The sequence below is a fragment of the Lolium rigidum genome, unplaced genomic scaffold (assembly GCF_022539505.1).
Source record: "Lolium rigidum isolate FL_2022 unplaced genomic scaffold, APGP_CSIRO_Lrig_0.1 contig_32528_1, whole genome shotgun sequence".
Lineage (NCBI taxonomy): Eukaryota > Viridiplantae > Streptophyta > Magnoliopsida > Poales > Poaceae > Lolium > Lolium rigidum.
The window spans coordinates 287-71,427 of record NW_025900202.1 but is presented as its reverse complement, the minus strand read 5'-3'; the positions used below and the strand labels follow the sequence as shown (position 1 = coordinate 71,427).

The 71,141-nt window shown below is 47.4% G+C and overlaps 6 protein-coding genes and 2 pseudogenes across 7 annotated transcripts; 2 read left to right on the top strand and 6 right to left on the bottom strand.

Annotated features, from left to right (window-relative positions):
• Positions 1-2,135: 2,135 nt before the first annotated feature.
• Positions 2,136-2,994, bottom strand: LOC124680990 (annotated as a pseudogene).
• Positions 2,995-9,580: 6,586 nt separating this feature from the next.
• LOC124680997 (zinc finger protein ZAT8-like) lies at positions 9,581-10,096 on the bottom strand. The gene has a single exon (XM_047216003.1). The coding sequence runs from the start codon at positions 10,094-10,096 to the stop codon at positions 9,581-9,583; it is 516 nt and encodes a 171-aa protein (XP_047071959.1).
• Positions 10,097-12,263: 2,167 nt separating this feature from the next.
• On the bottom strand, positions 12,264-12,884 carry LOC124680992 (zinc finger protein ZAT5-like). Its single transcript, XM_047216000.1, has one exon. It carries the CDS (start codon positions 12,882-12,884, stop codon positions 12,360-12,362), a length of 525 nt encoding a protein of 174 aa, XP_047071956.1. The 3' UTR covers positions 12,264-12,359.
• Positions 12,885-15,123: 2,239 nt separating this feature from the next.
• On the bottom strand, positions 15,124-15,861 carry LOC124680989 (zinc finger protein ZAT5-like). The gene has a single exon (XM_047215998.1). It carries the CDS (start codon positions 15,811-15,813, stop codon positions 15,265-15,267), a length of 549 nt encoding a protein of 182 aa, XP_047071954.1. The 5' UTR covers positions 15,814-15,861; the 3' UTR covers positions 15,124-15,264.
• Positions 15,862-29,285: 13,424 nt separating this feature from the next.
• LOC124680993 (zinc finger protein ZAT8-like) lies at positions 29,286-30,022 on the top strand. Its single transcript, XM_047216001.1, has one exon. The coding sequence runs from the start codon at positions 29,379-29,381 to the stop codon at positions 29,811-29,813; it is 435 nt and encodes a 144-aa protein (XP_047071957.1). The 5' UTR covers positions 29,286-29,378; the 3' UTR covers positions 29,814-30,022.
• A 2,292-nt stretch (positions 30,023-32,314) lies between these two features.
• LOC124680983 (zinc finger protein ZAT8-like) lies at positions 32,315-48,783 on the bottom strand. 2 transcript variants are annotated; one of them, XM_047215993.1, is made up of 2 exons: positions 48,521-48,783; positions 32,315-32,702 (listed from the first exon to the last, which is right to left on the bottom strand). In XM_047215993.1, the coding sequence occupies exons 1-2, from the start codon at positions 48,689-48,691 to the stop codon at positions 32,358-32,360; spliced, it is 516 nt and encodes a 171-aa protein (XP_047071949.1). In that variant the 5' UTR covers positions 48,692-48,783; the 3' UTR covers positions 32,315-32,357. The 2 variants fall into 2 exon arrangements, with proteins under 2 accessions (XP_047071949.1, XP_047071948.1); XM_047215992.1 differs by lacking the exon at positions 48,521-48,783 and having other exon boundaries at positions 32,315-32,958.
• On the top strand, positions 38,308-39,063 carry LOC124680991 (zinc finger protein ZAT8-like). The gene has a single exon (XM_047215999.1). It carries the CDS (start codon positions 38,398-38,400, stop codon positions 38,809-38,811), a length of 414 nt encoding a protein of 137 aa, XP_047071955.1. The 5' UTR covers positions 38,308-38,397; the 3' UTR covers positions 38,812-39,063.
• A 13,725-nt stretch (positions 48,784-62,508) lies between the features above and the next one.
• Positions 62,509-63,239, bottom strand: LOC124680988 (annotated as a pseudogene).
• Positions 63,240-71,141: the final 7,902 nt, after the last annotated feature.

Here is a 71,141-nt window from a genome sequence, read left to right as displayed (position 1 = left end):
AGGAAGTATATGAATGGCAGGAGAGACCAGCGGCGCGCTTATTTATAGGTTGTGTGATGGTGTGGGGGGCGCGCTGAGTTGGTTCGAGTTGGCCGAATAAAGGCGTGGTGGACCAATCGGGGTATGATCGTAGCATAGCGGAGCCGACTCGAGCCGGACGTATGGTGAGCCGGCTAGGCGCGTGGCGGCTCCCAGTTGCTTAGCCGCGGAGGCAACGCGCGCGAGCCAGAGTGACGGCCGGTGGTCAATCGATTAATCCAAATCCAGGAGCTTGGACTGGGCGCTCGTGCGTGCCCGTCACTTGTTTAAAGCGACAGAGCAAGGAAGGGTCTCTGGAACCTTCCCGTATATGTGGAAAGTATGTCTTTTTGGTCGACCGGTTGGGTTATTTTTTCAGTCATACGTATTTTTACTCACTTTACCTGTTGCGTGTACAATGTCAGTCGACGTATGGTGGCGTACGGAGTGATGAAGAGCAAATTCCCTTCCTGCACTTCGCCCGCTGACCTGGTGATAGGTAATCTCGCATGCACGCCATCGTCGCGCTTTCCTTTTTCTGCGGAGTTAATTGTACCCGGGTACAAATAGCTATCCGTCCGTGCATGTTCATACAAAATGTTGCACAATATGGTGGAGTGGTACACCAATTTGACTTTCGGGTGCAATATTATACAAAAACGCTTTGGACACAACACATGTTCCGCCACGTTGTAAAAGTGTACACACCAGCTGTTTCATGTTTTGCAAAAAAAAAAGCCCTACGAGTTTTGTCGTTCGGATTTCCTGCCTTTTCCCCGCATCTACTTCCAATCCCTAACCCCTAGAGAGTGCGCGGAGGCGTTTGAGCCATGAAGCGCATATGCGGTTGGGCGACGAGCGATGCAGGGGCACAAAGGCGGTCGAGGAGAGGCATGGAGCTGGATGGCGTCTACATTGAGGGCGACAACCTCGACTCGATGCAGGAGTCGCCGGCAGCGCATGCGGCTAGATCAAGACCGATGTGATCTACAGCGGCCCGTATTGTGGACACAAGGTTACAATAGCTCAACAAAAGACTACACTTTTATTGCATGGATAATTACACACTCATGAACATTGAAACACACTCACATGGTAACGAATTAGATAGCTAAGTTATTACACACCGAAACACCTCCCTGACAGCTAATTAGATAGCAGAAGGCTTTTCTACGGCCCTTAACCATGTGACCGCTAGATGGCCGAGAGGTTGGCCTGATCCTGACCCGTCCAGACACGATGCATCGGGTTATAGACCGGGCCATTCACGCTGTCCACGAGCGCGGGAGGACAAGGGAGTGTGCCGTCAACGTAGCCGAGCAGGTGATGACTCCCAAGGAGCGGATGAACCTGCGCACGCCAGAAAATATAGTTATCCGGCGAGAGTTTGACGGTGATGAGGTGGCCGAAGTGAAACGGCGCCGGGAGCGAGCCGGTGGTGAAGACCGCCGGAGGCGTGTATGCCGGGAGAGCAGAAGCCGCCGGTGGCGCGTAGGCCGCGTAGGATGGAGCGGCCGACGCAGGTGCGGGCAGCACCATGGTCGTCAGGGGCGCAAACGCCGCAGGAGCGGAGGCCGCGGACGCGGACTGCACCTCCGTGGTCGCGGATACATGGGCCACCGGCAGGATAGCCAGAGGCGGGGCAGTCGCGGGCGAGGTCGCGAGGAGGCAACAACAGATGACGGCAACGACGAGGAGGCCGATGGTGGAGCGGAGAACAACGATCCCACGGACAGCGTGCTGAGATGGGGTGTCGTCGTGGCGCCATGATCGACCGGCACGTTGAGGAGAGCGGCGAGGGAGGCCGGGAGAAGACCGGCGTTGGCGAGGCCGGAGGAGGCGGCGCTCGTCATGAAGGCGGAAGTGGTGAAGATCGGAGAGGGCGGCGGCGGCGGCCAGGAAAACCCTAGGAGGCGGCAGTAAACCCTAACCTAGTCTGATACCATGTAAGACGTAATGGTTGGGAACTGGCTCAACCCTCCAAATTAGGCTTGCTAATTTATAGCGAATGAGGTTGAGCAACATAAATGATAATATTCATTGGGTGGCCGTAATCTGGGTGATACATTTGGAAATCAAAGGGGGGCTTTCTTCTGATCACACTAGCAGCAAATTCATGATTGCATTTACAAGAGCGAGAGGTACGTATGGTCGATCATGAACAAACAAATTTCCCGGTAGTGTTATATATACAGTGGGGATCAATGAAGACAGATTACAGAACTGAAACGCTAATCGGCAAGATCAAATAATGAATGTATCTCATTCTAAAATCATTTACATGCAGGTTCCCTAATTAGAAACAGTCAGCAGATCCAGCTAGTGCAAGCTATACGAACAGCTCGAGCAAGACTGGCGTTCGGTGGGCACCGTGCCCCACCACCTCTTCCTGATCCGGCCGCAAGATGACCCATTGGTCGTTGCCATCGGAGACAGCGCCGCTGAGGGTGAGCGCCATTTCGTGGCGGTGCCGCCTCATGTGTCCTCCGAGCGCCTGACCCATCTCGAAGCCTGGCCCGCAGATATGGCACTCGTGCTGCTGCTCCTCGTTCCGCTTCTTCTCCCTAATGGCCCTGGCGATGCCGACGCCGAGCTCCAGGCCATGGCGGTCGCGGAGGTGGCTGGTCCGGTGCCCGCCGAGCGCCTGGAAGGACGTGAACGCACGGCCGCACGTCTTGCACACGAAATCCCCTTCTCCTGAAGTTGCTATCATCCTCCCACCCCGCGCCCTCTTTCTGGCCGCCATGGGCGCCGCGCCGGACGAGTCCGCCGACGTCGTGGAGGAAGTGGAAGTCGATTCCGTGGTAAGGGACAGCGCCAGCGAGGCAGCGATACGGGTTCTTCCTCCCTCGCGCGCTTCATTCCCGCTCCCATGGCGATGAGTCGCTTGTGTTTGTTAATCTGCTGGATGCCTGGATCGGCGTGTTGTTCTCGACGCTCTTTTCTGTTCTGCGCTTGGAACTCAGGTCGACGGATACGAATGAAGGGTTGGTTGGGTTTGCAAAGGAGGCTGGGGTGCGCTTAGGGCATCTCCAACCGGGCGACCCAAACGGACGCGCTGGGCCGGCCGTTTTAGGCCGTTTGGGTGGCCGAACGGACACCCGGACAGCGCCCCGCGTCCGCGTGTCCGTTTGGGTCGCACGCTCCAACGCGCGGACGCACCGCATATGAAAATAAAAAAGGAAAAAAGCCAAAAATAAAATTAAACTAGTGGTTAATTAAACTTAGCCCTATTTTGGGCAATTTTTACACAAAAGAAAGCCCTATATGGGCTTTAAACTAAAAAAAAAGAAACCCTAGACAGGGTTTGCGAGCACGGTGGCCGCCGGCAGTACTACCCCCAGTAGTACTCGTCATCGTCGGCGTCGATGACGACGACGCCCCCCGGCGGCAACGCGCTGTTTCGGCTCGACACGCCGGAGGGCACCGGGGACTCCGGCCAGGGCTCCCACTGCGCCCTTTCCCAGGCGGAGTGCGCGTTCGGCGGGCTCGCCGGCCTGCGCAGCCGTGCCCTCCGCGCGGACTCCTGTCGGAGCTGCTCCTCCGCTGCGGCCTGCGTGGCCAGGCGCTCCTCCTCCGCCAGGCGCGCGGCCCGGCGCTCCTCCTCCTCCCGGAGCGCCGCCTGACGCGTAGCCTCCTCCTGACGGTGCGCCAGCTCGAGGAAGGCCCACGCGTCCGCCTGGGAGACCTCCTGGGCCTTCCTGGCCGCCTCCTCCAGCGCGGAGGTGCGCAGCGCCTCGGCGAGGTGCGGCCATTTGGCCAGCTCGTCGAGGTCCTGCTGCTCGCGGGACGCCGCGAGCGCCGCCCTGCAGCCTCCGGGTCGTTCTCCTCCTCCCGGGGCTGCGGCCGGGGCCGGGGCGCGGGCTCGTTGATGTAGAGGCCGCCGGGCGGCGGCCAGCCCGCCTAGCGCGCCGTGCCTGGCTGCGCGCGAGGCCGCGCCGTCGGGGATGTGAAGCATGTGCGCCGCCGCGCATCGTGCTCCACCTCGAACCACAAGTCCCAGTTGGGACTTGCGTCGCCGTACGCGGGGTCGTGCCGGAGGTCCGCCGGCAGCTGAGCGCGGTGCCTCCGGATCTCGGCGTAGCGGGCGCGGCTCGACGCCGGGATGGGCGGCACCGGAACCCGATCTGGGCTCAGGTGCCAGCCGTGGGGGAGGTGCACGTCCCCCCACGGCATTGGGACGCCGGCGTCCCAGAACATCTGCGCCACCGCTACGATGACGTAGATCCGCTCGCGTCTGGGAGGCGCCGGCGGCCCCATTGCGAACGCCGGCGGCGCGACTTGCCGGCTGCTGCCGGCCTCGTGGTCGTTGGCGGACGGCTCGAACTCGCGCTCGGGGCCATGGCGGCGCGGAAGCTTCGAGCTCGCGCGTGCGGCCGGAGTGGAAAGTGGGGACTGGATAGGGACCGTCCCCTTCCCCAGTCCACATTTAATAGGACTGGGGCACCGACAGGTGGGCCAGCCACGCGGACAGGGCGGACACGCGAGGACGCCGCGTGCCATCCGCGGCCACGCAAACCCGGCCCGGATTTGGGCCGGGTTTGCGTCGTTCCGGACGCCGCGGCCGTCCGCTTTTGCGGTGCGTCCCCGCGTTGGGCCGGGTTTTTGTCCGGCTGGACCCATCCGGACGCGCGGGCGCGGGATGGGTCGCCCCGTTGGAGATGCCCATATATAGGTTGTGTGAGGCGGTGGCGTAGGACCAGAGGTGAGTGGTGCTGTGCGGCCTGCGGGCTGCGGGGAGCGCTGACATGGGTTCGGGCTGGCTGACTGAAAGCGTGGCAACGCGACGATAACGATCTGGACGGCCGCGATCGGATATGGTCGCCCGCAGGGGGCAACGCGCGCGAGCCAGATGCAAGGCTGGTGGTAAATTGATTAATCTGAAACTTTGATGAATAATCCAGGCTGCGTTGATTCCGGGTTTGGACTGGGCGGTGCGTGCATGTGACCTGTTTGTTTGGAGCGACCGATCGACGAACTGTCTGGAACCTTCTGGTGTCTGCGAAAAGTATCTTCCTGTTCTTGGTCCACCGGCCCGGATACTTTTCAATCGTTTGTATGCACAACCTGAGGTTGGATGATGGTTAGGAGGTGTGGTTGTACTCCCAACTCACCAAAATTTAAACCTTGAGTTTAATAACTGTGTGTTTTATAAAGGCAGAATATTTATTTAGTGGGAGACGATGTTTCCGTCGAGCGAGACGTCTGTGGTGACCTCGTCAATTTTAAGATCCAATCCACCGGCTCAGTCTTCCGAAGGTGCTCATAGGGGTAGGGTATGCGTGTGTGCGTTTATAGGGGGTGAGTATATGCGTGTGTATATGAGCGTCTATGTTGTACTGCGTTTCTCAAAAAAATATTTTTTTAGACAAATCAATGTGTTGCCCTATATATTTATAATTTTTTAAAAAGTCATAAGGTACAAAGGGGTGTTGCTAGAGGATAGCAACAAGATGCTAGCTAGAAGACCATAGGTCTAAAAAAAGAGAGAAAAGAAAATAGAACTACTATAGATAACGGAAATCTCTCAGCCCAAATTTTGAGACCAGCATATGATTTTCTAAAAGCCTTAGAGCATCTCTAACAGAGCCCGTAAAAAGTGGAACCGAAAAACATGAGTTCGGTGCACCGAACTCGTGTTTACGGGCCGGAAAATGGCAGGCGCAGAACAGAGCCCGTAAACCCAAACTGAATAACAGAATATTCTGTTTTTCAGTTTGGGTTTACGGGCTCTGTTCTGCGCCTGGGGCTTCCGAACCCGTAAAAACAAGGTTTATGAAATTGATTTGCATATAATCGATCAAAGCTGAGCGTTTAAAACACAAACAAATCATGCATAGTTCATAATGCAGACATCAAATGACACAACCAAATGACACAGTTCATAGTTCACCATCAGATCTAACCGCCGGCATCAAACATAGGCAGTACCGCCATCAGCACCATCGGCAGTACCTCCTGGAGTCACATCGGCACCACCTCCTGGAGGCACATCGGCAGCAGCAGTTGCCTCTTGACGAGCAGCTCTTCGCCTCGCCGTGATCTCCGCCGAGGTCTCCTTCCATCACTCCAGCTGAACCTCATTCATTTCCTTCGTGTTCATCATCAAGATTGCCCTCTCTTCGGCCAATAGTAGCTTCGTTGCTTTGGCCTTCTTCACATCGATCCTCATCTCCTCCAACTTGGCTTTGGTCTTTGCTTCCTCTCGGCTGGCTTCAAGCTTTGCAAGGCTCACCTCCTTCTTCGTCTCGATGATGACACGCTTGGTCTCCAAAGTCTTGGTCGCTATCACCTCCTTCGACTTCATCATTTGATCAAACTTGTCCCTCAACAATGCAGCCTCCCCTCGAGCCTCATCCTTCCCTTCGCTTTCTTGTTCCCCTCCGGCTTGTCGGCGTTCCTGCCATCCTTCTCGTCCTCGGTGTCGTCGAGCGCAACCATCGCAGCCTTCTTCGGAGCGACCTCTTCATCCCTCAACTTCCACTTGGGAAGGTGTTGGAGCACATCAAAACAATGACGCATGGTGAAGCTCTTGCCCTTGTTGCCGGCCATGTCTCTGTACCTAGCATCGGCAATGCGATCCTACATATGCAAAAGGAACCAACAAATCGTCAATATCTCACCGACGCTAAAACTAGAATTAGCTTTCTGAAATATGCACTCACATATTCGTCGATAGTTGCGCCACTAGGAGGATTGGACACCACTTGGTCCATTGCTGCTGCCCACCGGCTACACGCCGGTTTGATCGCGTCCCAACGACCTTGGAGGGATCGGTAGGTGCGATCGACAGGATGGCGAACGCGCGGCATGAGTTTGTGGAACTTGTCCTCGATGCGCTGCCAGTAGCGCGTGCCTGTTTGATCCGTGCCGGAGACAGCATCCATCCCCACGGAGGCCCAAGCTCGGCACAAGGTGGCGTCTTCAACCTCCGTGTAGTTGTTGGCCCGCCTCTTCTTCCGATTTCCATCGGCCGTGACCTCCACCACACCGTCGTCCTCTTCCTCGTCCCCTTCGTCCCCTTCTTCCCCTGCTTCCCCTTCTTCCGCGCAGTAGTTGTCGTTGCTGAATGGCGGGAGTGGGTTAATGTTCACCTCCCCCAACATCTCCATGTACGTGGTGGAATCGTTCCTAATTTGACGAGGCCTCAATACGTATTTGCAATGGAAAAAACGGAGGAAAGTTCATGTGTACCTTGCTGCGCCATCGTCGAGCACGGGATGGGCGGCGGCCGCGGTGGCTTCCGGAGGCGGCCGCGGCGGTGTAGGCGGAGATGGGCAGGGAGGCGCGGGGCCACGGCCAGTCGCCGCCTTCACTTTGGTCCTTTTCGGACCCGAACTCTTCGGTCTCGCACGGACGGCCTTTGGCTTCACCGCCGACCCACCACCGGGGACCGCCCCTGCACCGGCTTGCGGGAGCATATGCGTTCCCGCGCGCCGCCTCTTCGCCGCAGTCGTCGACGATACCGCGGGGGTCACAGGGGTCGGAGCGGTGGCCGGGACTGTTGGTGGAGCGGCGGAAGCTCCGGCGACCACGGGAGATGGTGCCGGCGCCGGCGGGGTAGCAACGGCGGCCGGTGGGGTCGATTCGAGACTCATCGGGGACAAATCGGAGGTTGGCGGCGCAGAGGAAGCGAGGGCGCACAGATCGGCTGGGGCGGCGGCGGTTGGGACGAGCTGAAGGTTCCCTCGCGCACAAATTAGGGATTGTGTTCGGGCTGCGTTCGGTTCGCTCCGTCGGCCCCTACAAATACAGGCCGACGGAGCGAACCGAACGCAGCCCGAAAAAATATTTTCGGTTTTGGGCCGTTTTCGGTCACTGATCGGCGCCGTTTTTCGCCCCGAACCCGTAAAACGGCGGTTATTTTTCGGTTTTGGGCCTTTTACGGGCTCTGTTAGAGATGCTCTTATGAGCAACAAGAGCTAGCCCATCTTTGAGCCTTTTCCTACATCTGTAAAGATTGAAGGTGTTGCCCTTGAATATAAAATCATCCCTAGTCATCTAGATAGTCCATGTAGTCAAAATAATCAATTTCATAAAGAAGAAGAGCACTTTCAATGCAGTTTTGAGACTTGCTATGATGCTCTGGATATCAACCTGCTAAGGTGGTGTCCAAGAAGGACAGAGGTATTGCCAACACATTTTAGCAAAGGGGCATTGAAAGGTTTCTAGATTCCATCTTATCTTCTCCACACATAATACAGGAATAGTTATCCATTATAAAATTCTTTCTTTGTAACATTGCTCTTGTATTAAGGTGGTTATGAACCAAGAGCCAAAAGAAAATCTTATGCTTTTGCTGACAGCCGCCTTGCCACATCCGCTTCAAAGCAGGTATTGTTCCACCGAAATCCATAAGAGAACTATAAACAGAGGATACCTTTGTAGTCACAGAATTGCTAAAAACTCTCCAAGTGTCAGTGTCCCTAGGTGGCTCAAGATCCAGAATTAAATCTTGAAAAGATGGAACTGCAACAATGTGAGAGGGGCAAATAAAAGAGATTAGAAGCCTTTGGCACAAGTAATGCTTGCTTGATAGAAATTCCTTCATTCTTGCAAAAGGAATAAAGATGTGATGATTAGTTTGAGTGTATTTGTAAAATGTGATTTTTTTGGAAACTTTTATACAACATAACTATGGATTGTATCTATAACTCCAAAAAATTAGCTCATTAGAGAGAAAAAAAATGATAAGTTCCAATGTAAGCTCAACATGTTTTTTGAAAAAGTATGACCCAACGCCACCTCATAAGGCAGGGTCGGGCAACCACAAGACCTAACTCGTTACCGCTAGCACCATTGCTAATCCGTCCTGAAAAAGTATGACCCAACGCCTACACGTTGCGCTTTTAAGTAGTTGCATTTTGGATGGGCTTGGGATTATCTCAACATATTGATGACATATATGCTAAGGGGTAGCTTCGATGTGGTGGAGAGTGATAACAAGATTATATCGACGTATTGATCCGTTAGATGCTATAAGGCATATCCTTGTTAGATAAACTTAATCAAACGTGCCGTAAATTACATCCTTCGGGTGTGTGTGTGTGGGTGGGTGGGACGATTGTCCCCTCTCGCACCTTCGCCATACCACAATTTGGAAACATCCTTCGTCGCTTGTCCAAACGACACGCAGCAGTCGACAACCATGGAGAGAATATGGCTTTGCCTTTTGGGGGGCAAAATATCAAAATTTTATTCCTCTAGTATAGGATTTTACAATATATCTGCCAACCGAAGTTTAGATTGACATGTTGTGTGGACGATATTGATTTCTGTTACTCCAAATTAGACTTGCTAATTTATAACTAATGAGCTTGAGCAAAGTAGATGATAATATTTCACTGGGTGGCCGCAATCCAATGGAAACATATGGAAACCAAATTGGGAATTTCTGTTATATATACAATGGAGATCAATGAATTCCTAGATGGTTCAAAATCTGAGACAGATTACAGAGCTGAAACGCTACTCGGCAAGACCAAAAAATGAACATATCCCATACTAAAATCATTTACAGGTTCTCTAATTAGAAACAGACAGCAGATCCAGCTAGTGCTAGCTATACGAACAGCTCGAGCAAGACTGGCGGCCGGTGGGCAGCGTGACCGACCTCTTCCTGATCCGGCTGCAAGATGATCCACTGGTTGTCGGCACCGGCGCTGAGCGCCATCTCGCCGCGGTGCCGCCTCATGTGTCCACCGAGGGCCTGACCCGTCTCGAAACCGAGCCCGCAGATATGGCACTCGTGCTGCTGCTTTTCCTCGCTCCGCTTCCGATCTTTAATGGCTTTTGCGACGCTGACTCCGAGCTCCAGCCCGTGGCGGCCGCGGAGGTGGCTGGTCCGGTGCCCGCCGAGAGCCTGGAAGTTCGCGAAGGCGCGGCTGCAGGTCTTGCACACGAAGTCCCCTTCCCCCGACGTCGCAACCACTCTTCCACGGCGTGGTCTCTTCTTCTGCATCGCCGTCGTCGAACCACCGGATGAGTCCACCGAGGTCGTGGAGGAGGAGTCAGTGGTAAGCAACAGCACTAGCGACACGGGCTCCTCCTCCCTCGCACGCTTCATCCCAACTCCCATGGATGATTCGCTTATCTGCTAGATCGCCGTGTGGAGCTCGATTTTCTTAGCTCAGGACGGATACGAATAGATGGCTGTGTTGGCGGAGGAGGCTGGCGGCGCGGTTATATATAGGTTGTGGCGTGTGCGTGCGTAGTGGCGCGGGGGTCGATGACGTGGGTGCAAGGTTGGTTCGAGCTGCGATCGGACCAATCGGGGAGTGGCAACGCGACACTCATGACGTGGACGGCTGCGATCGGATATGGTCGTCGACTCAAGGTGGATTCGCGTGGTGCACCGGCTAGGCGCGTGGCAGAAGTTATATTCTGGGAAGTTTAGGACCACCGAATTGCTGGATTGCAGCGTGATTAAATGTTTTGGTGGGACTGGCGACCAAAAGGATGGTGGGACGGACGACGAAAAGGACGACGAAATATGGGGAGAAGGGGGAACACGTTCGTTCTTTTTAAGTAGTAGAGAAGTCATAAGGTACAAAGGGGTGTTGCTAGAGGATAGCAAAAAGATGCTAGCTAGAAGACCATAGGTCTAAAAAAGAGAGAAAAGAAAGCCAGAGAGCCTAAATTTTGAGACTAGCATATGACTTTCTAGAAGCCTTATGAACAAGAAAAGCTAGCTCATCTTTGAACCTTTTCCTGCATCCGTAAAGATTGAAGGTGTTGCCCCTGAATATAAAGTCATTCATAATCATCGAAATAGTCCATGTAGTCAAAATAATCAATTCAATGAAGAAGGGCACTGTCAATGCAATTTGAGACTTGCTATGATGCTATGAATATCAACCTGCTGAGGAGGTGTCCAAGAAGGGTACAGGTATTGCCAACCCATTTTAGAAAAGGGGCATTGAAAGGTTTCTAGGATTCTAGATTCCAACTCATCTTCTCCACACATAATGCAGGACTAGTTATCCATTACAAAGTTCTTCCTCTGTAACATTGCTCTTGTATTAAGGCGGTTATGAACCAAGAGCCAAAACAAAACCTTATGCTTATGCTGACTGCCTTGCCACATCCATTTCAAAGCAAGTATTGTTCAACCGAAATCTATAAGAAAACTATAAACAGAGGATACCTTTGTAGTCATAGAATTGCCAAAAACTCTTCAAGTGTCAGTGTCCATAGGTGGCTCAAGATCCAGAATTAAATCTTAAAAAGATGGAACTGCAAAAATGCTTCCTCAGAGAGGGGCAAATAAAAGAGATCAGAAGCTTGCTTGATGGATATTCCTTCATTCTTGCGAAAGGAATAAAGATGTGATGATAAGTTCCAATGTAATTTATAAAATGTGAATTTGTTTTGGAAAAAATTATACAACATAATTATGGATTGTATCTATAACTCCAAAAAATTAGCTCATTAGAGAGAAAAAAAAATGGTAAGTTCCAATGTAAGCTCAGCATGTTCTTCAAAAAAAGTATGACCCAACGTCACCTCATAAGGCAGGGTCGGGCAAACGCAAAACCTAACTCGTTACCGCTAGCACCATTGCTAATCCGTCCAGAAAAAAAGTATGACCCAACGCCTACATGTTGTTCTTTTAAGTAGTTGCATTTTGGATGGGCTTGGAATTATTTCAACGTATTGATGACATAGATGCTACAAGGGGTAGCTTCGATGTCGTGGAGAGTGATGGCGACATATTGGATCACCTGGACAAGATTATATCGACATATTGATCAGTTAGATGCTACAAGGCATATCCTTGTTAGACAAACTTAATCAAACGTGCCGTAAACTACATCCTTCGGGTGTGTGTGGGTGGGTGGGGGGATTGTCCCCTCTCACGCCTTTGCCATACCACAATTTGGAAACATCCTTCGTCGCTTGTCCAAATGGCATCAGTCGACAACCATGGAGAGAATATGGCAATTTCATTGCCTTTTTTGGGGGAAAAATATCGAGATTTTATTCCTCTAGTATATGATTACAATATATCTGCCAACAGAAGTTCAGATTGATATGTTGTGTGGACGATCTTGATTTCTGTTACTCCAAATTAGACTTGCTAATTTATAACTAATGAGCTTGAGCAAGATAGATGATAATATTTCACTGGGTGGCCGCAATCCGAGGGAAACATATGGAAATCAAATGGGGACTTTCTGTTATATATACAGTGGAGATCAATGAATCCCCGGATGGTTCAAAATCTGAGACAGATTAAAGAGCTGAAACGATACTCGGCAAGACCAAAAAATGAACATATCCCATTCTAAAATCATTTACAGGTTCTCTAATTAGAAACAGTCAGCAGAGAGCAGATCCAGCTAGACGAACAGCTCGAGCAAGACTGGCGGCCGGTGGGCAGCGTGCCCCACCACCTCTTCCTGATCCGGCTGCAAGATGATCCACTGGTTGTCGGCACCGGCGCTGAGCGCCATCTCGTTGCGGTGCCGCCTCATGTGTCCACCGAGGGCCTGGCCCGTCTCGAAACCGAGCCCGCAGATATGGCACTCGTGCTGCTGCTTTTCCTCGGTCCGCTTCTTCTCCTTGATAGCTTTTGCGACGCCGACGCCGAGCTCCAGCCCGTGGCGGCCGCGGAGGTGGCTGGTCCGGTGCCCGCCGAGAGCCCGGAAGGTCACGAACGCGCGGCCGCACGTCTTGCACACGAAATCCCCTTCCCCCGACGTCGCAACCACTCTTCCACGGCGTGGTCTCTTCGTCTGCGTTGCCGCCGTTGAGCCACCGGGTGAGTCCGCCGAGGTCGTGGAGGACGTGGAGTCCGTGGTAAGCGACAACGCTAGCGACACGGTCGTCTCCTCCTCCCTCGCACGCTTCATCCCAACTCCCATGGATGATTCGCTTATCTGCTGGATCGCCGTGTGGAGCTCGATTTTCTTAGCTCGGGACGGATACAAATGGATGGCTGTGTTGCGGAGGAGGCTGGCGGCGCGGTTATATATAGGTTGTGGCGTGTGCGTGCGTAGTAGCGCGGGGATCGCTGACGTGGGTGCAAGGTTGGTTCGAGCTGCGATCAGACCAATCGGGGAGCGGCAACGCGACACTCATGACGTGGACAGCTGCGATCGGATATGGTCGTCAACTCGAGGTGGATTCGCGTGGTGCGCCGGCTGGTGGTTGCTTTGCCGCGGCGGCAACGCGCGAGAGCCAGATGCAAGGGGTGACAGCCGTTGGGCGGATTCGGACCATTCAGTGGTCAATTGATTAATCCGAATCATACAGGCTGCGTTGATTCCCGGTTTGGACTGGGCGGTGCGTGCACGCGATGGAGCGACCGGGAGAGGAACTGTCTGGAACCTTCTCGTGCTGCCAAAAGTATCTCCTTGTTCTTGGACGACCGGCCGAGATATTTTTTCAGTCCCTTGCATACGTACTTTTACTCACTTGCCCGTTGAATGTACAAAGTCAGTCGACCAAGCGTGACGTACGGAGTGATGCCACGGTACGGCGAGGACTTCATGCTTTCTTTGGAGATGTGCACTCCAGTGATAATTACAATCAGCATGTGCTTTTTATGGTTTCCTAATTCAGTATAGAGGTCGTTCGACAATTTCTATATATGATTTAAAATATGTTGCAACTGATATCAGTTTCCAATTGGAGATGGGTTAAAACCAAGGTTTTATAGTATGGACAGAGATTTGGTGCACATGGGCACCAGTGATCTCGTTTTTTTAAAATAATAGTTTTGAGTTGTAAAAAATTCTGGAAAAAAATCCACACATAGTCAATGATGTATCCCACAAACGGGCAAAAAATCAATTTCAAATACCTAATATTTTGAGCTGCACAAAAATGACAAATTTATAGATCTGAGTAGTCATTTTCAAATCTCCAAAACATATCAGAATTTATCATTTTTGTCTAGGTCAAAATAAAAAGAATTTCGGATTGGGATTTTCCATGATTGTGGGATATATCATTGGTAATCTACAGAATTATTTTCATGATATTTTATAACTTGTAAAAATATTTTTCAATTTTTTTAACTGAGCGAGAGCACTGGAGCTCGTGTGCTAAAAGCACTTTTCGGTTATTTCTTCGTTACTAACGTGCTATAGCATCATGCTAAATTACGTGCTTTTGCTCGCTCTAACACTATTTGCGAAATACCATGTTATATCGTGTTAAATGTTATTGCATAATTATTTTGCACAAATTTTTCCAAAAAAGTATCACATTTTATAAATACATTTTTTATTAGCTGATCTTATGACCACAAATAATGAAGAGATCGTACACAAAGTCACCCGCGCCACCCCAGGGAGTAGGGTCGAGTGATCACAAGACCTAACTCGATGCCGCTAGTACCACACTACCACTGCTAATCCGTCCAGAAAAATTATGACCTGACGCCTAGAGGTTAAGCTTTTAAATAGTTGGATTTTGCATTCGTTTGAGATTATTTTGACGTGTTGATGACATAGACGCTACAAGGGGTAGCTTCGATGTGGTGGAAAGCGATGGTGACATTGGACACACGGATAAGATATATCCACGTATTCATCCGACTCAAGTGCTACAAGGCGTATCCATGTTACACAAACTTAAATGAAACGTGGATTGCAGTACATCTTCGCCATACCATAGTTTTGTCACATCCTTTGTCAATGGTCAGAACGGCCCGCAGCGGTCGATAACCAAGAAGAGAATATGCCAATTTCCTTGCCTAATTTGACATTCAGATATTTTTGTGGCAAAACATGGAGATTTTATTCCTCTAGTATAGGACTACAAACTGCCAACAAAAGTTCAGATTGTAATGTTATGTGGACGATCTTTATTTCTATGACTCCAAATTAGACTTGCTAATTTATAACTAATGAGCTTGAGCAACATATATACACCATAATACTCATAGATAGGGTGGCCGCAATCCGAGAGACACATTTGGAAGCCAAATGGGGATTTTCTGATTACACTAACATAGCAAATTCATGATTGCATTTAGAAGAGCGAGAGTACGTATATGGTCGATCATGAACAAATAATTTTCGTCGGAATGTTATATACAGTAGATGAGATCAATGAATCCTCAGATGATTCAAAAACTGAGACCTATCATCAAACAAAACGCTAACCAGGTAGTAGATTGAAGAATAAACGTACATCTTTCTTTCTTTCTTGAGAACAGAATAAACGTATATCCGACTTCAAAGAAATTTACAGGTCCTGCACTAAGTAAGAGTCAGCAGATCCAGCTAGTGCTAGCTATACGAACAGCTCGAGCAATACTGGCGGGCGGTGCGCGCCGTGCCCCACCACCTCTTTCTGGTCCGGCCGCGCGATGAGCCACTGGTGGTCGGCACCGCCGGCGCCGATGCTGAGCGCCATCTCCTCACGGTGCCGCCTCATGTGGCCGCCCAGCGCCGGGCCCGTCTCGAAGCCGAGCCCGCAGATGTTGCACTCGTGCGACTGCTTGTCCTCGCTCGGCTTCTTGTTCTTGATGGCTTTTGCGACGCCGACGCCGAGCTCCAGCCCGTGGCGGCCGCGGAGGTGGCTGGTCCGGTGCCCGCCGAGCGCCTGGAAGGTCGCGAAGGCGCGGCCGCAGGTCTTGCACACGAATTCCCCCTCCCCAGAGGTCGCCACCACCCGCCCACGGCGCGCCCTCTTCCTTGCCGCCATGGGCGCCGCGCCGGCCGAGTCGGCCGACGTCGTGCACGAGGGCGTGGAGTCCGTGGTAAGGGACAGCGCCAGCGAGACGGGCTGCTCCTCCCTCGCGCGCTTCATCCCCAATCCCATGGATGGTTTGCTTGTCATCGTCGTGTGAGTCTCGAACTATCGATCTTCTTCTGCGTCGTTGGTCTGTTAGAAGGAAGGATGTGAATGGCAGGTGAGGCGGCGCGGCGCGCTTATATATATATAGGTTGTGCTGTGTGAGTAGGGCGGGAGGCGGTGGCGTGCGCGTGCGGGGAGCGCTGACGTGGGTGTCAAGTTAGTTGGGGCTGGCCGACTGAAAGCGTGGTGGACCAATCCGGCCGGGAGCGGCAACACGACGTGGACGGCTGCAATCGGATATGGCCGACTCGGGCCGGACGTGTGGTGCGCGGGTTAGGCGCGTGGCGGCTGCCGGTTGCTTACGCGACTACGCGAGGCAGAGGTGTGGGGTGACGGCCGGTGGTCAATTGACTTAATCCGAGTCATGAATCATTCAGGCTGCGTTGATCCAATCGGGGTTAATTTGGAGTTTGGACTGGGCGGTGCGCTCGTGCGTGCACGCGAGCTGTTTGGAGCCTTCTCGTGTCTGTGGAAAGTGTCTTTTTGGTCGACCTGCCGGCCGGGATATTCTTTCAGTCTTGTGTGCATGTACTTCTTCTACTCACTTGCTGCGTCGCGTGTACAAAATCGGTCGACCAGCCGTGACATAAGGAGTGATGCCGACACGTACGGAGTGATGCAAAAATTATTTTTAGGTCCACATCGTGTTGTTTTATCAGAGATAACATGCCTGTTTCTAAACTCGTGCCTCGAAGTGCTTATTTTTGTGAAAAGTCATATCTTTGCCTACTATGCAGATTTAGATCTTTGACGAGTGACATCTAAAAACACTAGGTAAAGAGGGTCTTTGCCGTGTGCGACCTAAAAAACACTAGGCAAAGAATTGTCTTTGCCGAGTGTCTATTAGTTGGCACTCAGCAAGGTTGAGATCGTCAATGTTGTTGTCCGATGGACGGAGAGGAGTGAGGAGACACGTGCTGCATGTCTTTGCCTAGTGTTAAAATTTGACACTCCATCTTTGCGTAGTGTCCAATTTTGACACTCTTATCTTTGACTAGTGTTTTTTCTCTGTTGAGTGTATTTTCCAAATTTATCCTGTATAGGCTCTTTGCTTAATATTTTTTTTTCTGAGTGTACTTTACCGTTTATAGGCTCTTTATCGAGTGTATTTTCAAACACTAGGTAAATGTGGTCTTTGCCACATACCCTTCTTTGATGTTAAGGTAGTGCCTGTGGATAGCCACCGACTATCAGGAAACGGTAGAAGAATAGAAACTATTCTGAGGCACCTATTAACGTGGTGGCAAGAAAGGAAAGACCAAAAAAAGATTTTTTTTAATACCTCTAACAATCCGTACCAACCAGTCTGATCATCTGGTAGCGACCTTAGCCGTTGATAGAGCATAGCCCAGGAGTGAACCATATTGATCCAAGGAAAGAAGGAGTGCTCCGAAATAAGACACTCGGCAAAGCACAAAAAATACAGGAATATAATGATATCCGGTAGTGACCTTAGCCGCATGAGATCGATGCCTTTTTCTTTTTTTCCTTTCTCCTAGTACTAGTTTGGAAGACATATGCTTGTACTCCATATAGAATAAAGTACGTTTAGACATATACAAAATTGCGACACTTTTTTTTAAAATGAAGAGGGTAGGATTTTTGTAATACAGTAGAGTGGAATGTGGAGCCACCGGTCTATGCATGCAGTATGTGGTTGTTGGCAGCCTGCCTGTCGTCACATTTTCGATGAAAAATTGAAGTTGCCAATGTATACTCAGGTCGGTAGCAGGTCTTGGATCCTTCGATGAATGTACGGTCGGCACTGGGCAGCCGCTCACCGTCACGAAAGTACGACACCGGCGAGATGGAGAGAGGCGTACACGAAAGTACGAGACCGGTTCGGTCGCTAGCTGGCAGAGAGGCAGGCAGACAGATGGTAAAGTAGCTGGTGCGGCGTGACGGGGCGGCACGTTGGTTCGCACGGAAAAGCCATCCGGCCGGGGCGTGAGAAAATGGCAGAGTATCTCTATTCCATATACTTCACACAGCTCAGTTTTGCCTCGGCGCGGACGCCAAGGTCACAGCCGAGCTAGCTGGATCCGGGATTCCGGGTACACGCTTCTGGCCAACTGAAATATAGCTAGTACAACTACTACTTCCAGTTCTCTAGTCAGCGCATTAGGTTTACTCGGTTTTTTTGGAGAAGAAACATAGAGATTCAAGTAAATAGTGTTTTTGAATACAAGTACTTAGGGTATCTCCAGTGGCCCGGCACATTTCGGACACAATTTATATCTATTTATGTCTGTTTAGATCGGTTCGATTACATAAATTTGTGTCACGTCCCCATCTCCTGAAGTTATGATGACGGACACAGGTGTTGATCCTAGTTGATCAACTTCAGTTATCAACTGTTGTTTCGGTTCAGTTAAGGAACGGTTATGATGTATTCAGCGAACGGCTACGATGAAGCCTAGTTACTGTCGTGTGCGTGTGGGGTGGAGGCATGATATAAGCCTTGGTTCTGTAAGCAGACAAATTATCGATGAAGTGAAATCAAAAGTGTCTTCTCTACTCCCTCATCCCCTTCCTTGTATCCCACGAAATCTGCCAATTCCTGTATGATCCTCTCTGGGTCCTCACATATTGGTATCAGATTCAGGACGCTCGTGTGTTCGTCACATCTCGCGCTTGATCCGTAACATCCACCGCGAAAGGTGCCGCTCGATCTCAGATTGAGCAGCGCAAAATCCTTAGCGGGGTTGGATCGAAACCGAGTTGAGCCACGGTGCCAGCTAAGCCCTCCGCTGCTACTCGACAGATCCTCAACGCGATGGGGGAGAACAAGGATCAGATCTCGGCTCAGTTGACGGTGATGATGTCGCGCTTCGATTCCATGGCGCTCGAGCTCTCCAATTTGAGCAAGCAGCTCGAGACGACACAGGAGAGTGTCGATGAAGTGCGGGCCAAGCAGAAGGAAGTGGATGCACGGAAGGAGGCGGAGAAGGTCAAGGCAGTGGCGCCGCCCCCAGTTCCACCTCTCCCTGGCGGATTCGCGCCGGGAGGGAGCACATCGGTGGGCGGGCAGCCCGGGTTTGCTTTGGGGATGCCGCGGCTTACCAACGCTACGCCGCCCATCCTTGAACCAGCAGCAGGCGCTCGGGAAATCATCCACATCAACGGCAGACCTGCTACTGGAAATTCTCATCGTGAGTATCACTCTGCGCCTAGCTCTCCGCGGGAATTTTATGCCAAACCACCCAAGCATGATTTTCCAAAGTTTGATGGCACAAACCCTCACATGTGGTTCGATCTATGTCACACATATTTTGAGATGTATTCTACTCCTCAGCATCAGTGGATGTCAGTAGCATCGCTCTACCTCTGTGGGCATGCGGCTCTTTGGTGGCAAGCTTACAAACGTTGTCACAAGGTCACCAGTTGGGAGTCCTTATGTGATGCTATTGTTCAGGAATTTGGCCAGGACGATTATGATGTGTTGATGAGTAAATTGCATCAGTTACGTCAGTCTGGCACAGTGTTGGAATACCGGTCTGCATTTGAGACAATCATGTATCAATTGATCTCATTAGACCCGTCCCTGAACACAAAATTTTTTGTCTCTCAATTTGTGTTGGGCTTGAAGGATGAACTACATGCTGCAGTTCGTTTACAGGCGCCAACCAGTGTGACCAGAGCTGTATCCTTGGCCCGAATTCAGGAGGAGGAATTGGACCTGCATCGCCCTCGTACTCGCTCATTCACTGCGAGCAAACCACCATTGCAAGTTCAAGTGGCTGCTACTAATGGTTCGTCATCGGCTCCCAACTTTAAGCGAGCCTTAAGCGACGATTATGCCAGGGAAAGACAGTTGAGGGATTTCCGTAGAGCTAATAACCTTTGTTTTCGTTGCGGAGAACCATATAGCAAAGAACATCAGTGTAAGAAACCCATGCAGCTTCTGACAATTCAGTTAGGGGAGTTTGGTGAAATCCTTACTGAAGACACAGTGCATGCATTGGAGTTGCTTTCGGAACCAGAACCAACGGCACCTCCAGCACAATGTTGTCATCTATCTCTTCAGGCTGTATCTGGTGGGGAAGCCAATGAAACAATTCGTCTAAGAGCAAAAGTTGGCAATCAAGTTATGATCACTCTCATTGATTCTGGAAGCAGTCACAGTTTCATAAATAAAGCCTTTGCAATTCGAGCTAATTGTTCCATGACAAGTGCACCACCAGCTCAAGTGAAGTTAGCAAACGGTAGCCTTGTGTTATGGGATCAACAGGTTGAATCCTTGGAGTGGATGACTCGGAATTATACCTTTTCCACTCAAATGCGTATACTGGAGTTGGGTGGCTATGATGCTGTCTTAGGCATGGACTGGTTGAAGAGCCACAGTCCGATGACAGTGGATTGGGTTGGTAAAACCATGACAATTCCGCATCATGGTGCTGAAGCTCATTTGGTTGGTATTCAGTCTACTGAAACTGCTTTGCGGACACTGAATTCAATTACAGTAGAGCAAGTGCGCAAGGCATATGCAGGCAATGATATTTGGGCTATTGCTGTCATTGAAATGGGTTCCGATTCTGTTTCAGCCCCAACAGATGTCTCCATCACATCTCCAGATTTGGGTGCCTTGTTGAAGGAGTTCGACGATGTGTTTGCAACTCCAGATGCTTTACCACCTCATCGTGTCTACGATCATGCAATTTCTCTTGAGGCTCAACATGCACCAATTAATTGTCGCCCTTATCGTTATTCACCATTTCAGAAGGATGAAATCGAACGTCAAGTTGCTGAGATGATCAAGGCAGGCCTCATTGTGCCAAGCATGAGCCCATATGCTTCTCCTGTGCTGCTGGTCAAGAAGAAGGATGGGGAATGGCGTTTTTGTGTGGATTATAGGAGATTAAACTCGAGCACAATTAAAAATAAGTTTCCCTTACCAGTTGTTGACGAATTGTTGGATGAACTGGCAGGAGCTCAGTTTTTCTCCAAATTGGACCTAAGGGCTGGTTATCATCAAATTCGTATGCGTGAGTCCGATGAAGAGAAGACCGCCTTCAAGACTCATTCTGGCCATTTTCAATTTAGAGTGATGCCCTTTGGTTTAACTAATGCACCGGCAACATTTCAATGCTTGATGAACTCCATATTTTCAGAGCAAATCAGGCGTTGTGTTATTGTGTTTCTGGATGATATATTGGTTTACAGTCGCTCTTGGTCAGAGCATCTTACTCATCTGCGTTTGGTGTTACAGACTTTGCGCTCTCATCAGTTATTTGCCAAGATGTCTAAGTGCTCATTTGCTCAAGATAGTATCTCTTATTTGGGGCACATCATTTCCAGGACTGGTGTTGCAACAGATGTCGAAAAGACTAAGGCCATGTTGGCTTGGCCAACTCCAACTTCTGCAACCGAGTTGAGAGGGTTCTTAGGCTTAACAGGATATTACCGCAAATTTGTCAAAGGGTATGGAATTTTAGCAAAGCCGCTTACAAACCTCCTCACAAAAAAAGGTTTTGAATGGTCAGAGCAAGCAGAAATAGCATTTCAACAATTGAAACAAGCTATGTCGACTACCCCTGTTTTGGCCTTACCAGACTTTCAAATACCTTTCACGGTGGAGACCGATGCTTGTGATACTGGTGTTGGTGCTGTGCTCTCTCAGAATGGTCATCCTATAGCCTATCTTAGCAAAGCTTTAGGGGTGAATAACAGGAAGCTCTCGGTTTATGAGAAAGAGTTCTTGGCAGTCATGATGGCAGTCGACAAGTGGCGACCGTATTTACAACGTGGTCCATTCACTATTCTGACTGATCATAAAAGTCTTGTGAATCTACAAGATCAACAACTGACAACGGAGTTACAACGTAAAGCAATGGCTAAGATGGTTGGGCTCCAATTTCATTTGAAATATAAAAAGGGAAGTGAAAATTGTGCGGCTGATTCTCTTTCTCGAGTGGCACATTTGATGGCTGTATCAGCAATATCCTACTGTCGGCCAGAATGGGCTCAAGAAGTCATCAACTCCTATACCACTGATAGCAAGGCACAAGAACTCTTGACACAGTTAGCAATTGTGAGCCCTGATCAGCAAGGCCATACATTGCATGAAGGGTTGATTCGATATAAAGGAAGACTGTGGATTGGCAATAATTCAGCACTTCAAACAAAATTAATTAATGCCATGCATTCCAGTGCAATAGGGGGACACTCAGGTGTGCGCGCAACATATCAGCGTGTACGGAAGCAATATTACTGGCCAGGTATCAAGCAACAAGTGGAGCAGTATGTTAAGCAGTGTCAGCTCTGCCAGCAAGCCAAACATGAGAACACCTTACCAGCTGGGTTGCTTCAGCCACTACCAGTGCCTTCTCGTCCTTGGTCCCATATAACTATGGACTTTATTACTGGTTTACCAAAATCTGAAGGCTGTGAGGTAATCTTGGTGGTAGTTGACCGGTTTACTAAATACAGTCATTTTATACCCCTAAAACATCCTTATACAGCATATTCAGTTGCCACTACCTTTTTTGATAATGTGGTCAAACTTCATGGAGTGCCATCGTCCATTGTTTCGGACAGAGATGCAGTATTTACGAGCAAGTTTTGGAAACAGTTGTTCAAAGCTATAGCCACAAAACTGTCATATTCGTCAGCATACCACCCTCAGACAGATGGTCAATCTGAAAGGGTCAACCAGTGCTTGGAGCAGTATTTGCGCTGTGCTGCACATGAGACTCCAAAACAGTGGAAGAAGTGGCTTCCTATGGCAGAATTCTGGTACAATTCTTCCTTTCACACCTCGCTTGGTTGCTCACCATTCAAAGCTTTATATGGGATTGAGCCCAACTTTGGTGCTATGCCCAATATTGGTGGTGCCACTAATGAATTTTTGGCAGACATTACAGTGGAACGACAGGCTTTTTTAGATCTGCTAAAAGAACAATTGCTACGTGCACAGGTTCGTATGAAGCATCAAGCCGATAAGCATCGCTCAGATAGACAGTTTGCTGTGGGTGATGATGTTCTGTTGAAACTACAGCCTCATGTTCAGTCGTCTGTAGTAGTACGGCCTTCAGCCAAAATCTCTCTCAGATATTATGGACCTTATAAAGTGTTGGTTAGAGTGGGAGAAGCAGCTTACAAGATCCAGTTGCCGGTTGGGAGCCAGATTCATGACGTGTTCCATGTTTCTCAATTAAAACCATTTACTGCCAATTATACTCCTGTGTTTGCTGACTTGCCAGTTACAGTGGATTTGTCATCTGGAACTTTTCTACCTCGGGAAATTGTGGAAAGACGACTGGTCAAGAAGGGAAATGCTGCCATGCCTCAAATCAAGGTGCGCTGGACTAATCTTCCTGATGATTGCACAACATGGGAGGACTATTATGTGTTGAAGAAACGTTTTCCTGATGCTGAATTATGGAAGGAGTTTCCTGCTCAAGGGAGGGACAGTGTCACGTCCCCATCTCCTGAAGTTATGATGACGGACACAGGTGTTGATCCTAGTTGATCAACTTCAGTTATCAACTGTTGTTTCGGTTCAGTTAAGGAACGGTTATGATGTATTCAGCGAACGGCTACGATGAAGCCTAGTTACCGTCGTGTGCGTGTGGGGTGGAGGCATGATATAAGCCTTGGTTCTGTAAGCAGACAAATTATCGATGAAGTGAAATCAAAAGTGTCTAATTCTCATCCCCTCTTCTCTACTCCCTCATCCCCTTCCTTGTATCCCACGAAATCTGCCAATTCATGTATGATCCTCTCTGGGTCCTCACAATTTGGCTAGATTTTGGTGGATGCCCGCTTAAATTAGGAGCTGCCCAGCGGCCTTACGGATTTCTGTAATAAATAGTTTTTATTAATAGAAAGTAATTTACGTAATACTTAAAAGAATAAAAAAGTGACTTAAAACTAAAACCCTAACTAGGGCAACGCCATGGCGGCTACACATCCTCGTTCATGTCGGTGAGGTCCACGAAGACCCAAGGAGCCCACAACAAGGGCTCGTACAACACCACATGTGTCGCCGGTTGTGCAGCTGCTGGTGCAGGCGGAGCGGGAGGAGGTCATGGCAGCGCAGCTGCTAGCGCGGGCGGAGTTGGAGCCGCAACGTGCCTAGCAGTAACGGTCAATGTCACCGGCATGCCCTATGCCAGCGCGGACTCTCGTGGCTAGATGGCAAGGTCATTCTAGCGGCTGAGCTCCACGAGCCCGCTCTTTGTGAGTTTCAACTCGAGGGCATGTTTATTGCGCGCTCATGTCCTCCGACTGGATCTCTGGGTCAACAACTGACAGAGCAGGCTGACGTGGGAGCTCCTCGACAATACCCACCATGAGGGGCTTAGGGTTGACAGAATCATGCGGGTTAACACGAGACATCGGATACCAAACAAACTGGGAGCGAGATTTACCCAGGTTCAGGCCCTCGATGAGGTAAAATCGCTACTCCTGCTTGTCCGATCTTGATTTATTATCGAGTAAAATAGGTTACAATGGGGAAACCGATAGACTGTTATGGAGAACTCGTCGGGAGGCAAGGTTTCTAGGGTTTGTGTGTGCTAGATTTTGTTGGTTGCGTAGGTGATCATTCGGCAGGCCCTCTCCCGGCCTTTATATAGGAGGCCAGGTCCCGAGAGTCCTGTGCGAACTCGACTAGGTCACATCAAGATCTAATCTAGTCTTTCCTTTATCGGCGTCTTCTTGCCTTGTTCGTCAAGGATCCATCTTCTTGTAAATCTTCTTTGTTGCAACCGACGTATAGGCCTACCTTGGATGATGGCAATCTTCATGGACCCCTTGTTGGGCCAAAGGAGGTAGACCAATGTCGGGTACCCGAACGGTAATGCCCACATCATAGGCACCCGTCGTTGTCGAAGAGGGCGCCCTCGTGGTCTTCCTCGTCATCATGATTGTTGTCAAGGCTGACACACAACTCCCAGTTGAAGTAGCCCAAGTTGCCGAGGTAACCCGCGTTACGATGCAGGTGGAACTCCCAAGTCCAGAAGGTGATCTAGTTGTAGAAGTTGAGGGCGAAGGCCGGGTCGTCGAGCAGATCTGGCTGCAGGATGAAGCAGGGGTGACGGATCTCGTAGCGGTACTCGCTTCCCTCACGCAGCAACGGAGGCACCAGGATACGCTTGTAGTTGAGGTACTAGCCTCCCGGCAGGCCTACATCCTGCCAGGGTCGCGGCCGGTACGTCCCCGTCGAACAGTTCGCGCACAACATCCACGGGAGGTAGCGACGCTGCCGCTCTTTCTTCTTCTTGCCCGCCCGGGGCTAGCCGGCCTCGTGGTCATTCTTCGTCTTGGCGGAACGGCTAACCCTTGCCCATGACGTCGGTGCTCGATGGTACCTTTTTTTACATAGGGCAGTGGCAGTGGCCAAGTGATCAATAGTTGTGCTTCGTGTGCTAGTTGGTTTGAGTATGTTAGGGAATGCCGGCCCCATGTTTTGCCTTTACTTTGGCTATGTTCTATGGCACGGCATGTATTGTATGTTGTTGTCTCTTCTGAACTCTGTGGGTTTATTAATTTGAAATGAAGCACCTAGTGCCTTTATTTACATATTCCCCCTCTGATTTTTTTAATTGACTCGGATTTAATACAAAACTGTACTAAGTTCGAGTCAATTAAAAGGGATCGGAGTGAGTGGAAAAAATATGTACAAAAGGTTACCATTTCATGTGTCATATATAGAAATCATACCACCGCGTTCACAATCAGATTTAGTTGGAATAAGTTTTCACGATATATAGTTTTTGCGACATACAATCAAATTCTGCTAGTTAGCTTTACAACAACTCTATTCAATTTTAATTTTGGCTAGTGTCTGAAGTGAGCATAGAGAATGCGCCAGTTACCCAATTACCAAAACAACTCTACAGACTTTTATATCCTCAGACCAATCATTTGGTTATATCCTCAGAGAAACAGAGTTTGCATCTTCTAGAATAAAAATCCACTGTTGTAAAAGAACGTCGGCTTGAATAAAATATCTTCAATAATTGGACGTCATTGCAGTAAAACCGTTTTGTGGAGCATTTACTAGTCAAACATTAGCGAAAGCCCGTGCGAATGTGCAACGACTGCCACAATTCCTGCGATTCCTAGCAATTTACGAGCGGAGTAAAATCCATCAATAGTACTTGAACTTGTTGATCAAAATCACATTGGTCATCGTACATAGGAAATACAATTTTACGGTCACTCAATACGAGTTGGTGTGTCACATACAGTCACTGGTGTTGTTGGGCTGTGTATTCGATGACGTGGCGAGTTACTGGACCCATCTGTTATCCCCTAACCGTCGTCCACTTGAACTATTTTGAAATAAAAGAAACCACCAGGCTGAATAAAAAAAAGCAAAGGGATAAGGTGCCATCCCCAACCTCTGTCTCCACCCCCTCTGCCCGTCACATCTCGTTAGAGCATCTCCAACAGGCGCGCTAAAAGCCCCGCGCGGCAAAAAAACCGCCGGTTTGCCGCGTGCGGAGGCTGCCGCGCTGCTCCAGCGGAGGCGGGAAAACGGCGCGCGCGCTAAAACTTTTGCCGCCCGCGCGCTTTCGCGCTATCCCGCGCGGGAAATCTGCCGCGTGCGCTGCCGCGCGCGCTATAAACACGACACGCGCGAAGCGGCCAACTGCCACTCCTCCCACGCGTCTTCGCCTCTGTCCGTCTCCCTCCCCGCCTCTCTCCCTCCCGCGCCGCTCCGCCTCCATCCGTTCCGCCTCCGCACGAAGATGCCGACGCGCCGCCGCCCACCCTCCGGCTACCACGGCGTTCGGGCGCGGCCGAGCGGCCGATTTGACGCGGAGATCCGTTCCGGCGAGGAGCGGATCCGCCTCGGCACCTTCGACACGGCGCACGAGGCGGCGCGGGCCTACGACGCCGTCGCGTGGCGGCTGGGCCGCAGCCGCCGCGCGATAAACTTCCACGACGTGTTCACGCGGGAGCAGGCGGAGATGCTCGCGCCGCCGCCGCCGATGATCACGCGGGAGCAGCAGCACCGCCAGCGGGAGCTGGAGCAGCGCCTGCTCATCGCCGAGCGCGACGAGGCGCTCCGCGTTGAATGGGCGCGCCGCTTCCCCGAAGACGTCGCCGCCACGGCGGCCTTCTACGCGGAGAAAGAGAAGAAGGAGGAGGAGAAGGCGGCGGAGAAGGCGAAGAAAAAAGCTTCACGCGAGAACCGCCACGCCGAGTCCGCGGCGAGGAAGGCGGCGAGGGCCGCGAAGGCGGCGAGGAAGGAGGAGGAGAAGAAGAACGGCGCAGGGCCGTCGACCATCGTCATCTCCTCCTCCTCCTCCTCCTTCGAGTGGACGACGACGCCGGTGTCGGAGACGACTCCGAGCAGCTCGGACTTCGATTGGGACTCCTCCGAGTAGTTCCAGTTCTATATGTCGCATTGTATCGTAGAACTTTTATAATATATTCGTATTTTCGATCAAATTTTCATAGTTCGTTCGATTTAAACAACGGTCGAATTAGCACTTTGTGCCGCAAAATAGCGCCTCTGCCGGAGGTGCGTTTTTCGCACAACAACGCGCGCTGGAAAATAGCGCCTCTTCCGCGGGCAAATTCGCTAACTCGCGCGCTAGCGGTATACAGCGCGCCGAATCGCGCGTTTACAGCGCCTGTTGGAGATGCTCTTAATGCAATGCCCCAACACTGCCTTCGTCGGGCACCACGAGCCCATCCAGGTCGCCAACAAATCTTCCTTGCTCGCCACTGGAGCATGCGTTCAGGGGCGGTACAGTGGAGGAACGGTTGCGCGGGCCACGGAGGAAGGTGTGGCTAGTGCGCGGGTGTCAGGGAGAGCGTCGTCGGTACTGCTGGGAGCCTAGGAGGGCGCGGCGGGAGAGGAGGGCAGAGGAAGCCGCCTCGCCGAGAGAGATTTAAGGGAGGGGATGGTGGGCTGCGCCGCTACAGGAGGATGGGGAGTACGAGCGTGGGCGACGTGGTGGGTGCTCCGGTGGTCGGAATCCACGCGGAGGTGCTCGCATGGTCGCTGAGGAATGAGTGGTCGAGAAGGTCCAGGGAGTCGCGGTGGGTCGAGGAGCACGGGACTGAGCTCATCGTGTAGCGCATGGAGAGGGGACATGCCTCAACCGGCCGCCGGCGGCCATCAGGCCATGAAGCTGTTGATGCTCGCGGACCACTACCCCCTCAGCCATAATCTCCTTCAGCCTGCAGAATTCCCTCTTAAGAAGATCTGGCCGAGCCTCGGCAGTGGCACGACGACCGCGAGCGCGACCTGCTATTTGGTCGAGCACGTGCTGTACTTGTTTGTGCGCCTGGTGCACGGGCGCAGCGTGGCGGCCAGATCTTCGTGCGCGTCTGGGGCAAACGTCTTGTTCGACCTCTCCGAGGTGCCGCTCCGGTCACAGGCATGGCCGACGATCTGCAGGGGCGGCGTGGACACTGGACGAGCATGTGCTCGTCCGTGCCTGGGCCCCTCCACGAGAGGACTCTCCCAGCGGCGACGGATGGAATAGTGGCGTTGGTGACGGCCGAAGCGTGCTAGACATCGCCCACCGCCAGCAGAGCACGCTCCTCATCTTCACGTTGAGCCGGAATTGGGGCAAGCCAAAGCGTCCATGGCCCGTTGCTTTACTTCTGGGGAAAATTATTTACGGTTAGTGTTGACTGGGTGAACTTTGACCTGTGCCTCACTTGTTATGTAAACGGGTCCTTATGTATAGAGAGTTCCTACTATGTTTGGGGGTATATTTGCAAAAAACAAATTCTAACGGTGGATCCTGCAGTTCGCCGTGTCATCAATAGCACCAGTGACCTTCATGACACACCAACTCGTATTCAATGACCGTAAATCTGTATTCTCTATGTACGATGAGCAAAGTGATTTTAATCAACAAGTTCATGTACGGAGTACTATTGATGGATTTTACTCTTTACGAGCGCGTGGCATGTACTGTACTCCCTACCACGCATTACGAAGAAAATTCAGCTCCGTGCATGCATGCATCCAGTTGAAAACACGGTTTCAGATCTACTCCTACCTTCCAGAACAGTAGCTAATTAAGTCCAAAAATGGAAACGTTGAATCGTCTGCAGTCTCATTCTTCGGGCGCAAGACTTGTCTGGCCGATGCGTCAACGTCAATCAAGCGTTTCACTTGACTATTATAGTACTACAGGAGTACTACGAGCAAACGACAAGGGCTGGCCTTGGCCGTTGGGCCACACCACAACCGTCGGTTTGTTTACTTGACACCGTCACCGTGAGCTTCGTCCCATTTCGTGAGCTCTTCCCCTCACCAGCTGAAGCGCGTGTTCCAGTTCAGGCTCTCCCTGGCTAGCAAGTAAACACAAGATGAGAAAAGGTTCTGCTCGCCCTTTTCAGACCGCCGATCGCGACCTCCAGCCCTCGACGACGTCAATCCCGACGTGGTCTACACGAGAGACCACCTGCTGGCTGCGACTATAAAAGGCCGGCCATGCACACACCCAGCCACATCAAACTGCCACCATCTCCGATTTCCCCTGAATCAAGCTCATCTCGTCCACCGTTTCACCCGCGCACAGGCGCACGCAGTCTTCTTACGCTCGTATCGGATTAGCCACGCGCCCATGGTTTCGTCGATGAACCACTACAGAGATCAGGCGCCCCTGTCCCTGTCACTCTCCCTCGGCGCCGTGGCCGAGCGCAAGAAGAAGCTCCGGCGCGCAGCGGCCGGAGGAGGCGGAGAGAGTGCTGCCGGGGAGTTCGCGTGCAAGACGTGCGGCCGCTCCTTCCCGACGTTCCAGGCGCTCGGCGGGCACCGGACCAGCCACCTCCGCGGCCGCCACGGGCTCGCGCTCGCCCTCGCCGGAGACCACTACTCCGTCAAGCCCAAGAAGACCACGTCCACGGACGACCAGAAGCCGGCGGCGGTACACCAGTGCCATGTCTGCGGCCTCACCTTCGAGATGGGGCAGGCGCTCGGGGGACACATGCGCAGGCACCGCGAGGAGGCCGGCGTCGTGGCGCAGGCGCCGCCCGTTCTGCTACAGCTCTTCGTCTAGATAGCTAGCTCCATTGATTGGTAGCAGTCTCTAGCTCCATTTAGTTCAGTGTTCCTGCAGGTTAACCCGTGTGCGCGATTTGTTGTACACGTTGTTGCACACCCTTAGTCGCAGGCTTCATCATTGGCTTATTCGTTCCTACGTGTACATATATCACTAGGACTTGTTCATTCATTCGTTACAGAGATTATACATTGATTCATTCGTTTCTTTTGTTCCGTTCCGACGGATTTGACTCCCCTTTTCCTATCCTTAAAATTGAGTAATTGACTCGATCAGCGTCCAGCATAGTCATCGGCATGGCTACGCACGCGATCTCGTTTGAAATTCAAGCATGTGGGAAATGACCTCCCACACATAGCTTGAGAAAGTGTACAATCGAACAAATATAACTTCACCATCTCTTCCATACTATTCTTGGTTGGTTATCACAATAGAAAGCATATCTGCCAACATCTATAGGATGCATAATTAACACAAGCGCGGCATATAAGAAGGCATATATAAAGCCGTGGTTTGATGCGGGACCACATTACCGAGTATGAATGTTAAAATCTGAGGCGAGTGTAGAATTGAAGGTGTCTCCAGTGAATTGGTTGAAAAGAAACATCTTCAAATGGAAACTTTCCAAGACATGCCTCGGCTAGGAATTCTTTTAACCCTTTTGCAAGTTCTGGTTTGAACGAAAACTAAGTTAGTTCTAGGTCAACTCTAGTACTGTAGGATTTGCATCATGATCCATGCACATGAGATATGCACATTGGTGTGATATTGCACAAAGGTTTGCAATTGCGCATCTTTTTTCAGTTGCACATGAAATTTTGTGATGTCATCAGACCAAGAAATAGTTGCGTCGTACTTTTAATAGAGCTGCAACGAAGGACCACATCAATTAGTGGCGCTCGTCCACTCTAACTTTGGAGAATATATATGTGGGTGATGCCTCTCATCCATTCACATCGACTGTTCCATGGCCCTCTCATGGCAGTGCTTCACGGGGAAAGGCAGCAATGGAGCAACAATGGATGACATGATAGAGTGGCATTAGGGCGTAGATCTGACATCTACCTTGCATACCTTGAACCAGTGTCGTGGTGTTGGAGGTCTAGGCCTCCTCTCTGTGAGTAATCCTTCCTTGGAAATTGTAAGGGAACATTTCCCAAGTTGTGTGATGGAGACTAGTGAATCTCTAGCATGAGCAACTATAAAGGCTTACCAGCGCGATGCTATACCTTGAATAATTTTGTATGGTTATGTGAAGCAAAAGGAAAATAGATGTGCTTGAAAAAGTTTCTAGGTCAGTGATGGTTGTGAAGGTACTCTCTCATGCATAGGTGGGTTAATATTAGTTAATGGTCCTTAGAGGAATGAACAAGGGTACCCTTGAAGGGACAAATAAAGAGGGTTTTAGCGACAATTTGTGGTACACTCGTCCGTGGTCAAAGAGGGATGATGAGAGAGAGGACTAACTTCTTTCCTACTCCTAGGCCTTGTTCAATGTTATTATCATTTATCTAATGATCGTGTGTTGACTTAGGGGCGTACCTACCCCACGACAATGCCAGGGTGTCCGTCTAGTCTTCACTTGTGGTATTTTGTGTGATATCTTACATGATTTAGATATTAATAGCATTCTAACCACTTTGACTTGGAGATTCTCTAGGATTTGATAAGTTCTTAGCCCGTCTGCTGGACGGTGCAAAATAGCCTCAGCAGTTATTTAGCGTAGACGTGAAATAGCGCCTCTGTTGAAGTTGCTCTAATTATCCGTCATTTTACCTACTCCCTACATACCGATTTATTAGGGTAACATATATATAATATTTTATTGGCTAAATTATTACTCAAAGGTTTACCTCAAAATGCATCATACCCTAATAACACGGTATGGAGGTTGTGTAACGACTGGATGGTTCTAGGTCGTTTATTATGAAGAATAAGAACCACATTTTTTTAGCGACCAATTTTATTGTCCTTAGAAATAATCCCACGATGATTTCAGAGTTGTTTACGAAAGCTTTTTTCAAATAAAATTAGCGAGCACATTAATTGGTGTTGTCTACATTATCAACTCTAATTTTATATTTTCTTCCCAAAACAGGATGCACTCAGTTTTTAGTTAAAAAAATTTAAGAAACTATATAGATAATTTGTTAGAACATTTCTTAAAATATATTTCAGACTGTGTGCATTGGTTATTGTAGATGTTTATTATATTTTTTCCTATATAGTTAGTCAAATTTCTCTATATATTTTTGACTCTGCAGAATTTTACAAGCTGAGAATACTCCAAATTGGATTTGATAGTGCACGGGAGTGTCCAACTCCAACATTGATTGATATTGCGGGAGTTTAATCCTCGCTTGTCCTTACTTTTTCCAATTCAGTATTGAACAAAATAATTTTCTGCTAGTGTTATATACATGAGATGAATTAATTCCCAGATGATTCAAAAACTGACACCGATTAGAGAACTGAAACGCTAATCGGCTAGCTTACAGGTCCTCAACTAAAGAAACAGTCAGAAGATCCAGCTAATGCTAGCTACACGAACAGCTCGAGCAAGACTGGCGGTCTGTCGGCAGCGTGCCGCACCACCTTCTGATCCGGCTGCGCGATGAGCCAGCGACCGTCGCCGCCACCGGAGAGCGCCATTTCCTCGCGGTGCCGCCTCATGTGGCCGCCCAGCGCCTGGCCCATCTCGAAGCCGAGCCCGCATACGTGGCACTCGTGCTGCTGCTTCTCCTCGCTCTGCTTCTTCTCCCGGATGGCCCTGGCAACGCCGACCCCGAGCTCGAGCCCGTGGCGGCCGCGGAGGTGGCTAGTCCGGTGCCCGCCGAGCGCCTGGAAGGTCGCGAACGCGCGGCCGCAGGTCTTGCACACGAAATCTCCCTCGCCTGAAGTTGCGATCATCCTCCCCCTCCGCGGCCTCTTCCTGGCCGTCATGGGCGTCGCGCCGGACGAATCCGCCGACGTCGTGGAAGATGTCGAGTCCGTGGTAAGGGACAGTGCCAACGACACCGGCTGCTCCTCCCTCGCGCGCTTCAGCTCCAACCCCATGGATGGTTTGCTTGTCTTAGCTATCTGCTGGATCGGCGTGTGGATCTTGATATTCTTGTGCGTTGCTGGTCTGTGAGAAGAAGAAGGAAGGGTATGAATGGCAGGTGAGGCCGGACGGGGCGCTTATTTATAGGTTGTGCTGGGAACGTATGGAGGCAGTGGCGTGCGCGTGCGTACTGGCTCGGGGTGCCGACTGAAAGCGTGGTGGACCAATCGGGTTGCGGCAACACGACGATAACGATGTGGACGGCCGCGATCGGATAGGCATGCATAGCGCGGCCGACTCGAGCCGGACGTGTGTGGTGCGCGGCTACGCGCGTGGCGGCAGCCGGTTGCTTAGCCGCGGGGGCAACGCGCGAGCCAGATGCAAGGGGTGGGCGGATTTGGACCATACGGTGGTCAATTGATTAAGCCGGATCACCAATAATCCAGACTGCGTTGATTCCCGGTTTGGACTGGGCGGTGCGCTCGTGCGTGCATGTGGCTTGTTTGTTTGGAGCGACCGGGCTCGGAACCGTCTCGAACCTTCCCGTGTCTGTGGAAAGTATCTTTTCAGTCCTTTTACTCACTTTACATGTTGCGTGTACACAGTCAGTCGACCAGGCGTGACGTACGGAGTGATACAACGACTTATTGCTTTCCTCTGTGTTCTATGCACAACGTGGAAACAGTAGAAACTTAGAGCTAAACATACTTGCCAAAAAAAATTGGTAACTCAATAACTACGAACCTTTCAAGATTGAACTTGACTTTTGACTCAAAAATAGAATTATCCGGGTTTTAGCTTTTGGACTATTCTAATTAAATTTCGGATAATCCTTATCCGCATGCTATCGGCTATACTATATCCTACACCATATCCGGAGCACCACTTCAGAATCTGATATCCATATCCACCGGATTTTTTAAAATTTAATATGAATTTCATAAAATGGATTGAGCACCGGTTTCGGTGCAGAAATTATCCTATCCATTTACACCCCTATTCACCTTCATCATCGCGACCATGCGATTTATTCCCAGCTATGCTTTCATGATAGTATGGAATGCGATTAACTTGTCTATGCATGCAGTACCCTCTTTGGTACTGTTCTTTTTTAAAAGCACATTATACTACACGCATGCCTTCATATACACACATGCACATCATTCATATGAATGTACATATGCACACACTATTTCTATGAGTATTTCCGAAGGATTGAGCCAGCATGTTGAGAATGAAGGAATCATCATAGACGACTCACTATTGATGAATACATCGCATTCGGCTGATAGAATATTCCAAACATACTAGGCATCAAAACTAGGATTTAAACTACGGTATACTGAGACGTTATAAGCATCCTGCTATTTTTCTTCAAATTTTCGATGGAAAGTCTCTTATAGTACTACGGTAGCTTGACAACACGGTTCCAGATCGTTCGCGAAACGCATGGTGGGCAGCCGCTCAGTGTGGTGGGATTTTGCATGCGACGGCGCGATCCAAAGCGCGTGAGCACTCTCAAGAGAGGTACACGAAAAAGTACCGGTAGTTTTTCAATAAAAAGCAGATATTAATATCTAGTTGGTGCAACATTGTAGTAACATGTCTGCTCCCACCGGGAGTGCCTTCTCATCCTTGTCCCTGTTTAGTAACCGGAGAGATTTTATTCCCATCCCCATCCCCATCTTCATCGGGTTCGGGGTAGGGATCGGGTTTCCCATTAAAAAGGTAAATTCAAATGATCTTCTCATATTTTTTTATCTATTAATTTATATGTATATACAACTGCAACAAAAAAATTACGGGGCTCGATATTGGGGAGATCTTTTAATCCTCATCCATATTCTAGATACCCGGATCAAAATTCTTCATGTCCATCCTCTAATAAATAAAGAGAGTAGATTTTGTACTTACATGCATGGCCGTCACCGTCCATTGTGCTTTGAGATTCGGATAAAAAGATGAGAGATAACTGAATCTTTCTATCTACCAAGGTGAGCACGAATCTCGAGGATTAAATAAACGGTGATGAAAACCTCCACACTTATGCGTGTAAATACAAAAGTGTTTTCTAATAAATAAATTATCCACAGGGTTACGTGAAATGGAATCCATTGCACTCCCCACGGTACTTGGTTCACACGGAAAAACGTCCTGAGCTTGAGAAAAGGACAAAATATCTCGAAAAACCAAAACTGATCCTTGGTGCATATGCACCCGGTATGTAAACCATATTTCGAAAACGTAAAAAAAATTAGGAAAAAAATTAGCATGTAGAGAGAAATGTTCTATGTGTGCACGTAAAGTTTCACATAAAACTGTTAATTTTTGTACCCTTTGTAAAAAACACAAATAATGCTTCGAAAAATAGACAATTTTAGCATGAAAAATTTATCTTTTTTGCACGAAGTACAAAAGATATCGGTTTTTGCTTAAATAACTTTGTGAGAATGTAACATGTCAAGGTATACACGATGCATTTTTATTTGTATTTTTTAACATTTGTAGGGTCCACGTTCTTCCATTCCATTCTTCCATTCTTCCCATTCGCCGCGCTGCAGGGTCCACGTTTAATTTCTTCGGATGCTGCTCCCGGCCAGCTTCACACGGCCAAGTTATCGTTACCTCAAGAGCAAGCAAGCTAGTACTCGGCGTGAACGCGAAGTTCAGTCACAGCTGAGCTGAATCCCGTTGGACGCTTGTGCGTGCATCACTGTTTTTTCCGCAACTGGCCAACTGATTTGTTTATCCGTGCTTTCTACGACAGTACCTTTCATGGAGTTGGCTCGTGGGCTGCTGATTCAGTTGGTCGACTGATTTATTTATCCAGCTTCACACGTTTGATTGCCCCAGTCCGTTTTGGGCTTGAACGAGTCTTAAAGTAGCCTCTGGTTAGGCTTACGAGGATCCAATGAATCCAATGGCACAAAATTTATGTTATTCAAAACACTTTTTTAAAATGAATTCAATAATATAATTTTTGTATAATATGTCTCACATTTTATTTACCAAATTGATGGTTACCTTTTTTTTCTCTCGAAATGCATATCGATCTAACAAACGGATACGGAGAGAGTAATAGCAGGGGATCAAAACGATTCAACTCTATCTGCCACGCCTACATGCCATGGCTTGCGGGCAAAAGCTGAATTAGTCGTTGTCTTATAGAGCTAGTGTTGTACATGCAAATTTTAAGGGTACCAGTTTAGAGATTTTTTGTTTCACTCCGAAATCCCGTGGTACGACCCTCGATTGGTCGTTGGAGAGTGAGATTTCAAAATGATCTTATGTTGCATCGCTATAGAGTGAAAGCTTCGTTGGTACAGCCCCTAGTCGATTGGCTTCTAAACATCTTTGTATGATGATTTCTTTTTTAGCACACTTTTTCCCCCCTTGATTTTTTTCCTTGGACTTGGACTTAGAGTTTGTACAACTTTGTGTTAATATTAATATAAAATCTACACCGTAGGGGCTTCCCCTACGGTAATGTTACTCAAAAAAATCCCATGGTACGACAAATCAGATTTGTAGGGTTAGTATATATATTTATGATTTCAGGCGGTAGAATCTTAATAATGATCATATTTGTAAAGACGGCCAACCGTCGAGTCTCGACACTTTCGTTTCTGTCCATCTTCGTGTTCTTTTGCGGAGGCCAGGAAGCTGAGAATCTTGAGATCGTCGTCATGAAGGAATTCTTCTATGTCAGAATAGTTCAATGACCTCATGGTTTTAAATAATTAGAGTAGATTTATCTACAGGCCCGCGAATCGACACCCCCTCGTTTCAAGCCGAGAGTGACAACACGGTGACAACAGTGTCGCCAGAACAGTTGATGGGGGCTGTGTGGACCGGTGTGGGGCCTCCCATTGAGCTCGGCGACAATCCATGGCGGCGGTGGGGTTGAGGTGGGAGGCGGAATGAAACCAGCGTCTACGGTCTCACCAAAAGGTGGGAATGTAGCGGCAGATATCAGTGAAGCTTTTTGGCGGCACGGAGTCAGAGCAGATGACAGGGGTCTACATGCATGCAGCGGCGCAGTGAAGGAGGGAAGGGCGCTCTAATATTTCAGCGCTATCATGGGTGTAAAAAATTTCATGTCATTGTCCGGGCTGGGACTGTATGTAAGATCTGCTATAAGGATGCTTTTACCTTTTTTTTTACTTGCAAAAAGGCTATTGCAATATGCACATGTCCCCGAGTCCGGTCGATTCGTTTTTTTTCTGGAACACGAAACCCCTGAATCGTACTAGTCATGAAAATTATTTTACAAAGTAGGAGCAATGTCTTGCCCTGGTTGCTGTGGTTCCCGGTAGTTTACCACTCGTGTATGAAAATACTTGCCCGCGTTCGTAATCTGTACGAAGTATCAATGCACATTGACTGGCACGTGACCTTTACTACGCACGGAGAAATTTCAGCACAATTGGTGATGTAAACACGCGGACCACCTTCGAGAACAGGAGCAAGTCCATAAACGGAAATGCTGAACCGTGTGCACGTACTCCAAGTCTCCAAATCCTTTTCCCAGGGAGAGTCAAACCAACGTTCACCTGCGCTAGTTTGCCATAATTAACGAGCCACGACAACGACCACCGATAATCCGACATAGAATAGCAGAAAAATCATAGGTGTATCTACACCTATTATATGAACGTGGAGTTTTGGCTCATAGATGTATCTACAACTATTAAGAAAATAAATTTTAAATTCAATTTAAAATGTTAAATTGTTTTGAATAAAACTCCTCAGTGTGCAACCTATGTTAGCTCACAAAAGTTTTGGATGAAAAGCATTTTATATGACCTATGTAAAAAAAGATAAATAAATATCCCATGAAAAACACTTTTGGAGCACCATAAATTGTCTTTTTTTTTCTCTTTTTTGTACATGCCACAAACTATAATATTTTTTCGAGAACTTTGTGTGTAGGCGCGGCATAAAATATGTGGAAGTACACCCTGAATTTTTTAAATTTTTACACATTTTAACATATATTTTTGTGGCAATAGGTGCATCTACACCTATGAGCTAAAATGGACTTCCGCAAAATCAACCTACATACTGCCGTCACCGTGCCGTGGCCCGTGGGCGATAGCACCACAGTGTGTTATTTTCTCCAACTAACACCGTGAGAGAACGATATTTCCGTCCCATTTCGTGGGCCCTTCCGTCCACCGGCGATATGAAGCCAGCGCACACGCTTATCCATGGAAGGAAGCGCGTGTTCCCTCGCGAGCAAGTAAACAAAAATGAAGAAAGTTCTGCTCTTTTCGAACTGCCGATGGCGACGCTGCGGTCCTCGACGACGTCAACTCCGACGGGGTATACACGTGACGTGAGATCCTCCTGCTGGCCGCTACTAGCTCCAGCTACTACTAGTCCCATCCGTCTCGCTACTATAAAAGGACATACATGGACACTCCCCATCCACATCCACCTCCCATTTCTCCTGAATTCTTCTTCTCGTCGTCGATCATTTTGCACGGAGCCACAGACCTACTCTTGCTGAGCTCAGACCTGATTAGCCGCGCAGCGATGGTGTCCTCGATGAATCACTACAGAGATCACGCCCCCTTGTCCCTCTCCCTCTCCCTCGGCGCCGTGGCCGAGCGCAAGAAGAAGCTCAGGCGCGCCGCGGCGTCGGGCGAGTTCGTGTGCAAGACGTGCACTCGCTCCTTCCCGACGTTCCAAGCGCTCGGCGGCCACCGGACCAGCCACCTCCGCGGCCGCCACGGGCTCGCTCTAGCCCTCGCCGGAGACCACTACTCCCTCAAGCCCAAGAAGACCACTTGTTCAGACGATCAGAATCCGGCGGCAGTACACCAATGCCACGTCTGCGGCCTCACCTTCCAGATGGGGCAGGCGCTCGGGGGACACATGCGCAGGCACCGCGAGGAGGCCGGCCCCGTGGCGCAGGCGCCGCCCATTCTGCTACAGCTCTTCGTCTAGCTAGCTCCTCTGATTGGTAGTAGTCTCTAGCTCCATTTAGTTCAGAGTTCCTGCAGGTTAGCCCGTGTGCGCGATTCGTTTGTACGTTCGCTGCACACCCGTATGTAGTTCATAGTTTTAAAAACCGGACCGGTGACCAAACCAGCGAGGCTCTCGGTTCACGGTTCATTGGTCCAACCGTTGGTCCGCTCGGTTCAATAGCTGAACCGGAAATTGAAAATTTATTATTATTTTTAGTTATATAATAGAGAAATATTGTGTCAAATAGGTTGACTTCAGTGTTATAATCACAAAATAAGCATGGAATAGATGGTCATCACGTATAGCAGCAGCGCATGCGCTCTAACTCCACGTTCTGTGTTCGAATCCCGTTTCCACACATTATTTTTCCGTTCGCGACCATAGGAATTCAATGTGACCGGTTGGACCAGTCTCCGGTTTCCTCTGGTTTGGATGAAAACCGGCGGTTCAACCACAAAAAATCCGGTTCACTTCCTTGTCCGGTCCATTGCGCCTAACAAACCAGTGGAGGCGCTGGTTCCGGTTTTTTCCGGTCGGACCGCCGGTCCGGTCCGGTTTTTAAAACTATGATGTAGTTAGGTCTTGATAGTTGGAGCATTCGTTCCTATGTGTGTACATTTATCACTGGGACTTGTTCATTCATTCGTTGCGGAGATTATATACATTGATTCGTTTCTTTTGGGTTTGACTCTGACTTTTCCTAACCTAAATGTTGAGTAATTGACTATAGAGTCCTCTATTGTAGGCAAATAGTTTCTACACTATGTCTATGTGGTCCTACCATACATCGTGTTGGATTTTTAAAGTCCTTTCAAATTTGATTAGATGGTACATGCAGTACTAACAAAAATATTATTGTTTTTACAGACATGACAGCTGAAGATTTTCTTTTCACGGTGAGGTGCACTAACCCGAATCTCCAGGGAACATGAATAGCAACAACGGCTCAGATATCAAATGCGCCCCATATCAACTGCACCAACTGCGCGTCCAGCATAGTCATCATCATGGTTACACGATCTCATCTGTAGTCCAAGTATGTGAGAAATTACCTCCCACACATGGCATGAGAAAGTACAATCGAACTAATATAAATTCACCATCTCTTTCATACTATTATTCGTCTATAGAAAGCATTTCCGTCAACATCTATATGATGCATAATTAACACCAGGGCAACATATAAGAAGGCATATATCAAGTCGTGCTTCGATGCAGAACCACATTACCGAGTATGAATGTTAAAATCTGATGCGGGCATAGAATTGAAGGTGTCTCGAATGAATTGGGCCAAAAGAAACATCTTCAAATGGAAACTTTCCTAGACAGACCTCGACTAGAATTTCTTTCAACCTTTTTTGTAAGTTATGGGTCGAACAAAAATTAAGTTAGTTCTAGTCCGACTCTATTATTGTAGGATTTGCATCATGATTCATGCACATGACATATGCACATTAGTGTGATATTGCACACGGGTGTGCAATTACACATCTTTTTTCAGCTGCAAAAGAAATTTTCTGACGTCATCTGACCAAGAAATAGTCGCATCCTACTTTCAATTAAAAGAGTTGCGACGTAGGACCATATCAATTGGCGCCGCTCGTCCTCTCTACCTTTGGCAAATATGCGGGTGATTCCTCTCCTCCATTCACATCGACTATCCCATGGCCCTCTCATGGCAGTGCATCATGGGAAAATGTGACAATGGAGTACCACTGCATATCACAACATAGCGGCATTAGGGCGTAGATTTGACATCTACCTGGCATGACTCGACCCAATATCATGGTGTTGGAGCTCTAGGCCTCCTCTCTGTGAGTTATCCCTCCTTAGCAATTTTAAGGGAACATTCCCCAAGTTGTAAGTGGGAGACTAGTGAATCTCTAGCATGAGAAACTGCCAATGCTTACCGGCGCGATGCACCTTGAATAATTTTGTATGGTTATGTGAAGCAAAAAAAAAAGCTATGCTTGAAAACATTTCTAGGTCATTGATGGTTGTGAAGGTACCGTGTAATGCATAGGTGGGTTAATATATGTTAATGGTCCTTAGAGGAATGAACCTTGAAGGGCCAAAAAGGGTTTTGGTGATAATTGGTGGTACACTCGTCCATGATCGAAAAGGGATGATGAGAAAGTGGATTAACTTACTTCCTCCTCCTATGTGTTTGTCGTTTATCTATTGATTTCCTGTTGACTCAGGGCCGGACCTACCCCACAACCATGCTAGGGTGGCCGCTAATCTTGACATGTGGTATTTTGCGTGATATCTTACGTGATTTAGATACTAATAGCATTTTGAGCACTTGCCTTGGAGTTTTTCTAGGATTCGATAAGTTCTTTGGTTCACCATTGCGTTCACCATGATGATTATTTTTTACTAGGTACTCGCCACTTATGACACATGAATTAGTAGAGTTCTTCAATGTACGAAATATTGACACCATAGCAAATTAATTTTTTTTGAAGTAAATTGATCAAACTATATAATCATTTCATATTATTTTTCTATGAATGTATAAGTAGTATTGTATGCATAAAATGAACCTAAATATAACTAGATTGCTAATTACACATAGTACAAAAGCTCTCTATTGGTATTGTTGTTTCTATTATCGATTTATTATCTTAGGGCTCAAGTCTTTTTTTTACGGCATCAAACCTGCAGATTCTTGTAATTACAAATGTTCGGTTGTGCTCGAATCACATGTTAACCTTAGTTGATTTCTACTTAACGAATGCCATACATTATTAGTTGTCTATCATCAAGGCGGTCATGACTGCATATCTATCGTTATATTAAATCAAATATACTTCAAATAACACAATGATAAAGGATCCATATTTTCAAAATAAAACACTAACTTATAAAGTTTTCGTACATATAAATATCAAACCACATTATGGACATCCACTAGTACCCATCTTCCTTCCAACGGAACAAATAAAGTAAGCCTTTGCTCGCAAAAAAATATCACGATTTTAGATCTGTTTTATTTTGCAAAACTAGTTAGGATTCATATGTATGACCTTCCATGATGCAATCTAGCAACCAACATTGGATCGAGCATTCATGTTGTGAAGTTTTCTATCGTGCGTGAGTCGTAGATTTATGTGAGCACCATTCACTATAGATCTAGTGTGTGTGTCATAGGATATTAGGACCCACATACTTTGTGTACATACGACACTTAGGTTTGCCTAGGAGGTTTAGCACTTGTTCACTAACTGATGGAGGACCGTGGTGTAATCGTAGTAGCAACAATCAAATATGAGCATGAGCAAGTTCATAATTTGTGTTGCCGGGTCCAAAGTAATCAGTAATTTCTCGACATTGTAAAACTATGCATTATAGTGCATCGCCACTCAAACATTCATTACATCATCATAAACAATAATTTGGTTGATACTATTCCATATTTCTTCTAGAATATTGTCTGTATCACTTTCTATTGGTAGGATTGCTATAATATATTTTGTCCCACTACATAAAAATTTGATTTAATCTTATACTACTGTGGTTGTTCAGTTTTTGCTAGTTTGTTGCTAGAAAAAGGCATCTGACAATGCACGATGTATCCATAGTTTTAAAAACCGGACCGGTGACCAAACCAGCGAGGCTCTCGGTTCACGGTTCATTGGTCCAACCGTTGGTCCGCTCGGTTCAATAGCTGAACCGGAAATTGAAAATTTATTATTATTTTTAGTTATATAATAGAGAAATATTGTGTCAAATAGGTTGACTTCAGTGTTATAATCACAAAATAAGCATGGAATAGATGGTCATCACGTATAGCAGCAGCGCATGCGCTCTAACTCCACGTTCGTGTTCGAATCCCGTTTCCACACATTATTTTTCCGTTCGCGACCATAGGAATTCAATGTGACCGGTTGGACCAGTCTCCGGTTTCCTCTGGTTTGGATGAAAACCGGCGGTTCAACCACAAAAAATCCGGTTCACTTCCTTGTCCGGTCCATTGCGCCTAACAAACCAGTGGAGGCGCTGGTTCCGGTTTTTTCCGGTCGGACCGCCGGTCCGGTCCGGTTTTTAAAACTATGGATGTATCGGGTATGTACTAACTATCATTGAGTCCTTTCTGAGCGCAAATTTATTGTTATAATACATATGTTACATGTGTAATAGTACAAGACCGAGAATGACCTTTAAATTAAAACTATAACATCTAAGGTTTTCATAAATATAAGTCGTAAACCACATTATGTTTGAATGTGCAATTTTAGCAAAAACTAATATTGCAATTTCAAATCTATTTTCTATGTATGGTCTTCCATAGTACAACCGAGCATTGATTTATGTTGTGCAGTTTGTATCACATGTGTTATCCTAGATTAATTTATATGAGCAACGGTATCTGCTCTAGATCTAGTGTGTTACCATAGGACCCACACACTTATTTTCTTTAGACAGGTGGTGCTAATGATGACTGCTAGAGTATATTGTTGCATTATATTAAAAAAAACTTGATATTTTGCCTTCCTAGTCTGCTATATATGTTAGTTATAATCAATCATGAAATTATACGAAATTATATCTACCACCACTCCGTATAGCTTGCTAGGCCGCCTAACATTTATACCTAGATAGCGAAGTACGCAAAAAGTTAACAAATCCTTGGTAACCAAATATAGAGTTGAACTGTAGGATATTACTGAGATTGCCCCCTGGTCTGTTTCTGTCAGATGTGCTTCGGATCATATTAAAATCTCCCATAATCATCCAGAGATCATACATGCTAGAATCAAGTGTCATAAACCAGTCAATAAATTCCGTTCTTCCTTCAGTATCACAGGGAGCATATACATTAGTAATATATAAAATATCTTGTGAGGCATTGCATTGAAGTTTCACAGTAATTTGGAATTTTGTCTGGCTGATAATCGTGCCAGAAAAGAGAGATCCATTCCATATAGTTATGATGCCACCGGAAAGTCCAATAGAGGGTTGGCGAGGCAAATTGGTTCAGACGTCTAGAACAGAATTTTTTGAGGTAAGCACTCGTCAAAAGATTCTTTCTTTGTTTCTTGGAGACGAGATAATGGAGGGATTGCTTTGGCTTATTTTATTAGCTAGATCATCACATCTTTACGTAGAATTAATACCTCCGACGTTCCAATCCATGATGTGTAGTGTTCTATTCATATTTATATTCTTTAAAAACAGTAGTATGAATAATATCGAGTACTGACATTATAAACTCTTGCATGAACACATGAGGATACAGGGGCAAAGAGATGGAACAGAGGATAGCAGGGTGGTTTATTACTTCCCAGAGATAGATCATAGGATATGTTCTAGAGCAAACACAGCCCAAAGGATAGCCATAAACAAATGATATCTCAAATATATGGAAACTCAAGGGATATATGGTTCTTACAAAGCAAGTAAAATTCTGGAAATAACAAACTGATAAGCAAAGATGGAAAACTAAGATAGTGATGTAGCTAGTGCCTCTACATCTAGGCCAGAGTACATTGCAGATTGACTTATTCATCAGAACTATCATAGTTCATGGCAGCTGTAGACATCTCACCAGGAGGTATCTGACAAAAGAGCTAACATCAGATGGGCAAAGTTAGGGAATGAAAATACAAAATTTTTCCATACAGTTGCTACCAGGAACTACAGACACAACCTCATTGCAGTATTGAAAAATGAACATGATATAGAATTTACTGACCATGAAAGCAAAGCTGCTATTCTATGGAATTCTTTTAAAGAAAGACTTGGCCGGACAAGAGACACATCATGGAATTTTGACTCGCAGAGCATGATCATCCCTCAAGATTTAAGTGAGGTAGAAGCTCCCTTTACCAATGAGGAGATTGATAATATTATAAAACATATGCCAAATGATAAAGCCCCTGGACCAGACGGATTTAATGGTCTTTTCATGAAAAAATTCTGGAATACGATGAAGCATCAGTTCTACAATATGTGCAACAAATTCTATGATGGAAGTTTGGATCTTACTAGTATCAATACTGCATATATCACATTAATACCAAAAATCAGCTGCCCCGCTTATCCCTCCGATTTTAGGCCTATCTCTCTCGGTCACTATGGCATTGAAGGTTTTGACAAAATTAATTGCCAACCGGGTTCAAGATGTTATTATACCACCGATTCACAGGTAACCAGTATGGATTTATCAAAAACAGAACAATTCAAGACTGCATAGCATGGGCCTTTGAATACCTCCATATCTGCCATAAATCAAAAAAGGAGATTATTATTATCAAGCTAGATTTTGAAAAAGCTTTTGATCTTGTAGAACACAGTGCTGTTCTTACCATGCTCAAACACATGGGTTTTGGAGATAAATTCTTGACCTGGATCAAAATGATATTAACCACAGCCTCTACCTCTATTATTCTGAATGGAGTTCCAGGAAAAAGCATCAAATGTAAGAGGGGTGTAAGACAAGGTGACCCACTGTCACCTCTTTTATTTGTAACTGCGGCTGAATTACTTCAGATAATTATCAATCATGCATGGGAAGACAACATTATCTCTCTACCAATTGATGAATCTTATGGTCAGAGCTATCCTATTTTACAATATGCAGACGACACGTTGCTAATCATGCCAGCTGAACCAACACAGATTTTGGAACTTAAACGAATCCTGAAAGATTTCACTGATGCTACAGGTCTCAAGATCAATTACCACAAATCATCTATGGTGCCTATAAATATTACTGAAGACAGATGCAATGAACTAGCACTTCTATTTGGATGTAAAAAGGAAACTATGCCATTTACATACTTAGGTCTACCTATGGGAACTACCAAACCTACCATCGAGGATCTGACACCTATGGTTACTAAAGTGGACAGAAGACTAGCAGGATTATCAAATTTATTATCCCACTGTTCTAGGCTAGTGGTTATTAAGTCTGTTATCTCTGCAATGCCTAATTTTATCATGTGTGCCCTAAAAGTACATTATACACACCTTGACCACATTGAAAAATCTATTAGAACATTCCTCTGGCATGGAAAAGATATTGAAAAGAGCTCTAAAGGAAAATGTTTGGTCAAGTGGGATAATGTTTGCAAGACAAAAGAGTCAGGTGGATTAGGTGTATTAAACCTGAGAGAACACAATAAGGCACTCTTGATCAAGAATCTTTACAAGTTCTACAACCATCGAATATACCATGGGTGAATCTTTTATGGAGAGCTTATTACAATGATGGTTTATCCAATATTTCCGGGAAGAACAGAGGATCCTTTTGGTGGAAAAATTGTATATCTCATCTGCAGATATTCAAACAAATTACCACTTGCACACCACAATCAGGAAGTTCCATTATACTCTGGAAGGACAAATGGTATGATACTGTACTGAATGAGAGTCTCCCCCATCTATTTTCATTTGCAAAGAACAAGGAGATTACTCTGCAGCAGGTAAAACATCTAAATCTGGATGAATTATATGATCAATTCCAATTACCACTATCTCTTATTGCTGTCCAGGAAATTAATGAACTCCACATAGCCATCAACTCCATCAGTGACAATATCAACTCTCATGACAAATGGAATCTTACAACTGGAGGAAACAATTTTTCTACCAGGAATGTGTATTTGGATTTGATCAAAGAACCCCCTGCTCCTAAACCCTTCAAATGGATTTGGAAGTCCCCTTGTTTACCGAAACATAAATTCTTTTTCTGGCTTCTATTGCAAGACAGACTCAATACAAGAGATCTATTAACCAGGAAGAATTTCCATCTACAATCCAGCAAATGTGTTTTATGTATGGAGAACGCCGAAGAAACACTTGGTCCATCTCTTTTTCTCATGCGACTTCGGTCGGGTGATATGGTGGAAAATAGGTGAGGAATGGAATACGAGACCTTCAACTTATTGATATGATCTTGGAAAATTCTACCGGATCCGGTAACCCCTTCTTCAAAATAGCAATGATGGCTGGATGTTGGAGTATTTGGAATCACAGAAACAAGATTATTTTTGAGAATGAACAGAAAAGTGTCCAAGAATGTTACTACTTCTTCAAAGCTACTATACAGGAAATTAGACACAGAGTGAAACCTAGTTTGAAAGAAGGCATGCAAGCATGGATAGACACTTTGTAATTTTCTTAGGGTTTATCCTTTTTTATCTTCTTCTCTCTTTTTACCTTGCCCTCCACTTGTATATAACCATGCCTTTTTTTGGGCACCATATATGAAAATGACGCAGTGGGGGTCTTCCCCACTGTATTTTGCGTCAAAAAAAAAATTGTTGACAATGTTCGAGATATTTCCAAATTCAACTCAATTCCAGTGCAAGCTCCATACTGAGGCACAATTAGTGAATATATTAATCAATGGTTGTCATGCAAATATACTGCATTAGACATGATAGCAGGATACTCCAACCGCAGTTTACAGGAGTACTACTACTGTACTTGAAGACACGTAATTGTAAAAAGTATAATAATCACTTATATTTATCCATTATTTTTTACACCCTCCATACCGGTTTATTGAGGTAACTAATATTTTGTTGATTAAAGTCAAAGGTCTACCTTAAAATGTGTAATACCCTAATAAAACGGTATGAAGGTAGTAAGACAAGAGGGTACAAGGTCATTTATTGTGAAGAATAAGAGCCGCATCTTTTCAGCGACTAATTTTATGGTTGTTAAGAATACTCCCATGGTGATGCCAGAATTATTTACGAACTTTTTTTTTATAAAACTAGCGACCTCTTCAATTAATGTTGTCTAAACTTCTTTTTTATAAAACTAGTTAGCACTTCAATTAATATTCTCTACATTATCAGCTCTAATTTTATATTTTCTTCCCAAAATAGCATGCACTCAGTTTTGTGTTAGAGTCAAAAAAAAAAAATTGACCATATAATATAGACAAAAGGGTCAACCTTTATAATCTCGAGCAAATATTGTTAGAACCATCGTAAAATATACTTTATTTATGTTTTTTATATAGTTAGTTAAACTTCTATATATTTTTTTAACTTTGCACAATTTTACAAACCGAGATTACTCGAAATTGGATTCGATAGTTGACGGGAGTGTCCATCTCCAACATTGATCGTTTGCAGTAACGGACTCCTGAACCAAAGAAGGCGACGAATCAATCCTAGACGATTCAGAAGTTGTGACGGACCGATGACATAACTGAAAGGAAATGCTAATCAGCAAGACTTGCACCGTGAAATCCTTACAAATACCGAAGAATAAACGTATACACCGTGAGTATATCTGATTCTAATGACATTTACAAGTTGTCTAATCTAATTAGAAAGAAACCGTCAGAAGATCCAGCTAGCGGTAGCTAGACGAACAGCTCGAGCAAGACGTGCTGCTGATCAGCACCGAGTCCCACCACCTCGTGATCCGGTAGCGTGACGCTGCGCCAGACCCACTGGTCGTCGCCGCCGGCGCCGATGCTCAGAGCCATCTCCTCGCGGTGCCTCCTCATGTGGCCGCCGAGGGCCTGGCCCATCTCGAAGCCTAGCCCGCATATGTGGCACTCGTGCTGCTGCTTCTCCTCGCTTCGTTTCTTCTCCCTGATGGCTTTTGCGACGCCGACGCCGAGCTCGAGGCCATGGCGGACGCGGAGGTGGCTGGTCCGGTGCCCGCCCAGCGCCTGGAATGTCGCGAAGGTGCGGCCGCACGTCTTGCACACGAAGTCCCCTTCCCCCGACGTCGCAACAACTCTCCCACGGCGTGGTCTCTTCTTCTGCGTCGCGGCCGGCGAACCGGATGACTCGGCCGACGTCGTGGAGGACGTCGAGTCCGTGGTAAGGGACAGTGCCAGCGAGACCGGCTCCTCCTCCCTCGCGCGCTTCATCCCCCCTCCCATGGATGATTTGCTTGTCTTAGTTATCTGCTTGATCGATCGGGCTGTGTAGCTCGATATTTTGCTGTGGTGTGCGCACTGCGCTTGTAGCTCAGGTCGACGGATACGAATGGATGGTTGTGTTGGAGATGCCAGGCGGCGCGCTTATTTATAGGTTGTGTGAGTACGTAGGGAGGCCGGCCGGTGGCGTGTGCGTGCGTACTGGTGTGCGAAGTTGGTTCGGGCTGGCCGACTTAAAGCTTGTCGGACCAATGGGAAGCGGCAACGCGACACTCATGACGTGGACGGCTGCGACCGGATATGGACGTACGTCGACTCAAGGTGGAATGGTGGATTCGCGTGGTACGCCGGCTAGGCGCGTGGCGGAAGCCGGTTGCTTAGCCGCGGGGGCAACGCGACTACGCGAGACCAGAGCCCAGATGCAACGGGTGACGGCCGGTGGGCGGTTTTGGACCATTCCGTGGTCGATTGATTAATCGGAATCATGCTGAATAATCCAGGCGGCGTTGATTCTTGATTTGGCCTGGGCGGTGCGCTCGTGCCTGCAGGTGGCGGAGCGACCGGGCGAGGAACCGTCTGGAACCTTCTCGTGGCTGCGGAAAGTATCTTTTTGGTCGACCGGCCGAGATATTTTTCAGTACTGTGTATATGTTCTTTTACTCACTTTACCTGTTGCCTATAAAAGGTCAGTCGACCTGGCGTGACGTACGGAGTGATGCCGATACGGCGAGGACTTCGTGCTTTCCAATTGGGGCGATTTACACAAAAATAACCCAAAAGTGGAAGAAAAGCACAGACTGACCCTCCGACGAAACTATTTCACCAATCTAACCCTTTTGTGTGGCGCCCTTCCCATGGGCGCCACACATGCCCATGTGGCTCCCCTCCTCCGGCGCCACACACCCGGCCCGACGTGGCGCCATCGACGCCGAGCTGGTGCGCCCATCCGACGTGGCAGCATGTGTGGCGCCCCTCCCAACGGCGCCACACATGCACTTGTAATCCCCCAAAACATACTCGTGAGACAATTCCTCCGGGACTTAGCCGTTTTGCGAGGCTCGATGTGTGGCGCCGATGCCACGGGCGCCACACTAGCCCGTGTGGCGCCGATGCCACGGGCACCACACATAGAGGCTCGCGAAAACGGCTAAGGACTTATCGTCCGGAGCCCCTGGATGTTTTGGTCCCAATAGTTCATATAAGTTGGCATGTGTGGCGCCGATGCCACGGGCGCCACACTAGCACTTGTGGCGCCGGTGGGAAGGGCGCCACACATGGACTTGTGTTGAAAACATGAAAAATCCTACCAAACTCCAACGAGTTACGAGTACAACATTGGACACAACAAGTAGCAATTTCATGACATACACATATAACACTTCATAGGTCACATTGTAGCACGTAGATTCAAACAACAAGTAGCATTACAGACCATGGTTCGAAATGACATAGGGTTCACAAATCGATACTTATTAATATAGAGTTCAGAACAACACGTAGCACATCCTAGTAGCGTCCTCGACGTGCCGTCCTCGTGGGCTGCTTCCGGACGGCCATCCTCTTCGTCCGCTGCCTTGGCTGTTGTTGCTGCTGCTCCTGCTGCTCCTGCTGCTGCTCCTGCTGCTCCTGCTGCTCCTCCTGCTGCTCCTGCTCCTGCTCCTCCTCCTCCTCCTCCTCCTCATCTGAAGAGAACGGCTCGTCGTTCCTCATCCTCGACATAGCTGATCTCCGCGGCGGCCCGTCATCCTCCTCAGTGACAACCTTCTTTCCTCGGTTGACATAATCTTCCGGAGTGTACCGGTTTGGAGCCTTGCCCCTTGGCTTCAACCGGTAAGCTGACCGTTGCTTGGAGGTACGCTTCGGAAGTATGCCTTGACTCGGAATTAGGTCGTCCTCGGGAGGAATCTTCACAAACATGAACACATGAGATTACAAAAGTTGAAATTAGTAAGAACATGTTTCACAGCAACAAAATAGTCCATACCTGTTCTTCAGAAGAGGAGGATGTAGGGATTTCGCCTTCGCGGCAACCTAGCAAGTTCGCTAACCGCCGCATCTTTCGTGCAGTGTTCTGCGTCATGGAACTCATACACAATTTAAGCGAGCACATGACAATCTAGATGATGTACTAGTTAGTCAGAGAATCCATTACCACGAAGTTCAGCTCGGAAGCAATAGAAGTCGATCTCCCTCTGCGAGCAAAAGTGTCGTGCTGGCTTTGCCCAACCTCATCGAACTGGATGGGGTCGTCCAAGATCTCTTCACGATACGCGCGCTTCACTAACTCGATACGCATGTTACGATGGAACCACTCGAGGTAGTTGTTGAAAGCGGTGAAGTCGTGAGGCACAATCCGCTCGGGGCCAGCATTCCGTGCGGCTTCCAAGCGGTGTTGGAACGCTGCGATGTGGCCGCTATGATGGACTGGCCAATTTGTGATCTTCCTCCGCCGCTGCCTATCAAGCTCGCAAGAATCAACAAGTTAGTTTGTACCTCTTCTATCAAGAATCTTCCATCGCATGATTCCGAAGTTTACCTATGAAGCGCCTTGTCCGTGTCTTGCCACATTGGTGGGCACTCCGATACAGCCCAAACTGTCTCATCACTCTTTGCGGCTGGTGGTGTTCAACAAGCCACATGCATATGAGTGGGCAGCGCATACGCCGAACCGCGCCTCCTCCGTGCACTTGGGGTTCGGGTCAGCCATCCCCGCGCCAATATGGTAGTAGCTACCATATGGCTCCCATTCCACCTGCAGCATACAATTATTTAGAACATGCCAGTAGAATCAATCAAAACTAGGATTGCAACTCCGCAATGATCGGTTACCTGCTCAGCGGTAAGAGTGTCCAACTCCGCGAGTGTACTGCCTCGTACATGACCATTGGATCGCTCGTCATCTCCGAGACATTGTCCCAAAGGTATGCCCAAGTGGGCTCCCGATCGGGAAAGTGAGGGTGATGAGGCCATGGCGTCTCGTTGAGTACCCCGGGACGCCCAACCGATAGGCGGTCCCGGCTCCATACGGAAAGTAGGAGCATGCATCCACCAATACCGCCGCTCCCGAGTCTTGCTCCCGGTCCTGCGACAAGCTTCGTCCAACTGCGTACATAAGATATTTGGTTACTACTTTGTGTAGCGCACTACTATAGGAAAATAGTACATAGAACAAATCATCACCTGCCGGTAGAGGTAGGCAAGTGCCGCTGTTCCCCAACTCCACCGGTCGTCCAACACCGTAAGCGCCTTCAGCCAACACCAATGGGCCAGCTTACCCCCACTGTCAGGAAAGAGAGTCCTGGAAATCATGTACCATAAGTACACGCGGGCATACGTCCTCTGAGTGTCCTCGTCGGCCTCTATGGGGCATTCTCCAAAGTTAGTCCTGATCCATTCGAAAGACGCGCCGGCGGGAACTCTCTGTTTTGGATTTGCTGGCGCCGGAGGAGCCCTGCCAATAAGCCCCTCCATCTGCTGGCGCCACCCATCAGAAGCTGTGTTCATACACAGTGGCTCGCCCTGAATAGGTAGTGCAAGGATCATGGAAACATCCTGGAGAGTAGGGGCCATCTCGCCGGCCCTCAAGTGGAAGGTGTGAGTCTCCGGCCTCCACCGGTCGACAAGGGCGGTGAGTGCCGAGGGGTTCATGTGTGGCCCCCACGGCTTACAAGGGATATGAACGGCATAAGACCGGTAGGCCGGATGAACTCCGTGTACCTCTCGTCATAAGGTATATCCGATGTGCCATGATAACGAATCTTCAAAGGGTGAAGATCCGTTTCCCTCTCCGTCATATGAACAGCCCGGTGCTCCCTGTCGTACTCTTCATCCAGAAGCCACACCATCCTACATGTTTACACAACCATGTTATGAGTCATTCCACTAACAAAAATGAGCAACACATACATGAGAATATCCAAATACATGAGAGTTCATATCCAAATACATCACACATATGAATTTCGTAAGACATACCATTCCTAGGCACATAATAGACATATGTTAGACAATAGAATAGGCATTTGCTAAGCTCCAATTTTGCCTTTCACCACATACATACATATGTAAGACAATATATCTAACTTTCGAATCACCCATACATACACACATTTGAGTGCAACAAGTTTGAATAGGCATTTGCTAGGCATATGTAACAAATTTGAATGCATTTGCTAGGCAAATGCATGACATTTCAACACATACATACATAGGATTTCAACACATACATGTAAAATTTCATATCTAGGGCTCCAACAAATCTTTGGTTCAAACACATATACTACAATGTAGATTCCACCAACATTGATTTCCATATCAATGGTTCATATCCAAATCCACCAACATAAATTTCCATATCTAGGGTTCATACCCAAATCTACCAAATCCACCAATACTAGTGGATGAATCGGAGGGAATCGAAGGGGAATACCTTGAGGAATGGAGGAGGAAGGAGTTGGCCGGACAGATCTGATGATTTCTTGCTCGATTTGGTGGGGGGGGCGAAGGGGAGGCGGGCGGCGGCGGCGGTTCCGTGGGAGGAGAGAAGAAAAGAAGAGAAGAACTGGTTGGGTCGGGCTGGGGCGGGCGCGGGCGCCACACTTAAGTGGATGTGTGGCGCCCGTGGCATCGGCGCCACACAGGCTAGTGTGGCGCCCGTGGCATCGGCGCCACACATCGAGCCTCGCAAAACGGCTAAGTCCCAGAGGAATTGTCTCACAGTATGTTTTGGGGATTCCAAGTGCATGTGTGGCGCCGTTGGGAGGGGCGCCACACATGCTGCCACGTCGGATGGGCGCACCAGCTCAGCGTCGATGGCGCCACGTCGGCTGGGTGTGTGGCGCCGGCGGAGGGGAGCCACATGGGCATGTGTGGCACCCGTGGGAGGGGCGCCACACAAAAGGGTTAGATTGGTGAAATAGTTTCGCCGGAGGGTTAGTCTGTGCTTTTCTTCCACTTTTGGGTTATTTTTGTGTAAATGCCCTCCAAGTGGAGATGGGTTAAAACCAAGATTTTTTGGTTACCAGCGGCGGTTTCTTCCGACAGGTGGTTGCAAGTTTTCGACAACTATGCCATCCAGGAGGCTTCTTTGCTCCATTACAGCAAGATCATGGAGCTCCGTCCCAAGTGATAGCGACTCCTGTGGCGGTGTTCTTGGCTGTGATGCGTTGCAGACTTGCAGCGATGCAGTGGAGACCTAGACCCAATTTTGCCTTTTTATTTTAGATCTAGGGTCCTTAGTGCATAAATTAAGGATTCAATTGTAATTTATGTTTCCTTTATGGTCTGTTTTGTAAGTTGTAACTCCACCGCCTTTAATCAATAGAGCTTATCTGTCCTTCAGACCTAAGCCCTTAGAAAAACAAGGTTTTATAGTAGAATAGACCGCGCTAAATTTTAATACTTTTGCTCGCTTTGACGCTACTTGTGGAATAGCGTGTTATATCGCGCTAAAACATTGTAGCGTTAGTGCTCTATTTTTTACAACATACTTCCGAAGGGCCCGCATTTTTCTCCTTAAGAAAAGAACGACATACCGCTTTCTGTTTGTGGTGGCGATGGTCAAGCCGTTGGTTCCTCTTCTGAATCACAAGATAATATTGCTAATACTGGTGTTTCTTTTTTTTTCGAGGGTTGACGGGGGGAAAAAAACCCCACCGCTTATTATATTTCCACGAAAGTAGCCTGGCAGGCCCATGTTCTTACAAACAGATAGAAGGAGATACATGGGGTACAGGGGAGAAGAAGACACCTAAAAAACGAAAAAAGAACACAGGGGAAGGGGAAGGTCAGCACAACCGAAGCCAACCGAACCCCCTCGGGAGGCTAGCACCTCAAAGGACAATCACTATGACTTGGCATGCGAGCGAGGGGCGGCGACGAAGACCTGCAGAACCAAGACCAAGCACGGTCGAAGGGCGTCGGATAGCCGAGGCCGGGGCGACGACACCGGTGTGCCGACCCCGTGGTCGAAGGGCGATGCAGGGAAGAGTCACGCCACAAGCACGAACCAGACAAGGCCACAACCAGACGTCACCTTGAGGACCTCAAGCCGACCGCTAAACGGGTATCTCCGGAGGAATACACACCGCAGGCAGGCAGACCAGGGAGCAGGTGGTGGAATACGAGGACACCAACAGGAGCACGCGAAGAAGCATCCCGGCACGATCGAACGGCGTCGGATAGCCGAGTCCGTGCGGCGACACCGGTGTGTCGCCGGCATTGCTGAAGGCGATGTGCCGCCGAGACCAAACACAGTCGAAGGGCGTCGGATAGCCGAGACTGGGGCGACGACACCGGTGTGCCGACCCCGTGGTCGAAGGGTGGCGCAAGCTGAGGCAACCCCAGGACGTCCAGGCAGCTCTGTCGGGCCACCATGACAACAACCTCGTCCCGCAAGTATACGAGCGGGCGGTCAGCGGGCCGACAAGAGGCGAGCGCTGCCCCAAGCGTGTCGGGAGGTGCACAGAGCCAAGAGGACGCCTCCACGGAGGAGCACGGCGCCCGCAGGCGTCGTCGTCCATAGGCTTTCGCCCGGATGTGCAACTACACCAAAACATCGGGGCAGGCCGACCTCCCCCACCCTGCAGGAGACCGCGGCGAGGGGTGGACACGGGCCACCAGTGAAGGGGGAGCGGTCGAGCTGCAGAGGGCCCACATCGCCGGCCGTCCAAGCCGAGCCGCGCGCCGGGGGCCGGGATCAATGGCCGGACACCCGGGGCGAGAAAGGATGGCCGGAAAACGCAGGAGCCGGGGGCGAGCCTCACGCGAGGAGACCCGAGCCACCACGTCCAGAACCAGCGGGGGATGGAAGAGGAGCTCAGCGACCCAGCAGGCCCGCATGGCGCCAGGGGGCGGCGCACAGCAGACGGCGGAGGGCCTCACCACGGCGGAGGGCAGCCGGCAGGCCCAGCCCCGTGGCCTCCACGGCCAGAACGGACGGGGACGGAGGGCTCCCAGCAACCAACGTCAGGGCGACGCGCAGGGACGAGGACGCCCCGCCGCCGCAGCGACGGGACCGCCCACGGGCAGCAGGCCGCGCGGCGGAGCAGGGGCAGCACGCCCGCGCGGCGGAGGAGCAGCGCCGAGGACGAGCACGGCAGGGCCGGCGGCGCGCAGGGGCAAACGAAGAGGAGGGGTTGGGGGAGCTCGGGGGGATTTGGATTTTTGGGGGAAGAGCCGGAGGTGCTCCCCGCCGCCTCCGTCCGCCGCGGCGCGGCCTCCTCCGGCGGCGGCGGGAGCTGTTGGCGAGGTGGGGGAGGGGTTGGTGGGCGGCGGCGCGGGGGTCGCCTCAGAGTCGCCCAAGGGCGACCCGGAGGCTAGGGTTTCCTTTCACATGAATTTGATGGCTTCCCACGCACTGTAATTGGAGCACCATACTGGTGTTTCTTAATAAATAAGTTATACTATGTCGTTGCCTCATGTAATGTTGATGTTAGGATTCTAAAAAATTAGAGAACTATTTTTGTGTGTGGTTATGCATATATGAATTTGTCACCTTTCGGACTATTTATAAAATATAAAGGATGCTATTAGCACGATGTGATGTGCATAGCATTTGGAGGAAGCGGCAACTATTTCCTTTAGCACAGTATTTCAAGCCTTGGTTAAAACTAAAAAAAGATGGTTGCAGCAAAAAAATGTTGTTGGTGTACGCAAAAAATTTCACCTAGTACAAGTCGTGTGATGATATTTATGTGAACAATAATTTAGCAAATTCTCGGCTGACCGATAATAAGCAAGCGTGTCGAGTTTTGAGAAGGACGAAATCATCATAGACGAATCAAACCTATGTTTTTAAAAATATAAAATAATTTTCGTGGGATCTCGGAGGGACTACTACACGGTAGGTCGGCAGCTCTGTCTGGGATCGTTCGCTGAACCTATGGTGGGCAACCACTCAGTGCGACGCCGACGCGATTTGCGTGCGACGGCGCGATCCAGAGCGCGCGAGCTCTCTCGAGAGACGTACATGGAAAAGTACACGACTATCCAGCTGGTGGCTGGTGCGGCGGTATGCTGTTCGCACGGAAATACTGTCCGGAGCTTGAGAAAAGGGCAGAATATCTCTCCCGGCCAGCTTCACACGGCCAATTAAATTGTTTGCCTGGAGAGTGGAGATCAAGTTTTAGGCCCCGTTCGGTTTGCAGGTCCAGAAAACATAGGATCAAATAACTGTAAAGGAATAGGGAAGGGCAGCAGCCGTAAACCGTAGGAACACAAAACTGAGGAAAGGTTAGATGGATGGGCGTTCGGAGGACTCTAGAGCGATGGAATTGTTTATTGCGTTAAATCATGGTTATTCACAGCCAGGAGCCAAGCTTATAATTGTTTATTGTGCAAGATTCCTCTCACTCCTCTTACGTGTGTGACAGAGAACCCACGTATTTAGCTGAACGGCAGAGTTTTGCCTCGGGCTTCCACGAAAACATGAGTTCTAGGTAGATTTTTTGTTTCCTCTAAGAAGTACAGGCTAGCAAAACTTTCCAGGGGAACTGCCGCGGCTGTTCCTTCGAAGCGAACGCTAGTAAGGGAAAAATTTCCAGAGGAATTGAAACCTTCAGAAATCCTTTGTTTCTCCCTTGAAGCGAACGGGGCCTTACTCGGCAAGAACGCGAAGTTCAGTCACAGCTGAGCTGGATCCGATTGGACGCTTGTGCGTGCATCATCTTTTCGCAACTAGCCAACTGATTTGTTTATCTGTCATTTCTACGACAGTCCCTCTCATGGATTGGCTCGTGGGCTGCTGATTGAGTTGGTCGACTGATTTGTCTATCTTGTTTATTAGTTGCTCGCGCTCGGCTCCCTAAAAAAAAAGTTGCTCGCGCTCGGCGGAGCAAAAAAAAAAACTCACACCTTTGTTGCCCAAGTCCGTTTTGGGCTTGCATGAATCTTATAAAGCAGCCTTGAGCTAGGCTTACGATCCAATGAATCCAATGACATAAAATTTATGCTAATAAAAATATCTTTTAAATATGAATTTAATGGTATAATTTGTGTGCCATATGTCTCACATTTTGTTAACGAAATCAATGATCAAATTTTCCCTCAAAATGGATGTTGATCTAACAAACGGGTAAGAAGAGAGTACTAACAATGGATAAAAACGATTCCGCTCGATCGAGCCTATGTGCCACAGCCCATGGAAAAAAGCTGAATTAGTCGTTGTCTTATAGAGCTAGTGTTGTCCCAGCAAGCTTTAAAGGTTCGAGTTAGAGATTTTTTTTGTTTCACGCCAAAATCCCGTGGTACGACAAATCAAATTTATAGGGTTAGTATATATTTATGATTTCACGCAGTAGAATCTTAATAATGATGATAGTTGTAAAGACGGCCAAACATCGAGTCTCGACACACTTGGGTTTCTATCCATTCTCATGTTCTTTCGCGGTGGCCAACAAGATGAAATTCTTGACATTTCCGTGAAGGAATTCTTCTATGTTAGAATAGTTCGATGACCTCATGATTTTTAAATAATTAAAATAATGAGCGTAGATTTTCCTTTAGGCCGGCAGATTGACAACCACCCGTTTCAAGCCAAAAGCAACACAGTGGTAGTGGTGTAGATGCAGTTGTTCATGAATAGTCGATGGGGGCTGTGCCGACCATTGTACGTGGGGCCTCCCGTTGAGCTTGGCCACAATCCATGGCAGCGGTGGGGTTGCAGCTTCAGTTTTTTGCGCCCGGGCTCACGCTGGGCACAATCCAAATAGGCCCTAAATTTGTCATGGCATTGTCCGGGCTGCTGGGACTGTACGTATGTAGGACCTGTAGATGCTTTTACATTTTTTTACTTGCAAAAGGCCATTGCAATATGCACATTTTTTTCATAAAGAATATATATTAATATCGCGGAGATACCAATTACACCCATCCTCTGCAACAATATCATGCTCTAATGGCATAAAGGATGCACACAGTCAAAAAAAAAAAAGAATTACAAAAAAAAGTCCCGCTACAGAGATCGAAAACTTAAAACAGCAACACCGACACCACCAAGACAATACCAGAAGACCAACTTCTCCATAAGCGACGCCTCCAAGAAGAAAACTGTGTACAAACACTATCGTCGGGGGATCACAGATCTTAGGTTTTCACCCTGAAGAAAGTCCTCCCTCTCAAAATAATGTCTTCAACAAGAACATTGCCAGACGCAACTAACTAAGGCTAGACCTTAAATTTTCACCCTGAAAGATAGAACTCTGAACTTCTCCTATGCAGTCGCCCCCGCTTACAAGTCGTTGTTTGAAGTCAGGAAGCTCCAAGCCAATTCCACCTCATCACTAAAATCCGACCACCATTGCTCTTCCACCAATCTCGGCTATCATGACCTTCTTCGCCAACACCACGGAAAGAAAACAAGCTCCATAATATTAACAGCCATCAGAGCTTCGAAACGCTCCCTTTGAAACCAAACGGTCAGATAAAAAATATAGGTGTGCACGATCGAGAACACCCAGTCCAGCAATCTTCAGGCATTGATCGCTCAATGAATTTCGCCGGCAGAGCCTTCCGGAACACGACAATCCAGCCAGTCCGGTGGGCAGAAGCATCCGACAGATTTTCACTTGGCGCGAGAGGAACCCTAGGACATCCACCTTTATTAGGCAGAACGGCAGGCTCCCTCGCCGCCGCCCGCCAGTCGACCTCATCGGTGGAAGAGGAGGCCGCCACCAACCATAGACCCGGTTGATTCGTTTTTGCTGCAACACGCGACGCCCAATCGTAGTAGTCCAAAAAAAAATATTAAGTAGGAGCAATATGTTGATTTCTGTGGTTCCTGGTAGTTTACCGCTCGTGTATGGAATAGATTACTGGCCCACACGTTCGTAGTCTGTACGAAATATCAATGCAAATTGACTGGCACGTGACCTTTACTACGTACGTACGGAGAAAATTCAGCACAATTGGTGATGTAAACACGCGGACCAATCTTCTTAGAGCAAAGACTTAGAGCAAAGATAACAATGTAGCCGGTTGCTGGCTACATATCCAGGCCAGGTCACATAGAGCTAGCATAGAAAAACATCAGTACAATAGTTTTACTACTAGCTTGACTCTAGTGAATATTTAAATATTACATGTGCATATCGTCTGGCGTTTGCATGCATGATCAACAGTAGAGTTATCGCCAGCACTAGCGCCCGTGTCTGGCTCCACGCGTGCTGCACCTCCTCGGTTATTTTGTTGTATGCGTTCATTCCTGTAGTGGTGTGATATTGCAGATGGGTGTGCAATTACACATCTTTTTTCGGTTGCACCTAATTACACATGAAACTGGGTGATGTTATCGGCCCAAGAACTAGTCGAGTCATACTTTTAAAAGAGTTGCATTATGAAGGACCACATCGACTGGAAGCGCTCATCCTCTCCTCCCGACCGCTTTGGCCAATATGCGGGTGTTGCCTCTCCTCCATTCAATCGACTATCCCCTGGCCCTCCCAAGGCAGCGCGTGATGGGAGACAACGGCAATGGAACGGCACTATATGACATAGTGGCATCATGGCGTAAATCTGATATCTGCCCAGCATGCCTCGACCCAGCATCATGTATGTGAGTTATCCTTCCATTGAACTTGTAAGGGAGCATTCCCCAAGTTGCAAGAGGTTGATTAGTGAATCTCTAGCCTGAGCAAGTGCATAGACTTACCGACGCAATGCTATGTCTTGAGTAATTTTGTATGGTTATGTGAAGCTAAAAATACATCCTAATTAAGCACCCCTAGCTTAGAATTTACCTATCCTTGAAAAACATTCTAGGTTAGTGATCGTTGTATAGGTACTGCATCATACATAGGTCGGTTTGTGTAACTTAATAGTAAATAGAGAAATGGACAATAGTACACTTGAAGGGACAAAAGGAGGGTTTCCGAGATAATTTGTGGTACACTCGCTCCATGGTCGAAGAGGGATGATGACAAAGTGGATTTACTTCTTTCCTCCTCGTAGGCCTTGTTCTTTGGCTTTGTCATTTATCTCATGATTTGCACATTTATTTAGGGGTTGACCTACCCCACATCCCTCCAGGGTGGCTGGCCGGTCTTTTATTGTGGTATTTTGTGTGATATATGACATGATTTAGATAAAAGTAACATTCTAACTACTTCGACTTGGAGTTTCTCTAGGATTTGGTAAGTTCTTTGGCCCATCATTGTGTTCACCATGATGAGTATTTTTAATAGGTATTCGCCACATATGCCACATGAATTAGTAGAGTTTTTCAAGGTATGAAATATTCATACCATGGCAATACTATATACAAAACTGAACTAAATTGATCAAATTGTTTATTATTTAAGATTTCTCTACGAGTGTATATAAGTAGGATATATTGTTGGCTATGTACGAACTATCGTCAAGACATCCATGAGCCAGAACAAGTTTTTGAATAAAACTCTTAACATCTAAATTTTTCGTAAATGTAAATCTTAAACCACATTATGTATGAATGTGCAATGCAATATTGCAATTTGAAATATATTTTCATTGTATTGTCTTCCATAGTACAACCTAGCTACCAACAATTGATCTAGTATTAATTTGTGTTGTGCAGTTTTTATCATGTGTTATCATAGATTAATTTTTATGAGCTGCATTATCTACTCTAGATCTAGCGTGCAGACCGTAGGACCCACACACGTGTGTTCTTGAGAGTGGTGGTGCTAGTGACATTTGTTGCAGTATATTTTTGGATTATATTAAAAAACATGATCTTTTGTCTTTGTAGCAGGATATGTTAGTTAATCAACCGTGAAACTATACGAAGTCATATCTACCACCACTCCATGTACTCCGCTTTTTAGGCTGCCTAGCTAGTACTTATACCTAGATACTAGTAAAGTACACAAAAGGTTAAAAAAAATCCTGGGTAATCAAATATCCTCGGACAAATTTTCCACAATGTTCCCGATATTTCTGAATTCAAACTAGAGTCGACTCCAATCTCCAAACGGAGCCACAATTTAGTTAGTACATTAGTGAGTGTTTACCGTGCAAACATACAACATGCAACATACTTTGATACTTGCAATAAAGACAGGATAGCCATCACCATAGGAGTATTTGGAATGTGGTCGTTAAAGTCATTAACAATGACATAATTGTGAAAAGTATAACAACCCCTTCTAATTGAACATCATTGTTTCTATAACAACGGTAGGGTGTAGTAGGTCGTTTATTGCGAAGATATAACCACCACATCTTTTTAGCGACCAACTTTGTCATCTAAAGAATATTGTCACGGCAATGTGAGAATTATTCAAGACCGTATTTTTATAAAGCTAGTGAACACTTTAATTTGTGTTGCGTACATTATCACCTCTAATTTTATATTTTCTAGTATCGCAATATTCCTTCCTAAAAAGGGATGCATATAATTTTTATCAAAGTCAAACTTTTACAAGTTTGATCAACTATATAGAAAAACGTCAATGTCTATAATGTCAAACCGATATTATTAGAACCATCGTGAAGTATACTTTCATACCGTGTTCATTTGTTATTGTAGATGTTTATGTTTATTTTCCAATACAGTTGGTGAAACTTCAAATTTTTTGACTTTGCAAAATTTTGTAAGCCGGGACTACTCCAAATAGGATATGCTAGCTGACGTCATCAACAATGGGCGTGTCCAACCCCAACATTGATCAAATTCATAGAGCGGCCGCAACCAGAGGTTTACATTTGGAAATCAAAGTGGTTGTTCCCGATCGATTGCGGTAACAGACCAACGGTTGCATTTTCATAAATGAGACGTAATTAAGGTCCTGAGCAAAAGAAGAATCAATCCTAGATGGTTCAAAAGCTGTGACGGACCGATCACAGAACTGAAATGCTAATCAACAAAAAACCTGCACCCAAAAAATAAAGGTATCTGATTCTTCAGACATTTACAAGTTGTCTAATCTAATTAGAAACCGTCAGAAAAGATCCAGCTTTGCGTTAGCTAGACGAACAGCTTGAGCAAGACTGGAGGTCGGTCGGCACCGTGCCCCACCACCTCCTGACGCGGCATCTTGATGATCCACTTCTCGTTGTCGCCGGCGGCGCCGCTGAGTGTGTGCGCCATGTCCTCGCGGTGCCGCCTCATGTGCCCCCCGAGCGCCTGGCCCATCTCGAAGCCGAGCCCGCAGATGTGGCACTCGTGCTGCTGCTGCTTGTCCTCGGTCCGCTTCCGATCTCTAATGGCTTTTGCGACGCCGACGCCGAGCTCCAGCCCGTGGCGGCCGCGGAGGTGGCTGGTCCGGTGCCCGCCGAGCGCCTGGAAGGACGTGAAGGCGCGGCCTCAGGTCTTGCACACGAAGTCGCCCTCACCGGACGTCGCAACCACCCGCCCCCGCCGCGCCCTCTTCCTGGCAGACATGGACGCCGTGCCGGACGAGTCGGCCGAGGTCGTGGAGGACGTGGAGTCCGTGGTAAGGGATAGCGCCAGCGATACGGGCTCCTCCTCCCTCGCGCGTTTCATCCCCACTCCCATGGATGCTTTGCTGAACTGCTGGTTCGGCGTGTTTGAACTGGATTTTCTTGGGCGTTGCTGGTCTGTGAGAGGAGAAGAAGGAAGGATGATATGAATGGCAGGTGAGGCCGAGCGGCGCGCTTATATATAGGTTTGCTGTGTGGGTATGGCGGGAGGCGGTGGCGTGCATAATGGTGCGGTGCGGTTCGGGCTGGCCGACTGAAAGCGTGGTTAGCGGCAACGCGACGCTCAAGATCGGATATGGTCGCGGCGCCGGCTAGGCGCGTGGCGGCTCCCTGTAGCTTAGCCGCGGAGGCAACGCGCGCGAGCCATTTGGACCCATTGGGTGGTCAATTGATTAATCCGAATCATCATGAATAATCCAGGCTGCGTTGATTTCGGTTTTGGACTGGGCGGTGCGTGCACGTGACTTGCTTGTTTGGAGCGACCGGGCGAGGAACCGTCTGGAACCTTCTCGAGTCCGTGGAAAGTATCTTTCTGGTCGACCGGCCGGATATTTTTCCAGTCTTGTGTACACCTACTTTTACTCACTTGTTGCGTCTCCAAAGGCAATCGACCTGGCGTGACGTACGGAGTGATGCCCAGACGGTGACTTCTCGCTTCCTTGGTGTTCTATGCACGACAGATCCGGTGAGTAAGACTGATATACTCCCTCCATCTCATATTAGTTGTTGCTGATTTAGATGAATAAATCTAGAGACGAATTTCACGTGTAGGCAAATCCGAGCCTGCCGCAATTAATATAAAACGGAGGGACCGAGGGAGTATGCTTGTATGATTTTGCTAAATTTCGGACAATCAACATAGAAATTAATTTAGATCTACGACGAGTATGGGCAGTCGGATTTCTCCCACCATGCAATGGTTGCAACGAACATTATCTCCAGTTGCAATTAGGTTCGAAGAACTGAGAAAAATGGTTCACACAATAAAAAGTAATCCACGTAGCACAAATAATGCACGCTAAGACACATGTATAACTGAATGAATGAGCGCCGGAAGCTTGAGAATTTTGTTGTGTGCATAGGTATGTGGCGCCACAATGTTGGGTGACATGATCCGAGGTGGCCGTCACGCCAATCATGTCCTCGATGATGACGAAGAGGAAGAAGAGGGTGACAAGGGCGAAGAGGAAGAAGAGGCTGACATGGTTGACATTGAGACCAACAACACTACCACTAAGAAGAGGAATGATGTCTACGGGAGCTTCTATTCTTGTAGACAGTGTTGGGCCTCCAAGAGCAGAGGTTTGTAGAACAGCAGCAAGTTTCCCTTAAGTGGATTACCCAAGGTTTATCGATCTCAGGGAGGAAGAGGTCAAAGATATCCCTCTCATGCAACCCTGCAACCACAAAGCAAGAAGTCTCGTGTGTCCCCAACACACCCAATAGGTGCACTAGTTCGGCGAAGAGATAGTGAAATACAGGTGGTATGAATAAGTGGTAGCAACGGCACCAGAAAAGTGCTTTGCCCAGAATAGTAAACAAGCAGTAGTAACGCAGCAGTAGTAACGCAGCAGTAGTAACGCAGTAAAACAGTAAACAAGCAGCGATAGCGATATTTAGGAACAAGGCCTAGGGATTAGACTTTCACTAGTGGACACTCTCAACATTGATCACATAACAGAATAGATAAATGCATACTCTACACTTTTGTTGGATGATGAACACATTGCGTAGGATTACACGAACCCTCAATGCCGGAGTTAACAAGCTCCACAATAATGCTCATATTTTAGTAACCTTTAGTGTAAGATAGATCAAAAGACTAAACCAAGTACTAGCATAGCATGCACACTTGTCACCTTCATGCATATGTAGGAGGAATAGATCACATCAATATTATCATAGCAATAGTTAACTTCGCAATCTACAAGAGATCATGATCATAGCATAAACCAAGTACTAACACGGTGCACACACTTGTCACCTTTGCACACATGCGGGAGGAATAAAACTACTTTAATAACACATCACTAGAGTAGCACATAGATAAATTGTGATACAAACACATTGCAATCATAAAGAGATATAAATAAGCACCTCACTATGCCATTCAACGGTGAATAAGTATTCGTGAAATATGGCCTAAGAGACCCACACGGTGCACACACTTGTCACCTTTACACACGTGGGACAAGGAGTCTCCGGAGATCACATAAGTAAAACTCACTTGACTAGCATAATGACATCTAGATTACAAGCATCATCATATGAATCTCAATCATGTAAGGCAGCTCATGAGATTATTGTATTGAAGCACATAGGAGAGAGATGAACCACATAGCTACCGGTACGGCCCCGAGCCTCGATGGAGAACTACTCCCTCCTCATGGGAGCAGCAGCGGTGATGAAGATGGCGGTGGAGATGGCAGCGGTGTCGATGGAGAAGCCTTCCGGGGCACTTCCCCGCTCCGGCGAGGTGCCGGAACAGAGACTCCTGTCCCCCGGATCTTGGCTTCGCGATGGCGGCGGCTCCGGAAGGTTTACGTGGTTTTCGTCGAACGCCCCGAGGTTTTTAGGTCGGGGGCTTTATATAGGCGGAGAGGCGGCGCGGGAGGGCTTCGGGGGGCCCACACCCTAGGGGGCGCCCCCCTTGGCCGCGCCGGGGTGTGGTGTGGTGGCCCTGCCCCCTTCTCCGGCGGTTCTCGTGTGTTCCGGATGCTTCCGGGTAAAATAGGAACCCGGGCGTTGATTTCGTCCGATTCCGAGAATATTTCGTTACTAGGATTTCTGAAACCAAAAACAGCGAGAAAACATGAAGCTGGCACTTCGGCATCTTGTTAATAGGTTAGTTCCGGAAAATGCACGAATATGACATAAAGTGTGCATATAACATGTAGATAACATCAATAATGTGGCATGGAACACAAGAAATTATCGATACGTTGGAGACGTATCGGCATCATCAAGCTTAGTTCTGCTCGTCCCGAGCGGGTAAAACGATAACAAAGATAATTTCTGGAGTGACATGCCATCATAAACTTGATCATACTATTTGTAAAGCATATGTAGTGAATGCAGCGATCAAAACAATGTATATGACATGGGTAAACAACTGAATCATAAAGCAAAGACTTTTCATGAATAGCACTTCAAGACAAGCATCAATAAGTCTTGCATAAGAGTTAACTCATAAAGTAATAATTCAAAGTAAAGGTATTGAAGCAACACAAAGGAAGATGAAGTTTCAGCGGTTGCTTTCAACTTATAACATGTATATCTCATGGATAATTGTCAATGCAAAGCAATATAACAAATGCAATATGCAAATATGTAAGAATCAATGCACAGTTCACACAAGTGTTTGCTTCTTGAGGTGGAGAGAAATAGGTGAACTGACTCAACATAAAAGTAAAAGAATGGTCCTCCATAGAGGAAAAGCATCGATTGCTATATTTGTGCTAGAGCTTTGATTTTGAAAACATGAAACAATTTTGTCAACGGTAGTAATAAAGCATATGCATCATGTAAATTATATCTTATAAGTTGCAAGCCTCATGCATAGTGTACCAATAGTGCCCGCACCTTGTCCTAATTAGCTTGGACTACCTGGATTATCACCGCAATACATATGCTTTAACCAAGTTTCACAAAGGGGTACCTCTATGCCGCCTGTACAAAGGTCTAAGGAGAAAGCTCGCATTTGGATTTCTCGCTTTTGATTATTCTCAACTTAGACATCCATACCGGGACAACATAGACAACGAGATAATGGACTCCTCTTTTAATGCTTTAAGCATTTGACAACAATTAATTCTTTTCTCATTAGAGACTTGAGGATGTTTGTCCAAAACTGAAACTTCCACCATGGATCATGGCTTTAGTTAGCGGCCCAATGTTCTTCTCTCACAATATGCATGCTCAAACCATTCAACTCAGTGTAGATCGCCCTTACTTCGGACAAGACGAACATGCATAGCAACTCACATGAAATTCAACAATGAGTTGATGGCGTTCCCCAGTAAACATGGTTATCGCACAACAAGCAACTTAATAAGAGATAAAGTGCATAATTACATATTCAATACCACAATAGTTTTTAAGCTATTTGTCCCATGAGCTATATATTGCAAAGGTGAATGATGGAATTTTAAAGGTAGCACTCAAGCAATTTACTTTGGAATGGCGGGAAAATACCATGTAGTATAGGTAGATATGGTGGACACAAATGGCATAGTGGTTGGCTCAAGTATTTTGGATGCATGAGAAGTATTCCCTCTCGATACAAGGTTTAGGCTAGCAAGGCTTATTTGAAACAAACACAAGGATGAACTGGTGCAGCAAAACTCACATAAAAGACATATTGAAAACATTATAAGACTCTACACCGTCTTCCTTGTTATTCAAAACTCAATACTAGAAATTATCTAGACTTTAGAGAGACCAATTATGCAAACCAAATTTTAGCATGCTCTATGTATTCTTCACTAATAGGTGCAAAGTATATGATGCAAGAGCTTAAACATGAGCACAACAATTGCCAAGTATCACATTACCCAAGACATTATAGCAATTACTACATGTATCATTTTCCAATTCCAACCATATAACAATTTAACGAAGAGGAAACTTCGCCATGAATATTATGAGCTAAGAGCACATGTGTTCATATGAACCAGCGGAGCGTGTCTCTCTCCCACACAAGCATGATGTAATCCAATTTATTCAAACAAAAACAAAAACAAGAAACATACAGACGCTCCAAGTAAAGTACATAAGATGTGACCGAATAAAAATATAGTTTCAAGAGAAGAAGCCTGATAATTTGTCGATGAAGAAGGGGATGCCTTGGGCATCCCCAAGCTTAGATGCTTGAGTCTTCTTGAAATATGCAGGGATGAACCACCGGGGCATCCCCAAGCTTAGAGCTTTCACTCTCCTTGATCATATTGTATCATCCTCCTCTCTTGACCCTTGAAAACTTCCTCCACACCAAACTCGAAACAAACTTATTAGAGGGTTAGTGCATAATTAAAAATTCACATGTTCAGAGGTGACACAATCATTCTTAACGCTTCTGGACATTGCATAAAGCTACTGGACATTAATGGATCAAAGAAATTCATCCAACATAGCAAAAGAGGCAATGCGAAATAAAAGGCAGAATCTGTCAAAACAGAACAGTCCGTAAAGATGGATTTTATTAGGCCACCAGACTTGCTCAAATGAAAATGCTCAAATTGAATGAAAGTTGCGTACATATCTGAGGATCACTCACGTAAATTGGCATAATTTTCTGAGTTACCTACAGAGAATTAGACCCAGATTCGTGACAGCAAAGAAATTTGTTTCTGCGCAGTAATCCAAATCTAGTACTTACTTTACTATCAAAGACTTTACTTGGCACAACAAAACACAAAACTAAGATAAGGAGAGGTTGCTACAGTAGTAAACAACTTCCAAGACACAAATATAAAACAAAGTACTGTAGCAAAATAACACATGGGTTATCTCCCAAGAAGTTCTTTCTTTTTAGCCATTAAGATGGGCTCAGCAGTTTTAATGATGCACTCGCAAGAAATAGTATTTGAATCAAAAGAGAGCATCAAGAGGCAAATTTGAAACAAATTTAAGTCTAACATTCTTCCTATGCAAGGGAATCTTGTAAATAAACAAGTTCATGAAGAGCAAAGTAACAAGCATAGAAAGATAAAACAAGTGTAGCTTGAAAAATTTCAGCACATAGAGAGGTGTTTTAGTAACGTGAAAATTTCTACAACCATATTTTCCTCTCTCATAATAACTTTCAGTAGCAACATGAGCAAACTCAACAATATAACCATCACATAAAGCACTCTTATCATGAGTCTCATGCATAAAATAATTACTCTCCACATAAGCATAGTCAATTTTATTAGTTGTAGTGGGAGCAAATTCAACAAAGTAGCTATCATTATTATTCTCATAAAGTGTAGGAGGCATAGTATAATCACAACAAAATTTACTCTCCATAGTAGGTTGTACCAAAATACCACTATCATTATCATCACAAATAGGAGGCAAAGTATCATCAAAGAAAATTTTCTCCTCAATGCTTGGGGGACTAAAAATATCATGAAAACCAGCTTCCCCAAGCTTAGAACTTTCTATATCATTATCAACAATGGTGTTCAAAGCGTTCATACTAATATTACTACCAGCATGCAAATAAGATTTCATAGGTTTTTTAATTTTCGCATCAAACAATCCATGTTTTAAATCAGGAAATAGAATAAGAAGCTCACTCTTGTACATTATGCCAAACTAGTGTAAACAAGAAACAAAAAGATGCAATTGCAGGATCTAAAGGAAATAGCTTCGAGCACACACACAACGGCGCCAGAAAAATACTTTACCTGGGACCGTAGTATGAGAGCCTTTTACCTTTCCTCCCCGGCAACGGTGCCAGAAATGTGCTTGATGTCTACGGGAGCTTCTATTCTTGTAGACAGTGTTGGGCCTCCAAGAGCAGAGGTTTGTAGAACAGCGAGCAAGTTTCCCTTAAGTGGATTACCCAAGGTTTATCGAACTCGGGGAGGAAGAGGTCAAAGATATCCCTCTCATGCAACCCTGCAACCACAAAGCAAGAAGTCTCTTGTGTCCCCAACACACCTAATAGGTGCACTAGTTCGGCGAAGAGATAGTGAAATACAGGTGGTATAAATAAGTATGAGCAGTAGCAACGGTGCCAGAAAAGTGCTTGGCGTGTAGTTGATGGTGGTGGTATTGCAGCAGTAGTAACGCAGTAAAACAGTAAACAAGCAGTAGTAACTCAGCAGTAGTAACGCAGCAGTAGTAAACAAGCAGTAGTAACTCAGCAGTATTTAGGAACAAGGCCTAGGGATTACACTTTCACTAGTGGACACTCTCAACATTGATCACATAACAGAACAGATAAATGCATACTCTACACTTTTGTTGGATGATGAACACATTGCGTAGGATTACACGAACCCTCAATGCCGGAGTTAACAAGCTCCACAATAATGCTCATGTTTAAGTAACCTTTAGTGTAAGATAGATCAACGCTACTAAACCAAGTACTAGCATAGCATGCACACTGTCACCTTCATGCATATGTAGGAGGAATAGATCACATCAATATTATCATAGCAATAGTTAACTCCATAATCTACAAGAGATCATGATCATAGCATAAACCAAGTACTAACACGGTGCACGCACTGTCACCTTTGCACACATGCAGGAGGAATAAAACTACTTTAATAACACATCACTAGAGTAGCACATAGATAAATTGTGATACAACATGCTGCAATCATAAAGAGATATAAATAAGCACCTCACTATGCCATTCAACTGAGTAAGTATTCTGTGAAATCTAGCCTAAGAGACCCACACGGTGCACACACTGTCACCTTTACACACGTGGGACGAGGAGTCTCCGGAGATCACATAAGTAAAACTCACTTGACTAGCATAATGACATCTAGATTACAAGCATCATCATATGAATCTCAATCATGTAAGGCAGCTCATGAGATTATTGTATTGAAACACATAGGAGAGAGATGAACCACATAGCTACCGGTACAGCCCCGAGCCTCGATGGAGAACTACTCCCTCCTCATGGGAGCAGCAGCGGTGATGAAGATGGCGGTGGAGATGGCAGCGGTGTCGATGGAGAAGCCTTCCGGGGGCACTTCCCCGCTCCGGCAGGGTGCCGGAACAGAGATCCTGTCCCCCAGATCTTGGCTTCGCGATGGCGGCGGCTCTGGCAGGTTTCTGTGGGTTTCGTCAATTGGTATCGGGTTTTCTGATCCAGGGGCTTTATATAGGCGAAGAGGCGGCGCAGGAGGGCTGACAGGGGGGCCACACCATAGGGCGGCGCGGCCCCCCCTCTGGCCGCGCCAGCCTAGGGTTTGGTGGCCCTGTGGCCCCCCTCTGGTCCTTCTCGGGTGTTCTGGATGCTTCCGATGAAAATAGGAACTTTGGCGTTGATTTCGTCCGATTCCGAGAATATTTCGTTACTAGGATT

Bases quoted from the DNA above. Each gene is read 5' to 3' on its own strand.
- LOC124680993 (XM_047216001.1), top strand. From the start codon at position 29,379: ATGGTTTCGTCGATGAACCACTACAGAGATCAGGCGCCCCTGTCCCTG.
- LOC124680989 (XM_047215998.1), bottom strand. From the start codon at position 15,813: ATGACAAGCAAACCATCCATGGGATTGGGGATGAAGCGCGCGAGGGAG.
- LOC124680991 (XM_047215999.1), top strand. From the start codon at position 38,398: ATGGTGTCCTCGATGAATCACTACAGAGATCACGCCCCCTTGTCCCTC.
- LOC124680997 (XM_047216003.1), bottom strand. From the start codon at position 10,096: ATGGGAGTTGGGATGAAGCGTGCGAGGGAGGAGGAGCCCGTGTCGCTA.
- LOC124680983 (XM_047215993.1), bottom strand. From the start codon at position 48,691: ATGGGAGGGGGGATGAAGCGCGCGAGGGAGGAGGAGCCGGTCTCGCTG. The intron at 32,703-48,520 runs GACTTCGTGTGC...TCAGGCGAGGGA, and splicing joins TTGCGACGTCGGGGGAAGGG to GATTTCGTGTGCAAGACCTG.
- LOC124680992 (XM_047216000.1), bottom strand. From the start codon at position 12,884: ATGGGAGTTGGGATGAAGCGTGCGAGGGAGGAGGAGACGACCGTGTCG.